The 72,089-nt window shown below is 39.6% G+C and overlaps 1 protein-coding gene and 1 pseudogene across 1 annotated transcript; one reads left to right on the forward strand and one right to left on the reverse strand.

Annotated features, from left to right (window-relative positions):
• Nucleotides 1-25,767: 25,767 nt before the first annotated feature.
• Nucleotides 25,768-26,564, reverse strand: LOC147889322 (membrane protein PM19L-like). The gene is made up of 4 exons (XM_087392082.1): nt 26,415-26,564; nt 26,143-26,320; nt 25,972-26,017; nt 25,768-25,854 (listed from the first exon to the last, which is right to left on the reverse strand). The coding sequence occupies exons 1-4, from the start codon at nt 26,533-26,535 to the stop codon at nt 25,768-25,770; spliced, it is 432 nt and encodes a 143-aa protein (XP_087248208.1). The 5' UTR covers nt 26,536-26,564.
• A 3,093-nt stretch (nt 26,565-29,657) lies between these two features.
• LOC147889323 (uncharacterized) lies at nt 29,658-51,479 on the forward strand (annotated as a pseudogene).
• Nucleotides 51,480-72,089: the final 20,610 nt, after the last annotated feature.

Below are 72,089 nucleotides of genomic sequence, written 5' to 3' on the forward strand. Positions count from 1 at the left end.
GGACTTGAGATCCCTCGAAAATATTACAGACTGGGGGACCATGAGTTATGCATTGTTGCAAATTCTTCACTTGGATGCAAAATGGTTACCTCCTTCTAACTACGACACTTTGATGGTCATGCCATAGAAGACCTTAGTTGAGGCAAGGACTTCATGGAGTGAGCATGAGAAATGGTTACCAAGATCAACATGGAATGTTTTTCCCCCCTAAGGTGATTGGAAGTGGACATTGTTATCACATGCCCAACTACTAGTACATTAAGAAGCCACAAATGGGAATCATAAATGGGTAGGTCCAAAGAGGAGAATGGTGGTGGGAAACACACACCACAAGTATCCTTATTGGAGAGACACACCCTTTAATTATAAGTGCTCTACATACGGTACGTAACCCTATTGGAGATTATTGAAGAATGTGGCATCTCGACATATCATACAGAGGTAGCTCACTATCCAGGAGCTTAATGGCTTGCAGGGAAATTACAATTCTCCCAACGTGCTCTATTGGTGAATTGATTTCCTCGGGAAGTACATCTTCCCTTCCATTCCAACATTGGGGAGTGTGAAAAGCCCAGAAACTCTAGAATCTCGTGAAGCGAACACACTTGCAGCCCAAAGTTCGAATTCCTGGCAGCTTCATAGCTTGACTGTCAGTAGCAACTCCATTTGTTACTACGAAATCCACAATCTAGAGCTCTGAGTGATCCATCGCTTGTCTCCACAGCCAAAGGCATTCTCTCAAGGCAACAAGCTTCTAGCATGTGACGAGTAGTGCAAGGAGAGCAGCCTGCATGAGGCACAAAAAGCATGCCAAGCTCCTTGCTCAAATCGAAGAGCCTAGTAGTGGAGACACAAGTCTCGAGAATGACCAGGTCGGTTTCTTCTACAAATGCTCATCCCTTCGTGGCATTTCACTTTTCACGGCATTTCTTTGACCACTCTTTGACCGCTCTTACCTGCTGGAAACTAGAAGGCGTCAGACTTTTCTCCATAGATTGGATGAAAGGTATTGTAGGCACATTTCTTGTGAACTAATCCTACGGCTGTCGGGATTACTGCACCAGCAAACGGACCTTATGCTCTCCGTCACGACAATAGTGAGCACGTAGCTCCAGCAGATGGGCTTCCAATGGTTCTGAGAGAGAGAGAGAGAGAGAGAGAGAGAGAGAGAGGGAGGGAGAGAGGTGTGAGCTGCTCCCTGCAGACTCGAATTCTTCCAATTGTAATGGTTTCACTATTTTTCTGGCTTCACTAGTCGATGCTTGCTCCCTCCACTCAAAACGATGGAATTACTAATGGAGACGGTATGAAAAGCTATTAGTTAACACTTGAGTTACCATCTAGCAGCCTGCTATCGGCGCTCATACTAAGTTTTGTGTGTGGGCAGTCATTCGTGGAGGTGTGTGTGGGCAGTCATGCAGCATCATCACTCGAACTCTACTTCATACTATATTTTTCCATTCCTGTTGCCATGCTCTGGACGGCAACCGGATCAAAGAGGACATTGTAGATCCCTCAGATTTGTATTCCAGCTCTTTACGTATGAATATGTCTTCAGTAAGAACGCCCTTTTCAGCTTGCTTGCCATTTAGCTTGCATTACGTTGCAGCTGCGGGTATGTAGCGAGTCTATGGGCCGATGAGCGGCCCCAAGCTCCTTACATTTTTGGGGCAAATGCTTCTATGTAGCCACCGGGCTTCAAAGGACTCCTAGGAGCTCTTTATATTGTTGGATCATTCTCCCGTAGCACACTTTACGACTGGCATTAGGCTCCCTGCCATTAAGTAGGAAAGAGCTGTGATCGTAATCTGGTAGTTGAGTTAAGCCTTGTTCTCTGGTGATCTATTGGAAACTCCTTACACTTCCCTAGCGATTGTGGCTGCTGAGTATGATCATAAGCTTACGCAGTCAGATATTTGTGACTATATTGTGAGCCGACCTTCCCTATATTTGTGGCTCTATAATGGCCTACCTTCACTCAAGCCCTTATGCTTGCCTTTGTTGAATAGCTCGCTATGGTGTGTATGCAATGTACATGGGGTACATAGTTTCTTGATACGGCTATGGGAGAAGGCATGAGGAGCTGGCAGCTTACTGCTTGCAGCTTTGCATGATGTTAGCCTAACTGCGTTTTGGCATAATTTCTTGCTCTTGGCTTCTTACTGCTTGCAGCTTTGCATGATGTTAGTAACTGCGCTTTGGTCACGTTGGTATACTTGCTTGGGTATCTCTACGACTTTGAAACTCAACACTGTGCGTGATTGAGTAGATTCAGCTGCCTCCCTCTCACTGGCAGCATGAAGATATGGTTGTTGAAGTAAATTATGAGTTTAGAGACGAGAGTTGCATTGTCTCCTTAGCTTTCTGTCAGGTTGATGCTAAATTGGAAATTGAAAAGCCTTATCACGTTGTGCACCTGGTGTTAGTTGCTTCATGGTTTTGGACCGGCATGGCTGTTACCTCATCTCGGTGTTAGTTGCTCCATGGTTTTAGAACAGCACGACTGTTACCTTTTTTGTACATTTCATTTTAAACAAGTTGTGATCCATTTCCTTACTTCCGTGTGCTACACTGCATCTGGATTGTAGCTACAAAAGAGAAGACTACGGTCTGCCCTTCCCTTGATCTTCCCCATTGTGATATTAAATGTCGTTGCACTTTGGTGAAGGTTTTGGGCATACTAGAGACTAACACTTTACCTTACTGGTAGATCTACTCAAATTAAGGACTATGGCAATTTGTGTGAAAGGAGTTCAAGCACTACAACTTTTATCAGTTTACCTTACTCAATCTGCTCAAACTAAGGACGATGGGTAGTTTGAGCATGGATTGTCATCTAGTTTGAGCATGCAAATAGATGGTGTCCTACCCACAACTGGTGCATGTAATTCACGTACACAAGCTTGGACAGACGCTTAGCATTGCATTGTTGAAGGATATGCTTATGTTTGATATGCTTTAAGCGTGCTCTATTTCTACATTGTCATGCCTAGTAGTGTGCTAGAACTACTATATACTTATAATAGTGTAGCTTTATACTTTATGTGGCATGGCTCTTATCATGATTACTAGACTGTTATGGCATGGAGTTACACTTAAGATGATTTTGAGCTCCTGATCCTTTTAGTTATGTTTCTCATAATCTTTTACTTTACTATAGATGAAAGAGAAAGGATGCTAGTAGAGCAAGCACTAATTCTCTTTAGTCGGTTTCACTGTTTACACTTCACTTTTGCGAACTGGCTAATTGCAGTAATTTACTCGCTGTAACAACAGCAACTTTTAGCTATTTTGTAGAGAGTATAACTTCTGCTACGAATGTTTGATTGATACGCTCCCAAAATAAAAATTATAGCTTGTCCAAAGATCTGAAACTTCTCAGTTCAATGTAGAATGCAATTCCTTATGTATCGGAAGATATGCAGCTTGCGATATGGCTGTCCACAAATTTTCGTCACTAGCAGTAATTTACTAGCTGTAGCAAAACAGCAACTTGTAGCTGTTTTGCAGAAGGTATAACTTTTGCTACAAAGGTCTGATCGATATGCTTACAGAAGAAAAATTATAGCTTGTCCATAGATCTGCAACTTCTCAGTTCAAGTCAGAATACAATTTCTTATATATCGAAAGATATGCAGCATGCAATATGGCTGTCCACAAATTTTCGTCATTACGTGAGAAGGGAGTCCTTTGTAAAATTGATTACCATTTGCTTATAACACCCTCTATTTTGGGATAGTCAAAAGCATGTTATCTAATTCAGTATATATTTTAGAAATGCTTCATCTTAATACCCCGTATGGATGTAGATTTCATGAGAATTACTTGTATAAGCACTTGATAAAATTTATAAATGCCAACTATCTTGAAAATGCCAAGATTTTATTAATGCTTATCTAGATTGAGCGACAAGGATAACAATTGTGTGCCGGCCATGAAGCCTGGCTTCCACATAAAAAATGTATTGTTCTAACTTCCATTTTTGTTGTGATGGTGTCAGGTGAGTCGGCATTTCTCTCCATTAAATTGGCATTATATAATCTTTGGTATGATTTGATGGACATAAAGTACGGCGTTGGCGACTTCAAGTAGAACTTTGTAGCAAATTATCTCCATCTACTGTAATATGGAAATGAATTTATGGGTTGGAGAATACTTTTGATCCTTTTTGTATGCTAGACATTTTATTGATATGAATATGAGTATTTAGGGTGACTCCCAATTCGATACTCTGTCTGAAGGGGTCGAATTATGATAGATTACTCGCAATTGTTGTTTTCAAAGAAAGGGCAATGGCATTTGTTTGCATTTGGTTTACTCAAACATTGAAGACTGGTTTAGTAGTGTAATAGGTTAGATTTTTTTGATAGGAAACACACACACTCGTATACCCATTGCAAGATAACACAAATCTTGCGACTAATGAGTATACTTGACTTGTTTAAGTTTCAAGCTAGAATGATTTGCATGAGGATTATTGGACTAGCTCCTTCCCTCGGCTTCTAGGCTGTGATGCGTGGACCGGCATTGTGCCTTTGAATGGGAACATTGCTCGCGGTATGTACAATTTACGAGGGACTACATATCCTTTTCAGATATTTGAGGTTTGAGAAAAGTATCCATTTACTTGGGATAATCTGTTTGTTCACTTGAAGTTTTAAGTATATTCTTATGGATATTCTTTTGATACTTTGTACTAGAAACCTCAACAAGATAGTCAGGGCACTTCTACTTAATACATTCTCTACAGATGTTCCCGACCGACTGGTCTGAGGACTCTTCCATGATTATGGAAGTTTGGCTACCCTCCACCGACTGATGGATGTGGATTGATATTTCTACTTGTTGTTAACTATTTCATTTATATCCACTACCATAAACAATCGGTATAGTGACGACTCATAAGAAATCACTATGACACTCATTGAAATTATATAGGGTAGTAGTCCGACCCAATTCATTGTGATGGGCAGATTGCTGCCCTCACTTGGATTGTGTGTCGGACCTGCGGGAATGCATTCGGTGGAAACCACACCACACCCACACACACACACACACACACACACACACACACATTCCCTTGGGGATCCTTGCAGCTTGGGGATGTGTCTATAAATTGACACCCACTCAGACTTTCCTTGGGGACCCTTGGCAATTGATCAAAGTTCTGGTGACCCTTGATGTTATTATTGACATTTGACAAACACAAACACACTCCTCCCCTTGGGGACCCCTGTGATCCTAGGGTGTGCGTGTTGTGGGTCAACAGGACACATATACTATAGCTTCCCACATTGGTATGGGAGACAAGCCTCTTGGACTTGATTGAAATCTCCAACTTTATGACATGATCGTGATTATTACGTGTTACTATAGGACTTGAGATCCCTCGAAAATATTACAGATTGAAATCTCCAATGAGCTGCTCTGAATTGTTCAAAAGATATGTTTATGGGAATGATTAGATTAGTAGTTGCAATATAGGTTGAACACACACACACACACACACACATTGAAATCTCCAATGAGCTCCTCTGAATTGTTCAAAAGATATGTTTATAGGAATGATTAGATTAGTAGTTGCACTATAGGTTGAACACACACACACATACGCGCGCGCACACACACACACACACACACACACACACACACACACATATATAAGACTAGAATAACAACTAAACCATCTACTTGAGCTAATATGCTAATGTATTTGTCAAATCCACCAAACTTAAACATTCTTATTAGTACTAGGTTTTAGTACTAGTAACTATACAAACAAAAATGATAATTTTTATGGCTAAATGATACCTAAGTGCAAATTGAAATCTAGCAAAGAGAAACTCACTATTGTGGTAGTAAAAGAATGAAAAAATATGCAATGTCTAAAAGGTTTTTGATTTGGAGGGTCTCTTTGTGAGGATGACAAGTTATGCTAGGTAAGAAAAAAGTGTGGGTGCTATAGACCACCACTTTGCTGATGGTTGCAATGTTTGCATGCTTGTCATAATCTTCCCTTAAGAGAGAAAAGAAATGGCAACATAGAATGCATATGGAGACTTGTGAGGAAGTATGCATGAGTTGTGGGAGAGTCACGACAAAACACAGGCCGCATTTTGACATCGATATTGAAGCTAAATACGAAGAATTTTTTGTTTTTAACAAGTGGAAAGTGTTGGAAATTCCGTCGGTGTGGACGTCACAAAGAAACCGTCGGTGCGGGATTCAGTGTAACTATTGGTAAAATATGTCCAACAGTGTTGGTATGGGCGTCGGTGTAGTCATCGGTATATACCGACATTGCAGTGTCGGTATATACTGACATTTCTACAGAAGCTTTAAAAACATTTTATGGAGCAGGATGGGGCTTGTTTCAGTCCCATCCTGTCCCACAGAATGTTTTTTTTCCATTAAAATCATGATTAAATGTTACAAATGCGGAGGTGCACATTACAATTTTGCAAAGAAGGTCTACAAAAGTAATGGCACATGTGCCGAAGCAATGTGCTACAAAATAGCAAATCCGCCAAAGTAATGCATTACAAAATGGCAAAAGTGCCAAACTCCAAAATGGAAAATCTGTCGAAGTAATCTACTACAAAAGGGAAGAAGTGCCAAAATACTACTGAATGACTAAATGTCCTATCCTACTATTGCTTCTCACAATCCTCGCCCTTGGTCTCTCTACGTGTGTCCTCCTCGTCCTCGCCCTCGGTCTCTCTACATGCGCTCGATTCCTCGCCCTCCTCTTCTGCTAGCCTAACCTCTTCTTCTTTAGATCCAATCTCTCCGTCTGGATCTCCGAATGGGTCGAATGTGCCTCCCTAAGAATGAAACAAGTTAGAAAAACTAAGAGCATTGATTGTAAGACAATGGTGATAGTCAAACGATAACAAAGAGTAATAGGGTATACTCACATGATGCACCGCTACCCTTTCCCAATTGATGTGGACTCCTTCTTTCTCCTTCTCCTTATTCTCTCCAATTTTGAATGCCCTTTTGTACTCCTCGTTGTCTGGAGGCCTTCCAATCACAAATTCCCATGGATGCAAATTCAATTAGTTAAATATGAATGACAAGACATTTGAACGATTGAACATATTAGAAATTTAGTAGAAGATAAATATATACTTACCACTCATGCCTTAGTGCCGAGTTTGCCACCTCTCCCAAGGTGCGAAGGACCTATGGTCTCCACGCGTATCCTTGCCACCCTTCGCTGAGGCTCAAACGCATCTGGATTCTCCTTGTAATCCTTCTTCGCTTTCTTCCAATCCTTCGGGTCTGCCCACCCTGGCTTGTGCTTACCATCTTGAACAACATCCTTTAATTCACATCTACGTAACTTATGGTTTTTAAATTTTGATATTTGATGAAATTTTTCGCTTAGTTCACCCATAAATGGATAAATTTGAAAAAACTGAATTCATACATACGAAATGGTTTTTGAATAAATTCCACATTTCTTATCATTTTGCACTGGTTCCTTTTAGAGTCATGACCTTGCAACAATGAGGCTTCTCTCTCTCTCTCTTTGAAATGCTTTTTGAATAAATTCCACATTTCTTATCATTTTGCACTGGTTCCTTTTAGAGTCATGACCTTGCAACAATTAGGCTTCTCTCTCTCTCTCTCTCTCTCTCACACACACACACACACACACACACACACACACACACACACACACACACACACACACACACACACACACACACACACATCACCATGCTACCGTCAGACACAAATTGAGCAATTCTCTCTCTCTCTCTCTCTCTCTCTCTCTCTCTCTCTGTGTGGATGGATAATTTTATAGTCTTCTCATTGATTTTATCGTAAAACTCACTGGTAATAGTTATGTTATTCTATAGTTATCTTTACAGGGTTAATCAACTTTTTTGTTCAAGGCCTTTTTTTGTAATGCTACAATCATCAAAGTCTATGCTACTTAAATTCTTTGCATGATCTTATGGTCTCTCTATCTCTATCTCTATCTCTGTCTCTATTCCTTTGCATGCGAAAACATTTAAAACCACTTGAATTCTAAAGCAGAGATCATGGAGCACCATAACGTCCTTGAGCAGGTTGTTTCTTATCTATCTCTTAGCTAGCTAATGGTCCTGTGCACCACATGCAAAGGATGGAATTAATAAGTGGCTGATTTAAAGAGCTTTAGAAAGAAGTGGGCTGGAGGGAAAGATGGAGTTTTTGTCATAGGTGACTGGTAGCAGCCGTCTGAAGTGATAGGTTTTGTATTTCTCATGAGGAAATTCTTTCGTCTTGGAAAAATAGTGAATGATAATATGTAGCTCAATCTTTTTTCTCCTCGAGTTGACAGCAATTTTCCAATTCATATCACAAATAGGAATATTTTATGTGGAGATGGACCGTTGATTGCTTCTTGGTGTGATTGAGGAATCAACCTCACTAATCCATGGAGCCAAGAATTTAGAATTTCACCACCTTTACCAGTAATAATCATGTCAGAGCCGCATATGTGTCTTTGCTGCATGGGAGAGTTTTCATACTCTATTCTGGTGTGGGATGAGGGAGATGATGTTGCATATGTCTATGAGTACAATAGGTGGATGAAGACACAAGTACAGGGCAATTTTGTTCAGAATGGCTTTCGGTTCCATGATAGCTTTGACAACATACTATGGAAGTTTCATGAGATTATCAGATACACCCATGTGGATCATCCATCATCGCAATCATCATTGGCTCATGCATTAGGAAAACTGGGAGCTCATTTTGGGGCCTTTTAGCCTTGAAGGAAAATATCCCTCCACCAATCAAAGGAGGGCAAATATAATGTTGAAAAAATCAAAAAAAGGAAAAAAAAGAAATATCGTTGCATTTACATTCAATGAGGATACTTTATTATATTTGATATATGGTGTAAATTTTGTATTTCAGACATCACTAGGGCATGCAGAGTAAGCCAAAACCTCCAAAAAATCCTTTGAAATGCAAAAAATAGGCCGCAAAGGCTTGGAAAAGGCCAAAAAGGCCTGGAAAGCCACATGTACAAATGAAAGCGATTTGACAGGTTCAACGTTTTGGGCCTCTGGGGCCCATTTTTGGTGCTTCAAAAGCCTTTTTGAGGGTTTTAGCCCACTTTGGATGCACTGATGATGTCAAAAATACCAAATTTTGCATTGTACATCAGTGGGGTTTGTAAACATTCTACATTTTCAACTAAATCTAGTGTATAGTTAGTCATTTGTGGTGTGCGCTCTAGTTGTGCCCTCCCTCCTCATCTCCACTCTTCTCCTCTCTCCTCTTCATATTTTGTTATGATATCAAAGCGTCTTTGCCTTCCACTGAGGCATTGTGATCCTTGAGAGCATGAGAGTGATTGAGAGATTTGAGAGTTTCTCTTTAGTGATCTTCTCTTATGTTGAGAGAGATTTCCATCCACTTGAGAGAGTATTCGATTCATTATGAGAGATTCTTGTTGTGAGAGTTTTGTCTATTCTCTTTTGTTCATTTCTTGAGCATGTGAGAGAGATTCTTGATTCAAAGTTTCCTTCATTAAGAGTTTTTTCATTATTCTTCTTTGAAAGATTTCCGCCAGAGAGAGTTTTGTGACCATTCAAGAGTCTATTGTGCAAGATATTTCACTCATTTCTGTTGACTCCAAGAGAGAAATCTTTTGAGTTTTTTTTGTGAGATCGAGTGAGACTCCTTCAAGAGGTTATGAGTACTTGTGAGACTTTGTGTGAGAGAAATACGACCTCCACTTCATCTACATCATAGCTTCTCCAAGTAACGTGTTCCACGGCTGACTACCACTTCCAAGACTACAACAACCATAAGGAGGCTCCAAATCCCTGCATCACCATCAAGGAGCTGGCGAGTACCTCCTACCTTCAATGACCGCCTACTCTATAACTAGTCAGCTAGCCAACTATCAAATGAGCTACTCATCACCATCAAGGAGCTGGCGAGTACCTCCTACCTTCAATGACCGCCTACTCTATAACTAGTCAGCTAGCCAACTATCAAATGAGCTACTCATCGGTAAAGGCGCCATAGGAGCTCACCTCCAAGTGCTAGCAACAACCGACAACCCATGCTACTACCAACTACCAATAACTCCAGATTGGACCTTGGAGCTTAGCCACAACTCGGATGTACTTGAATCACGTGGGATTCCAAGCATCGATCCTTTAAGGTGCATCTAGCAGCTTCAAACGAGCAGCGCCCACAACACATCTCACCAACCTTTATCACCAGTAGCAAGTAGACCTCTAAAGCCTCGGACTACCTCCCCACAGCACCAGCCACACGACCCTAGCGAGGACCTAATGTCTCCATATCCTAAATGATGCAACGCTTCAGAACAATGTATGTCAGCCACCGTGCATGCACACCGAGACTCCCTGCAACTAGCCAAACGGCCTATAACCTAGCCTAGATCCACGCACTCACACAGCAAGCAAACGGGGTAAACTGAATAGGGTGACCTCACCATCCTTCACAGCATCAAGCAACACGTATGCTAGCAATGATGAAAATCTGGCTCCAGGACATAATCTTCGAAGGTAGATCAATTTAGCAAAGTGGTCATCATCAACAACCAAGTCATCATCAAATTCAAAATTAGCATCAAGTTACATCATCCTCAACAACATTAGCATCAACAAAGAGGAAATCATTCCAACAAAGGAAGATTCTAAGGATGAGGGAATGCATGAACCAATGTGTCAAACATTCAGTGCAACTACTATAATAGGTTTGGACACTATGAAAGAGATTGTCTCACAAGAAGAAGTACGAATAAGGGGATCAATCTAGTAGCAATTGAGGGAATTTTTGTGGAAGAGAAAATCATCACATTGGACATTCAAGTCACAGTTATTATGCCAATGAACCTGAGAACATGTTTCTTGTAAGCGAGGATATGCAAAAGATTGAAACAGTGTATCTCGACATTGATTGCAATTTGAAAGGGGAATGCAGTTATCAATTTGATCAACCAGATCAGGATCCTTGGTACATCAACAATGGCACATCATCTCATATGATAAAGCATCAGGAATGGTTCACACAGATGAATCCATTAGAAGGACAGAAGAATGTTATCTACACTACAGATCACACACTGAATCTAGTTCAAAGGAAAGGCATTGTCCCTATGAACAATTTCACTAGTACGAACGGATTGATGAAAGATGTACTCTATGTTTCAAAGCTCAGCAAAAACCTCTTGTCAGTTGGGCAAATGACTGAACACAACTACCAAGTCATCTTTCATGGAGATCAATGCATGATCACAAACAAAACCAGAGGATATTAGCTACTAGGAAAAGTAGTCAAGGAAGGACGCTTGTTTAGAATGCTAGCTTCAGTACCAGATTTGCATGCCATATCAGCTCAACCGTAACAGATGCCACTTTTTGCAGTATGACACAAGAGATATGGAAATGTCAATTTCAAAAGTTTGATTCAGCTTAGAAATCAAAGTATTGCAATTAGAATTCCTAAGCTTCAATTTCTTGGAAAAGTTTGCGAAGCATGCTACTTTGGTAAACAAAAGCAAACCAATTTCGATAGAAGCACCTCTCGAGCAAGAGGTATTCTTGATTTGATACATACAGATGTATGGAGTTATGCTCAAACCCATAGCATTAATGGTTCACTTTACTACTTGACTTTCACTGATGACTACAGCAGATATTGTTGGGTCTCTCTACTTTCTAAAAGAGAAATTTGAATTATTTTCCAAATTTCAAGCATTCAAATCCATGGTAGAAAATCAGGCAGGCTGAAAGATCAAAGTCTTGAGATCAAGCAGAGGAGGTGAATACATGTCTTCATCATTCATGAATTTTTGTAGAAGTAATGGCATTCTAAGACAATTCAGTTGTGCAGATACTCCTCATCAGAATGCAAGAGCTGAAGGAAGAATCGTACTTTAGTAGTAGACAGTGCTAGAGCAATGCTCAGTGAGAAGCATCTTCCAAATCAGTACTGGGTAGAAGCAATTGCCACTACAAACTACTTGCTTAATCAGCTTCTGACTAAACTGATTCAAGGTATGACACCTTATGAAGCATTCAATGGACACAAGACATGCATTTTGCATCTCCACATATTTGGTTGCATAGTATATGCCCACATATATGACGAGTTTGAAACTTAAAAAATATTAAAAAAGCCTACTGTCAATGACAAGTACTATCGACAGCTCATCGGATCTCTTATATATCTAACTATCACACGATCGGATATTTGTAATGCAGTAAGATCACTAGCACAATTTATGGAAAATCCAAACCAATCTCACTCGAATGCAGTCAAAAGAGTCTTGAGATACGTCAGAGGTAGAACACAGTTTAGAATAGAATATAGAGAAAGTCATCCAAGGTTGCATGGATACTGTAAAGTGACTATACCGGAGATCATGAGACCAAGAGATCCACATAGGGATATGCATTTTTCCTTGGTCAAGGTTCTATATTTGCTTTCTCGAATTAAAGCAAATATAGAACCTTGACCAAGGAAAAATGCATATCCCTATGTGGATCTCTTGGTCTCATGATCTCCGGTATAGTCACTTTACAATATCCATGTAACCTTGGATGACTTTCTCTATATTCTATTCTAAACCGTGTTGTACCTCTGATGTATCTCAAGACTCTTTTGACTGCATTCGAGTGAGATTGGTTTGGATTTTCCATAAATTGTGCTAGTGAGCTTAGTGCGCATAACAAATATCCAGTTATAATTTCAATGATTTTTTTAGGGAATCTTAAAACAAGTACCAATGTTACGTACCTGAAATAGATGTTACACTGTTCATCCTTAAAATGCATTCTCTTTATAACTTTATGGGAAATTCATTATTATGGGTGTACCCTAGTTTCTCTCTCTTTTTTTTTTTTGGATCTTCAAGATGTCAATCTCAGTCTCAACTTATGACTCTAAAAGTTCATCTTCCTTCGTGTCATATCACAACATAATTTTCATCACCCCCAAAGAGCCTTCAATCTCACATTACAACCCAAATAATAGTTATGGGAATTTGGAAAGTGTCTATGTCTTCATATGGACTATCAGCATGCCAAGGTATCTTTCAGTGTCCTCAAATGAGCGTTAGGATTTTTGAGGGATTAAGCCAAAATGGGTAGCTCATGAGTTGCAAAGCTACTAGGGAAAATCTAATGTGCATTCTACTTCCACTCCCTACAAGTGGACCATCGTCACCTATTATTGCTTCAATCACACACGTGACTTCACCTCCTATAGCCAAATACTATGTGTATACTTCATAAAGGACCTTGTAAAGTGAACATTGCACATTGATAAAATATTCATGAGTTAGGTGGAGAGGAGCATGCAACTCTTAATATTGGAGTCTTAGTTGATGGAAATATGCATTACCATGTGTTGTGTTTGAAATTATTTAGGGACAATGGGGGTGAGAAATATATGAGAGTTGTGATGATAATAATTTGGCTTTGATTGTGAGGAATAATGTTATTACTAGAATCCAAATATCACCCCCCTCAAGAATGAGCATCCAAATTAATATATAGGGAGGATGCCGATGATGAAAAAAATCATATTTTAGGGAATGCAAGGGTAGCACATGTGCAATTTAAAAGTCCATGTTTGATAGGTCCTATTGGACGAATGGTCATATCAAGGATGGAATGCTACTTTGTTGTGCATGTAGAGGTGATACCCTCAAGAAGGACATTGCACTTGAATCTGTATAATTATCCAAGATTTGAGGTTTATTCTCTATACAAGGAGGATATTTCAAATATTAACAATCAAAATTATGCCAGCTATAGTCATTTTAGTAGATTGTGGAAAGAGCTTTGTAATAACATGAAGGTATCCAAAGCAGTAATAATGGTAGTATGAAGTATACGTGCAAACCTCAAGAGTTGATGACAAAGAGTAGTAGCCTCCAGCGGATGAGATACCAATTGCTTTGCATGTATAGTTTGATTCTCTAAATGTAACTGAGTAGGTCTAGTAGTTTTTGTGCATCTATTACATGCAGCTCAAATCAATAGGGCTCTTAAGCACCATAGAGAGCAAGAACACTCAAAGTTCGCAAACCATAGAAGAAGTTGAAGAATTGTGATAAGTATCTTGTGATATTTGTGGATGGTATGGATTAAAAGAATATCTTTTTGCCACACTTTATGAGATTTCCAAAAGGTGTAAAGGAATAAATATTTGTGCAAATGCATCTTATGGTTTGCCTTTTATATCATGAATGATCTAGTAAGTTGTACTCATTGTACATGCTTCTTCTACGTAGTCATTGTGCTCACACATGCACATACGACTCTAATTCTTTTCATTTTTTGAAGCTATCATATGCACCAAACAAAACCCACAAAAAGGTCTTGTACATGCACCCTCTACTTACTCAGTGCAATTTAAGCTAAGGGGGGTCACTCATTGTATATAACCCTATCACGTGAGTTCAACATAAGGATATTTTTTATTTCTACAATTTACATTTAATAAATATACATAAGGGAATATTTAAAATATTTTTGGAAAAAATTACAGATTTGTATTGAAAAGGGGTACATTTTATTAATTAAAAATTTATAGATAAGGGATTTTAAAAATAGGCCTTGAATGCACATGATATAGAGGGTTTATACATAGTGATCCCCCTGAGAATTTAAGAGGAGGTGTTCAAGATAGTGTAAATTGCACTATCTAGATAGGGTTCGTAGGGCGAGCCCTAACCCTAACCCTAAGGGGTTCTCATGTATATATTCACAATTATGTTCAATACAACTTAATGTACAGGTAGCTATATTGTGTGCACTCCTCTCTCTCTCTCTCTCTCTCTCTCTCTCTCTCTCTCTCTCTCCCCACTTTATTAAAGAAAAGAATCAAAGGGTATGATAGCGAGTTCTAAAGAAAGATTCCTTGTATGTATTGTAATCATTGCTATAGTAGCTGGCTGCAATTACAATCTCAATAGGGATTATCCTTTAGAATTCAATGCCATACCCTTTGGTCCTTTTAAACCACAATGAAGCCTTGAATTTAGCTTTGTTTATACCTGTCACCTTATGAGCCTCATAAAAATGGTAATGCTAATTTTTCTTTGTTTATAGGAGAAAAATGCAGTCTTTCAAATCCTTTTCACATGGATAGGTACACCAAACTTTTCTACTTACAATATTCTATTCAATTTCATTTTTAGGTATGATCCTATAAGCTTTACATAACCCACTTTATTTTGCAACTCAAGCTTTTCATTATTGTAGGTCATTGGGCAAATCTTTCAGGAACACATCTATACAAGTGTATGCCATTGGGTGAAACTTTCCCCATTACAAAGTTATAAATATTAATCCATACTACTATTTCAAAGGTTTCAATGGATTTTTGTATACTTAATCTTCATATACATGTGTTTTATAAGCTATAATGTTTTGAAAATTTTGCTTTAATAGTCATATACATGTGTTTTGACCTTATATATGGCTCCAAATGACTTGAGCTGATGGATTTGGGTACTTTGTGGGCTGAATTACGAGCTTCTATGAGAAAGTAATGTTAATTTTGGGAAAATTAATCAAATTTAAAGCTATCAATATTAGCATAGGCAACTTGAAGAAGGAGGACCAAGGTTCATTAGATTAATATTTGCCCCTTTATTTTTCCTTGATTGTGAATGTAAGGCATGTATCCAAAAATTAGACTGAAATAGACTAAGTAGAGCCAAATAGAGTGAGCAACTAATTGCATGCAAAGTAAGTAGAGTGACCCATTACCAGTCACGATGACAACTACAGGAGTAAGTTAAGTGAGTCATTACTAGTCAGGATGATAACCATTCACTTTAATGCCCATGCAAAGTTTCATACTGATCAGAATCTATTTGCATGGGTGGGAATGCTTATTTTCTCATTTTTCATCGAGCCTCATAACCGAGTATCAAAAGAACGCATCTGCTTTCTCCAGTCATAGGTGCTTTTCTACGATGGGTATGATACTTTATACATGCATTAATCTTATTTAATTTAAAGCTCCCATGGAAATTTTTGTACCCATCGGACACTTTCCATGGGTGGGCATGCTTATTTTCTTGTTTTCCATCAAGTTTGACATCCGAGTATAAAAAAATATGCATCTACTTGCTCCCATCATAGGTGCCTTTGTATGATGGGTATGATACTTTGCACACGCCTTAATATTATTCACACTCTAAGACCCATACAAATTTTCATGCCCATCAGACACCATTTACATCGGTGGGAATGCTTATTTTTTTGTTTTCCACTAAGTCTCATACCCAAATGTTAAAAAATATGCATTTGCTTGCTCCCTTCATATGTGCCTTTGTACATGAGTACAATAATTTGCACACACCTTTATCTTATTCAATTTAATTCCCATGCAAATTTTCATTCCCATCAGACCCATTTGCATGGGTGGGCATGCTTATTTTCTTGTTTTCCAATGAGTCTCATACTCGAGTATCAAAAAATATGGATCTACTTGCTTCCATTGCATGTGCCTTTGTATGATGGGCATGATACTTTTCACACGTCTTAATATTACTTTCTTTAAAACCTGTGCAAAGTTTCATACCCATTGGACACCGTTTGCATGGGCAGGCATGCTTATTTTCTTGTTTTCCACCAAGCCTCATACCCAAGTATCAAAAAATATGCATTTGCTTGCTCCCATCGTAAAGCATTTGTACAATGGGTATGATACTTTACATATGCCTTAATCTTATTCACTTTAAGGCCTGCACAAAATTACATGTTCATCCGATATAATTTGCATGGTTGAACATGCATATTTTCTTGGTTTCCATATTGTTTGCATCATTGGGCATACATATTTTGTTATTTCTCAGCATGTGAATATGTGGCACACCTCCTAAACCACAATGCAAAACCAAGTCAAGACCCAAAAAATTCAAAAATCATGCCCAAAAATCCATGAATTTGAGAAAAGTGTCTTGTTCCATTGGTACTATACCAACTTCAGACCCTATTTCCATTTGTATGTTGCCAAACCCCTTATCCATCGATGTGCTAAACCCTCTTTGTGTTGCAACGGATATACCCTATTTGTGTTGGTATATACCAATGCTTACCTGGCTCAAAAAATTCAAATACACTCGTGCTTTTGTCTCCCACAATGCCTCACACTTTATTTCACTCATTTTGCCAATTTTGCCCTCCATTTGATGTTGTTTTCCTTCTTTACAAACAAAGCGGGCCTCGACTTCTACCTCAAGGTCCTACAGCAAACCTCCTCCTCTCTTTCTTTCAAGGTATGTGTCTCTTCTCTTTATTTCTTTTATTCTTTCATGCTATCTAAGTTATTCTTTTCCTATGCTTTTCTCTACTTTCCCTCTAGTTTCTCTAAGTTTTTTCTTTACCCACTAGTTTTTTAAAAATCTAGTTTCTCTTTCTTTATCCTACAAGAAGCATAAGGAATAGTAAGATTAATAAAGAACCATAAGTTTTTCTTTAGCCACTCTTGTTTTTGTAAAAAATTCGAGGTTTTCTTTGTTTTATAGGGGAGCCTATCACATTTTTCTTCACCCACTAATTTGCTTCGAGGTCATCCTTTATTCTTTAGCTACAGGTATGAAACTTCTATTCCTCTCTCTTTTTATTTTTTATTTATGTTACAAGGGCCATTTGCTACTGCCTTAAGCACTAGAAAATGTGGTGGTTGTAGGACCCTTATCTCCCTTCTCTCTCGCTCCCTCTCTCTCTCTCTTTCTTAGTCTCTTCATTTCGTTCTTTCGTTCTCTTTTCCTCTCTTTTTCTTGTTTTCCTCTGAATCCTCTCTCTTCCTCTCTTCCTCTTCCTCTCTTCCAATCGTCACACCACAAATCGTGTTCTTTGCTCCGATGGCAATGATTGAATGTGTGCATCTGCAACCACTTCTTATTGCTGCTCTACAAGGACTCTTCTTTCTTCTCATTGTTTCTCCCTTCATATATGTTGCAAAAGTGTCTTCTGTTGCCGATTCGATACCGTGCCAGCACTTTCCTCGACCCACACTCTGTTCCTTGTGCCTTGACCTGGCTTTTCAGCTTTTGTGTCTTGCAGTCTCTGTTTACTTCTCTTGCAAGCCATGGCAAGCTGCATGTTGCCTTTGATGCCATGGCCAAGATCAATCCAAAATAGACCCAGAGAAGCTAGCTTGTTAGGCAAGCAAAGAATAGAAGACAACTTACCCGAAAGAAGACAATGGCAAACCTGCGCAAGGTCATGTCGAGGTGCATGCAGGTTGCAGGGTGGGGGCAGGTTGGAGGTACTTAATCTTCCAAGATTTGATGGGTAAGAGGTGTGAAAATTTAAAATTCACAGGAGTAGCAAAATTTCAGGCGCCCATTTTTCCCCCTCCGACGATACACGTCAGTAGAATTGGATATCCCAAACAAGTGCAATGTGGCCTAAAATTCTTCAAAACACAAATAGGCCAAAGGGAATGCTATCAGGTTTAATGCTATTCATTATTAAATGTAATGACCTTTGGCTTGTTTATGAGCCATGTAGCAAGCAAATGCATGGAAAAAGAAACAATTCAAAATTGTAAATAGTCTTGGATTTATTAAAATATATTTGCACATGCACAAATTGTACTTTTCCAACTTCTTTCATTTTAGGGTGAATCTAGATACCAATACCAACAACTATCAATGTTTTAAGACCACCATGCATTAGTCCCAATAGTTTGGATTCCAAATTTTCAATCCGTTTTGGTTTTAAACAAATTAAAAAAAAGTTATGGAGCATGCCCCTCAAATGGGTATGCATCACTTTAGCACAACATTGGAGGCCCATTAACCCATGCATAATGATCTCATTTAGGTGTGTCCTTAGGTTGAGGAGAAGCTCACATAGTGTACTTTTGAATGATTACTTGGTTGCATGTATGTATAGAACAAAATTTTGAAGTTTTTGAATAAATTGCTATATCCTATAGTCTTCAAGATGCATGCTTCACATGCAACATAGCAGTTGTAATGCTTTAACATTCTTATTCCAAATCCTTATTCTATAATTTTTTGCTCTCATGTTCAATTTTGGAATGTGTACTACAACTTGAAAACAAAGTTTTCCGAATTCCATTGAGCAATCCATAAGTTATGGGTCATGCAAGATACCTATATACAGAAAAGTCCTTGAACTCACCAAAAATGGTACACCCAAGCAAACAATGACCCACTGATCGGACATTGTTTGCATGGATGTGCATGCTTATTTTCTTGTTTTCCATCGAGCCTCATAATGAGTATAAAAAAATATGCGTCTGCTTACTCCCGTCATAGGTGCCTTTGTATGATGGGTATAATACTTTAGACATGCATTAATCTTATTTAATTTAAAGTTCCCATGAACATTTTCATACCCATTGGACACATTGCATGGGTGGGCATACTTATTTTCTTGTTTTCCATCAAGTTTTACATCCGAGTGTAAAAAAATACGCATCTACTTACTGCCATCGTAGGTGCCTTTGTATGATGGGTATGATACTTTGCACATGCCTTAATATTGTTCACACTTTAAGACCCATACAAATTTTCATACCCATCGGACACCATTTACATCAGTGGGCATGCTTATTTTCGTGTTTTCCATTGAATCTCATACCCGATTATCAAAAAATATGCATCTCCTTGCTCACATCATATGTGCCTTTGTACAATGAGTACAATACTTTGCACACCCCTTTATATTATTCAATTTCAGTCCCATGCAAAGTTTCATACCCATCGGAGCCATTTGCATGGGTGGGCATGCTTGTTTTCCAATGAGTCTCATACTCGAGTAGAAAAAAATATGCATCTGCTTGCTTCCATCGTATGTGCCTTTGTAAGATGGGTATGATATTTTGCACATGCCTTAGACTTACTCACTTTTATACCTGAAACAAGTTTCATAGCCATCGGACACTGTTTGCATGGGTGGGCATGCTTATTTTCTTCTTTTCCACAAAGTCTCATACCTGAGTATCAAAAAAATATGAATCTACTTGCTCCCATCATTTGTGCCTTTATATGATGGGCACGATACTTTTCACATGTCTTAATATTATTTTCTTTGAAACCTATGCAAAGTTTCATACCCATTGGATACCGTTTGCATGCATAGGCATGCTTACTTTCTTCTTTCCCACCAAGTCTCATACCCGAGTATCAAAACATACGCATCTGCTTGCTCCCATCATACGAGCATCTGTACAATCGGTATGATACTTTACATATGCCTTAATACTATTCACTTTAAGGCCCATGCAAAGTTATATGTGTCAAAGAAGATAGCGTAGCAGAAGCAGGAACACCCAGGTATGAGGAAGAACACCAGGAGAGCAAGTAGCCTCCAACACACCGTCTATTCCATACTAGAAGGAAAAGGACAATACATCAACCAAGTGAACACATTAAAAAGAACTAAAACCACAAGATAATACCTAATTGGACTGGTAAGAACTAACCATGGGTATGAACCATGGTGTGATTACTACTAAACTACTAACACACCAATCATAGTGCTGATAGGCATATCCAGCTATCCATAACATATCTGTGGGATAGCATACCTGAGCTTGTCTTCCAACACTCCCCCTCAACCTCAAGTAGGGAGTAAGACACCAAGAAGCTCTCGAAAGCATGTGAACTTATCTTTACCCAAGGACTTGGTAAAGATATATGCAACTTGATCTTTAGTCCGAACATGAATGAGGTCAACTTGCCTCCTCAACACCATCTCTCTGATGAAATGGTAGTGTACCTCTATATGCTTTGTTCTAGCATGATATACGAGATTATTTTGCCAACTGGACACTACTCATGTTATCACACTAAAGTTTGACTAGCTAGATATTGAAAACTAGTGAAGCACCCTCTGTGCTCTTTCCAGCCAAGCTTTATGATTAACTTGTTCTGCAGTAGCATTTCTTTCTGGCAAATTAGGCTCTTTCTCATCACCTGTAACCAAATCCCAATAGCCGTTTCCAATCAAAAAGTTCTCCATTATAAATTTCCAAATGGGATAGTTATGGTAATCTAATTTCTCACCAACAATCTTGATGATATTATCAGACCCACTTGCATTTGCCATAATTACAAAAAAAAAAGATTCTTGCAACTTTTTACTGTTTTGGACTGTCAATATCTTTCACACCTTAGCTTGGATGTAAATATTGTCAAAAGCAAAAATGTAGCCAGTGCATGGATCTACAAACTTCTAGTTCAGTGTAGATCCAAATTCCTTAAGGATTTTTTGATATCTATTGCTAAATACAACCACCTACACACTTTTGACTGCAGTCCAAGAACTTCCAATTACCAGTGCACAATTGATCAACTGGAATCAAAATGGCACTTTGCTCCTTTCAGTGGCAAGGAAAAGCAACACACCAACCAATAATGGCAATCAAGGTGTCCAATAATGCCTCACAATATTCCAACAGTCAATCACTAGCAGCTCATAGCATGAGCAAACAACAATTAATATGTAGTCAGAATCAGGCATAAAAAGTACAACCGCTTGCTAGAGGCATCAAGATCCACAAACCAACCACTGTATCACAGCAAGATCAAGGGCATATGATCCATTGCAAATATTCAAATATCACTGCAAAATCATGCATCAACCATGGACCATATCAGGCCCCAAGATGCATCCACCAGTACTATGTCACTAGCATAGGATCACCCTGCAATATGACAACAGATAAGCATAACCTCATGCATAGTATAGCATCAACCATTGTCAACCACTGTCTCTATAAGTGTATGTACCTGCAAGAAAGCCTATCCCCAAGCACAAGTCTACCACCCCTATAGCCATGGGCTATGCCAATCCTTGCAGTAAAATTAATAAGAAAAACGAGTGTAGTGTAGAGAAACAAGGCACCTATATTTCTTTTTCAACTATAAGTGGAAACCAATCTCTTGAGAACATTCAAGAGGTCTTCCTCCCTCAGCCTCCAAGCTTTGATAAATAGTCTTCAACAAACTTGAGCAGATGCAACTTCCACAGCTTCAATATGCCACATTTCTTTACAGGAAATTTAAAACGGCAATTTGGGAATGTAAATGATCAAATTCAACCAAAAAATAGTAGACCCAAGTCCTAAGGACTTGAAATTACTCAGATTAGCGAGATTGAGTAATGCAGAGTGTTCAAAATTGACCAAAAGTTGCCTGTAGAAGGGAGGACCAGGAATTCTTCAACACAAGCTTAGCACGTCTCTCTTATCCTCAAAAACGGCTAGGGTTTTGCCTCAACACACCACTCTACCACAGCAGCTCACCCATAAGCATTGAAGTGCTCTGGTACCATGTCAAAGAAGATAGTGTAGCGGAAGCAAGAACACCCAGGTATGAGGAAGAACACTAGGAGAGCAAGCAGCCTCCAACACACAGTCTATTCCATTCTAGAAGGAAAAGGACAGTACATCAACCAAGTGAACACACTAAAAAGAACTAAAACCACAAGATAAGACCTAACTGGACTGATAAGAACTAACCATGGGTATGAACCATGGTCTGACTACTACTACTAACTACTAATACACCAATCATAGTGCCGATAGGCATATCCAGCTATCCGTAACATATCTGTGGGATAGCATACCCGAGCTTGTCTTCCAACAACATGTTCATCCGATATCATTCGCATGGTCAAACATGCATATTTTCTTGGTTTCCACATTGTTTGCATCATTGGGCATGCATATTTTGTTATTTCTTAGCATGTGAATACATGGCACACCTCCTAAACCACAACTCAAAACCAAGTCAAGACCCAAAAAAAATCAAAAATCATGCCCAAAAATCCATGAATTTGAGAAAAGTGTCTTGTTCTGGTACTATACCGACTTCAGACCCTATTTTCGTTTGTATGTTGCCAATACTCTTTTCCTCTCGTTCTCTCTCTCTCTCTCTCTCTCTCTCTCTCTCTCTCTCTCTCTCTCTATCTCTTCTCCCTTTTCCTCTCTCTTCCTCTCTTCCTCTCTTACTCTCTTCCTCACTTTTCTTACTATTTTTTCTCTTCCTCTTTCTCTCTTACTCTCTTCTCTCGTTCTCTCTTTCCTCTCTTTTCCTCTCTTTCTTTCTATTTTCCTCTCTTTCTTTCTCTGTTCTTCTCTTTTCTCTCTTTCTCTTTTCCTCTCTACTTCTTCCTCTTGCTCTCTCTTTTATTTCTTCTCCTCTTCCTCTCTTCCTTTATTACTCTCTTCCCGTGTTTTCCTCTATTTTCTCTCTTGTTCTCTTACTCTCTCTTTCTCTCTTTTCCTCTTCCTCTCTTTCTCTCGTACTTTCTTCCTCTTTTTTTCTCTCTTTGCTCTCATTCCCTCGTTCTCTCTTCCTCTCTTTTCCTCTTGTTCTCTCTTTTCTCTCTTTTCCTCTTCCTCTTACTCTCTTTCTCTTTTCCTCTCCTCCTCTTCCTCTTGTTCTCTCTTTTCTCTCTTTTTCTCCTCCTCTTACTCTTTTTCTCTTTTCCTCTCGTTCCCTCGTGTTCCTCTCTTTTCCTCTCATTCCTTTTTTCCTCTCTTCCTCTTTCTCTCTTACTCTCTTCCTCTTGTTCTCTCTTTCCTCTCTATTCCTCGGTTTCTTTCTCTTTTCCTACCTTTCGCTCTCTTTCCCTCTCTTTCTTTCTCTATTCCTCTCTTTTTCGCTCTTGTCCTCTCTCTTTCTCTTTTTCTCTCTATTTTCTACCTCTCGATAGTCTCTATATTTGGAAATGCGAGTACGATTATAATGAGTGAGTGATTCATTTTTTACATTCTTGGTTTGTAATGTGTTTTCTATGCCCCTACTTGCTTGTTGGTTTCCATTAGATTAATGTACCACCCAAATCTTTGGCAGTCTTTAGTAAACCCGAACCCTGTTCCTCATGTTGCCACCATATGGCATTTGGAAGCCCTACTATCCTATGTTGTAGAGAAAATCAAACACGATGAACAATGGGTGAAGTTTAATGTGGAAGTGCATGCGCATAGGTGGGATCGAGATAGAGCTTCATCAGAGGAGCATTTCTTGCGGGTTACAAGATCCAACTTGAGGAGCCTTCGAAAGCTTTGGAGAAACTGATTCGAGACCAAAATTAATAGATTCTATACCATGAATAAGATAATGGATTGTGTTGATATCTCTTAGATCGTGAGTACATCATCCAAGAGTATCAATATATAGAAAAAGATGTGCAAGATGAGGTCCCGAGTGACCCTTCTAGCCATGATGAAGTGAGCAACAATACGAGTGAGAATAATGCAGAGTAGTGGTAAACGTTTTTCTTTAACATATACATGACAATGTCTCTTTTGGAGACCAATTTTGTTTATAGATCTAGACACATGATAATGTCTTTTTTTGAGACCAATTTGTTTTATCAATACAAATTCTGTTTAACACAAATAGTTTCAACTTGTATCTTTGTTTTCTATTATTGAGTCAGATGGATGTATAATATAAGATATTTATAGGTAATATATTTTGTAATACATGAGGAGAGAGTTGTAGGAAATTTTGTAGCTCATATGGAATGTATTGATTTTTGTACTACCTTATAATAAAATATCTATGGTGGGCAGAATGGGACTGTAACCAGCCCTATTCGATCGTACTTTTTTTTTGTTGCTTTTGCTTTATGTCGGTATATACCAACACTTTATAAGTGTCAGTATATATTGACACTAATACCTATGCACATTTTTCGACATGTAATTTGATAATTTTTTGATGCTTTGCACTTTTTAAAAAAATAGTGTGATTTTGATCAACAATGGCTTGTAGATTGCGGGTATGCAAACCTTGACTAAGTATATGCATAACTTGAAGGTGCCTTTAATTTGGATAGAAAACTAAGTGGTCTCAAGTCGCATGATTGGCACAAAGTGATAAATGTAACATGACTTTCACTTGAATTCATAATATTTTTTAACTCTTGTTTCAAATTTACTAACACATAATATTGCTACACATAGTATGTACCTCCAATTGCTTCATAGAGATTTAATATAGTAAGATGCCATCAACAAGCTCAATGTATTTGTAGAGTACGTCGAAGGCGAGGTCGAAGGGTCTATTGTGAATTACCCTTCTCAAGTATGGGCCTTAGCATCCTTTCCCCTTAGTATATGTTAGAATTAATGATTTATCAAATTAATTTTTTAATGTATGCAAACCTCCGAGTGGTTAAAATACCCTTTCTTTTGAACCCACATCCTAGGGACAATACATGATTTGGCATAATGGCTTCAAAAACTGTAATCATTTTGGGTGAGGACTATATATAAAACATTACTCGGCGTTGTCGAATTTATGGTTAAAAATACCCTTTGTTTCAAACCAAATTCTGACCTACATGATTTTGCATGGGGCCCTTCAATGGTTTCAAACACATGTATCAATGATAATTTTGAGTGAGGATTATATGTAACATAAATGATTTTGAGTGAGGACTATATCTAACATAAATGATCGACACTCTAAAACCGATATTAGAATGGATGGGTTATGTCCAAGACTCAATTGGAACAAACCTTGAACGCTGTAGATTGTTGAGAAGCAAGGGCAGTATATGCATGCACGTGCACAGGTCTCTCTCTCCCTCTCTTTCTCACTCACGCACGCATGCCTCTTCAAACATATATAAAGATATTTGTCTCCAAGTCCACTCAAACAAAATGCAATGATTATTCGAGTCCAAGAATTGGTGTACAAAAAGAATGCCCAATGTACAATCACACGGTTTGCGCTTTCGGGAAAGCGATCTTGTGTGCTCTCTACAGACCGAAGAAGCCAGCATGCAGCAAGAGCAAGTAAAATCCTTGCGTGGCCGTAAGGATGATCACGAATGCCTCCATGAATTTCTGCAAATGAGGGGAAAACTTTTAGCAACTGCTAGAGACTAGAAATCGAAGAAGATTGTGGGCTGCGACGTCGTACTTCCGGTCATTATAGTGCATTTCCAGGAGCGAGAAACTCACCAGCGTGGTGCCTGTGTGTCCCAAGTTGATCTCCTTGCAAGCCAACCTGAATCATTATGCTTCTATGTCAATGGCGATCACGAAATCGCAAAGTATAGCTCATAGAACTTTCCACTGCAGCGGGGCGTGGCGCTGATTCTACTGTATAGACTCGAAAAAAAGAATAGTTACCCAAAAGCGATGACCAACAACGACCAAGCTATCAAGGCGGAGGAGCTACTGGCTGCGACGGCCTCCGATCTCCATTCCTTGAGAAGATGAAGTCCCGCGAGGACGGAAGCGACGCCAACGGCTCCAGCGATGAGGGAAAATATTGTAAAGTTTTGAGTGGCGTGGTTACCGTAAACATCTACAAGATAGCAAAACGGCCGCAGTCAGGGAGTTTCTACTAGAAGTGGCGGCTGAAAGGACGAGAAATGCTATTGGATAATGCAGAGAGGCACCGATATTGTCCATCATGCTATCGAGCGCCCAGCCAGCGATGCCGAGCATGATAACGAAGAGAGCGAAGTTGAGGAGGAGGACGGGGGCGACGAGGGCACGGTCGAGGACTCTACGAGCCATGGAGGAGAGGAGGAAGAAGGTATGGCTATGGGGAAGGAAGCGAAGCTTTGGCTATGGGAGAAGGGGTGTTATCTATGGGCCCGAAGGAAGGGAAGCTTTGGCTATGGGAGAAGGGGTGTTAGCTATGGGGGAACAGATGTTGGCTTTGGGCTTTTAAGGGATGTGATAAGTAGGATAGTTAAAAGAGAGTGGTGTGTGGTGGAGTGGAAGTGGGAAAGGTGACTTGGGCATCTCTACCGGTGGGAGCAACAATAGCTTGCCATGTTTATGTTTTCCTTGTCATTCCTTGTACTTTAAACCATCCTTACGGTTTTCTTACCCGTTGCTTTCCACCTAGGTTCCTTTGAAAAGTATTCCTTCTTTCCATCATTGCCACCTCTCCCACCCCTACATTCCATTCGTTCCAAGTGTCTTATTAACCGAGTCGGCCCACATATCTCATAGATTCAGAGTTTCTTTCATAAAAGTGCACTCCTACAAAGGAAGGTTCACTACTTTTCCATTAGACAACACCTCCTCATATGGGCCTTCAATGTGTGAGTGTGTAGGCAATATTGAGTCACACATGTGATTTTAAATATGAAGGCAACCTTAAAGTCATGAGTGCATCTCACTAAAACCCCTCTTTCCAACTCATTGTGGCTTTTAACAAGATTTCAACCTCCTAAACTCAGAAATCTATATAAATCACAGAAAGAAAATTCCATCTCAAGATTGTGTAAAGAAAAATAATATTAGAGCATTTGTCCCAATGCCACTTTGTCTTATCTTGGAATGAAAATACCTTTAGGCTTCATGAAAACCCATGTTCTACGTGAATGAGTAAATATATTTCCTCTACAAAGCATCTACCTAAATGTGTTAACATGTTCCTTCTGCAAAGCGTCCACTGCAGGCATTACCATATGTTTCTTTAAATCTCCTTTTAATCTCTAGCTTCCATATCAAGTCTTTACTTCGTCTATATATCATATCAAAAGAGACCTTTCACCTCCTCATAACACCACAAAACGTGCTCTTTCATGAGATCTCCTTTGTGTATGTAATATAGAGAGGCGCCTTTCACTTTTAAACACCTTAGACCACTGAAATCATGCTCATTGGCCAATTTAAACTTGTTAATTTAAAAGTTTCACTACAACTTGGGGGTAATCCCTATTGCTTTCTTTGTATAAGATTTAGAAATCTATGTCCTATCTACTTCATTTTATAGGATGGATGAAGACATTTCTTCCATGATATTCCATGCCACTTTGCTCAAATAATGTTTCATATACCAACGAAAATCATTACTACTCTTTCAAGAATGTTAAGTCACAATAGTGTAGAAGTATCCTAGACGTACAAACCAAACTTAGAATTGATAGTATTTAGGATTTTGTCAAATAGATTATGATAATATCATGAACATTGTCATCATCAACTAATGCCATTTTCAAGACACTAGGGAAACTTGAGTTATAGACTCCGATCTTTACTTTGCTCTTGATTTAAATATAAAATGACAAGACAACACATGAACAATATTCGATAATATTTCAATTGAGAAGCAAGATCTGAAGATCCCTACATCATATTGCAAATTCCATTGCCAACAAAGACAAAATAATAGTCCATATTAACATGTAAAGAAGATGACAAATAATTAGGTAGTAATATCAAAGATGTGCATGCAGAAAATGGATGGAGGGAGACTAATCAAAAAGTCACAAGAGTTATTAATAAGCTAGAGGGCATTAATCTCCTATGAAAAAATTCCCATGCATCGTTATGCATGTCAGCAACACTTCCTTAAGTCCATCAATCATACTAGAAAGGATAAAGTTAATAATTGCAATAATATGTGAGAAAACACATGCTACATGCATGGATGATTCTTTCCTCTTAGTTTCGTTAAGAAGCTAAACTTTTATACTAGAGTTGAAGTCTTTATGCCATAATAAAAATAAAGTTTTAAAATATTCGCCAAGATTTGAAACTTTTATGAGAAAAAAAATAAAATTTTGCCAGGATTTACAACGTTTTCTTCAAATTTCAAAAGAAAATACATTAAATTATAACATATTCTATTAATATTATGAAACTAAAAAAACTAGCTTGATAAACTTTTGCTAGGATTTTTAAATAAATATATACGTATAGCTTCAATAAAAACATCCTTGGCTGCATGAGCATTAGTAATCCATCAGAACTTCTTTTTGTGACATTTATAGCTACACATAAGGTAAGGTAAAGTCAAAACATTCGTTTCCTCTAAATCAAATAAGCTTAGTCTTTCTTTAATACATGTTGTAATGTTATCCTCATTCCAACAAGTAGCCTCAAATTCATTCCTAGATATCCTACCAATAGCTAATAGTTGGCATAACCTTTTGCATATGAAAGGAGGTGTTTGTGGTGATTTATCCAATCCTACTACAAACAAATGTGTGGTGAGAGATTGGACTTCATCCATTATGCTTTTATGTCTATACCCTAGTTGGGAAACATTCCAATTCAAACAACGTTTATCGATAATCTTTAGACATAGCATCCTAATCTTGTCTTTATGATGGGTGCTAGGCATGATATTCAAAATCTTACATACCTCACACCATGCCTTAAATAATTATTCAATTGCTATGAAAGGGTTAGGAGAAAGTGGGGGAAGATGATTAAAACCTTTAGAAAGAAATTATTTAATCTTAGGGTGATGACATATAGGTATGTTCGTTTTAAGCACATGTGACTCATCTAGGAATCCATCATTTGAAAAGGGCACAAAGCGTTTGCTTTGTCGACATATGCATGAAGCATTTTGAGAAGTGGTAAATGTGCCCATAGGATGATAAAACCATTTTGAGATATGTGGAGTATAAGACGATGCAAAGCCAATATTTTCAAACATTTATACCTTAGAGCGATCAAAACTCTCAATAGCTTCCAAAAAGACCCATCTTGGCGTAATAAACTCAAACACTTTTCAAGGAAAAAAAACATGGATAAACCTTTTGGAGATCTCCTTTCTACAAAAAGGGTCCACGTACTATGGACCTGGGTAGCCAATGATCGTTGGGGGCCATTACTTGAAGGTGATTTGTTTGGAAATGTCCAAAGCATCACTATATCTCTTGGCTCCACGCATGGGGCACTTGGACAAGTGGGAAGATGAGGATCCATGTGGAGTGGAGAGCCTTGATTTCTTGAATGATCCCTTGGAGAACTCAATGGTGAGGTAAGGTTTATGGATTTTTTCAATAATGAGAGCAAGAGGAGTATGGTTGATTTTTTGGAGGAGAGGGGAACTAGGAGCAGAATGGGTTAAATTACGAGCATCTTCAAGTAGTTGTTCTTCGAAAAGGTAGTAAGCAATGAGGCTTGTCCTAGCTTCGAGGGGGAGAGAAGCAACCCAATAAATAAAAGCATAAAATTGACCTTTAGGGGACTCAAGCTTAAAGAGGTTTTGAAAAGTGTGGATCATGGACCACGAAACTTGGTCCAGCCACTTTATAGAGGAAGTACAACTAGATCCATCCCAAGTAGAACAACAACACTTGATATAGTTCCTATGTATGTTCCAAATGGTCTTGAGGTACTTCTTGCCTGACTTCTCAATAGGGATATCTTTGGTACAGAAGTAGACACCATGGCTTGAGCAATTGGACTGGTCAAAGGTTTGGAGGGAAATAAAAGGAGGGTAAAATTGAGGTCAGCTGAGAGGAAATGATTGCATGGTGGTTAATGGTCTCAAAAGCCGAAAGTTTGTGTGAATAAGGCCAATGGAATCCAACTCAAGTTGTCTATGGGGAAGCAAAGGGATGGAGGAGGAAAACTCTACAAAAGGGTTGTCAGAAGAATTCTTAGAGGAGGCAAAAAGTCTTGGGTTAGGCTTGATAAGGATTCTTTCTCGGCTGGATCAAGACCATCAACATCCACACATGGGGTTAAGGGGAAAGCAGGAGAATTGGGAAGGCAAAGGAATCAAGGGTAAGTCATTTACCAGTAGGAGTTTGTTCACAATTGCCGGGAGAGCCTTGTGGGTAAAACTCTAAATCTTGCTCATCAGAAGCATTGAGATCAATGAGATGCCAAAGAAAAGAATCAAATGCCACATTGGCGGTTTGGGGTCCCTTTTGGAAGATTAAGACTAATTGCAACCAATCATTAATGGAAGCAATGCCGATAATCAAAGGTGTGTCCTTTTTGTGGGGGTTAAAGGTCACTGTGCCTTTACCCCAGTTATGTACAATACTCAAACACATATATAAATGAATGAAAAAAGAAGATTAGGGTGGTTCTACACCCACCAAAACTTATGTGGCTCTCTATTTCTCTCTCTCACTCTTCCGTTCTTGCTTCCATTGAGAGCACTCTCAATTGGTATCAGAGCCCGGGTGATCTAGCTGAGCGTGCATGAATGCTTGAAGCTCAGTAGCTCTGTGGGAGGAAGGAGAAGCTCTGTGGGAAGATTTGTGGGGACTTTACTTGCATCCGAGTGTGTAGAGACCTTGGAGGAACCTTTGGAAAAGTCACTTTGGTTTTGCAAAGTGGTTTTGAGAGCCTATTAAGTGTTTTCAAAGAAAAAGTCGTTTTTTGAGCTTTTCCCTGTTCTGTTCGATGACAGAGACTCCGTATTGACTTGTAGAGGCAACTATTGCTTGCTTTTGGTGTCCACTTCACTTCAGGAGCTTGGAAACACCTTCATTCTTGAATTTGGGATCATTTTTCATTGGATTTCTGACTCACTGTGTCAGTTTCTGCATTTTTCTGCCCAGGGGTTGGAACTCAAGTTTGGAGCAACCATTTGCAGATCTGTCAGTTCTAGTGGACTCAGGAGGTCCTAAAACTTCTATGTTGCTCATCATTCACACTCCAATGGAGTTTACAAACAGCTCTATTTCCAAAAACGTTTTTTAGTCTGTGTGTTGGACCCAGTGATTGAGACCACGGTTTCCAAAACCGTCTGTCCCATTGCGTTTTGGACGCCCAAAAACCCCTACCTATCAGTTCTTACGTGATTCAATGGAGGATTTTTAGAGTTATAGATCTCTGTGTATTCGATTTCGTCTCTCTGTTATGCATTTTTCATTCTAAGGTTTTGAAACCTTAGATTTATGCCACATGGCAGTGGATAAGTGTTGACTCCCATTTCTCACTCATCGGTTGGGATTTTGGAGTTCCGGCAGAAGAGAGATATTTGCAAATTTTCTTGCTGAGTCCGATTATGCAATGGCACCCATGTTTTGAGGCATCTCAGGTTCTATTTTCAGAAGCGATCATTACCGTGGGACTATGATTTCTTGAGCATACCTTATGCAGATTACTCTGGTTGCAGTTTGAATAGTGTGCGCTCATTCGTGGTTGTTGGCCGAGGAGATTAGACGGAAGTCTATGGATGGCAACAAGCAGGATGCAGCCTTAAATGTGCAAAGGGGCATATCATAGTTTAGGGGGAAGTCCCAAGAAAGAGGGGAGTCTCGTAGCAAATCCAAGGCACAGAACATTGAGTGTTACCACTGTGGCAAGAAGGGCCATATGAAAAAGGATTGCTACAAGCTGAAAAGAGAGAAAAAGGATAAGAAAAAGAATGCAAATTGGGGTGCAAATCAAAAGGAAGAGAGTCCAAGGGAGGACAAAGGAAAAGTGAAGATCGAGGAGATCAATGCAATCACACATGATAGTGACAATGACATTCTCTTCATGTCTAGTTTATCTGCAGAATTTCTTACCACTTCAGATGATGCATATTCCCACGATTGGATTTTGGATTTTGGTGCTTCATTCCATGTTACTCCCCATAGAGAATGGTTCTCCACTTATGACAGTGGAAAGACAGGTCGTGTGCATCTTGGAAATGACTATGCATGTGACATAGTGGGAGTAGGTGACATAAAGTTTTCTTTTGCAAATGGGATTGCATTTATTTTGAAACATGTGAGACATTGCCTAAGTTGACCAAGAGTCTTATTTCAGTGGATTAGCTAGATGATGCTGGTTTTCACACCACTTTTGGCTTTCAGAGTTGGAAAATTCAGAAGGGCTCTATGCTTTTGGCTAGGGGTGCCAAGTATGGGACTTTGTATCCCTTACATGTATCAGGGGTATTTGATCATGTTGTTGCAATAACCAAGCAGCCAAGCACTTCTTTGTGGCATTGGAGGTTGGGGCACATGAGCCAGAATGGAATGAAACTCTTATGCCGTTTGGGTTATGTACTGCATTTGAGTTTCTCTGATTTTGAATTTTGTGAGCACTGTCTCTATGGGAAGCAGACTAAATCAGCCCATAAAAGAAGGGGAAAGAAAGAGTTTGAAAAGCTTGATTTGGTGCATTCAGACGTATGTGGTCCCATGCCTACACAGTCATTAGGCCGGGCTGAATACTATGTGACATTCATTGATGATGAAACTAGGAAAGTGTGGGCTTATGCTATAGCTCAGAAGAGTGATGTGTTCCAGGTATTTCAGAAATGGCTGGCCTTGGTTGAGAATCAGTCAGGTAGAACACTTAAATGCCTACAGACTGACAATGGTGGAGAGTATTTCTCTCATGACTTTCAGCATTTCTGTGATACACGTAGGATTAAGAGGGAGCTCACATCCCCTCGTACTCCAGAGCAAATTCCAGTTGTAGAAAAGATGAACCGTACCATTCAAGAAAGGTTGCAATGCATGCTTTCCAATGCAAGTCTTTCTGGTGGTTTTTGGGCTGAAGCAATGAAGACTGCAATGCATGTGATCAATAGATCACCTGGTAAGAGTTTGGATGGTGGTATTCCTGAAGAGGCATGGAGTGGCAAGAATCCCTCTTACTCTCATTTGCATATATTTGGGTGTGAGGCATATGCACATGTGCCAAAAGAGCTTCGAAAGAAGCTAGATCCTAAGTCTAGGAAATGCATCTTTCTAGGTTATGGTGAAAGTGGAGAGATGGGCTATCATCTCTGGGATCTAGAAGCGAAGAAGATCATACGCAGCCATGATGTAGTCTTCAATGAGAAGAAGATGCATAAGGCACCCATGAGGGATGTGGAAATGAGGAGAATCACTTTCCAGGATGTGAATCCACCTACATATGTTGATAGACAACAAGCTGTCCAATGGTACCACCAAGTACTCCCACAGGTATACAATCAAGGGTAGATGATGGATCATCTACTGGTGGAAATGATGAGCCAAATGTGGCTGATATGCAGGTGGGATAGCAAGCTGAAATGCCCTTAGGAAGATCATCTAGAGTGTCTAGCCTATACCTGGTAATGTCATCAATCTCAGCTCCAGAATCAGCCATCATCTTCATGTTTTGATCCAAGGGAATATCCATTGGTTTGCAATCCTTCATGCCAAACCTCTCCAACATATTCAAGGTATACTGCCTCTGCATAAGCCAAATGCCATCAAGTGTTCTCAACACCTCTATGCTAAGAAATAACTTCAACTCCCCTAGATCCTTCATATCAAACTCCATTTTTAGCTTGCTCTTAATTTTAGCAATGTCATCATCATCACTACCAGTCAGAATCAGATCATCAACATAAATCAAAATCACAACATATCCAGCATAGGTTTGTTCCAGGGGTCGACTATGTGATGCTTAGTGATTGTGGGGAGCCTTCTTGCTACAGAGAGGCTATGATGCACGAGGATCAACACAAGTGGGAGTATGCTATGCAATCAGAGATGAGTTCACTTATGAAGAATAAGACTTGGGACTTGGTTTCTTTGCCACATGGAAAGAAAGCGTTGCCATGTAAATGGCTCTACAAAATGAAGGTCACAAGTGATGATGTGCCTAGGTACAAGGCCCGTTTGGTCGCTAAAGGGTTCAAGCAAGAGAAGGGTGTGGACTTTGAAGAGATATTCTCTCCGGTTGTGAAGATGACCACATTTAGATGCATGCTTGGACTAGTGGCATCAGAGGATATGGAGCTTATACAAATGGATGTCAAGATAGCTTTCTTGCATGGGGATTTGCATGAGGAAATTTACATGGTGCAGCCGGAAGGCTTTGAAGAAAAGGGCAAAGAGCGTTTAGTTTGCAAGCTGAAGAAGAGTCTCTATGGTCTTAAACAAGCACCTAGAGAATGGTATCAGAAGTTTGATGCTTTCATTCGGTCCCAGGGTTTTAGAAGGAGTGAAATTGATCAGTGCCTCTATACTAAAAGGGCTAAGGATAATAGCTTGATAATCTTGGCACTATATGTGGATGATATGCTATTGGCTAGCAAGAATACTTATGAGCTAGATGCATTAAAGGCCAAGTTGCATGAGGCCTTTGATATGAAGGATTTGGGACTTACAGGTCATATTCTTGGTATGTGTATCACGTGTGATCGGAGTAGGAAACTCCTTTGGCTTTCACAAAAAGAGTATGTTACAAAAGTATTGCAGCATTTCAATATGGAGGGGGGGAAGGCAGAAAGTACTCCATTGCCTCCATATGTGAAACTGAGTCATACAGATAGTCCCAAATCAGATGAGGAAAGGGCCATGATGGCCAAGGTTCCTTATGCATCAGCAGTTGGGAGTCTTATGTATGCTATGATAGCTACTAGACCAGACATTGCATTTGCAGTGGGAGTTGTTATCCAATATATGGCTAATCCAGGAAAGAGGCATTGGGAGGCAGTTAAGTGCATCATGAGGTACATGAAGGGTACCAAGGAGATGTGCATTTGCTTTGGTAGAGGAGACATGCGTGTACTTGGGTACACAGATTCAGACTATGTAGGGCATGTGGATAGTAGGAGATCCACTTCTGGTTATGTGTTCACCTTTGCAGGTGGTGCAGTGATAGTGCTAATCCAAGAAAGAGGCATTGGGAGGTAGTTAAGTGCATCATGAGGTACATGAAGGGTACCAAGGAGATGTGCATTTGCTTTGGTAGAGGAGACATGCGTGTACTTGGTACACAGATTCAGACTATGCAGGGCATGTGGATAGTAGGAGATCCACTTCTAGTTATGTGTTCACCTTTGCAGGTGGTGCAGTGTCGTGGATGTCTGGGGCACAGAAGTGCGTTGCTTTGTCTACCACAGAGGCTGAGTATGTTGCAACCACAGAGGGTTGTAAGGAGGCTATATGGCTTGATCGGCTAGTGGGAGATTTGGGGATTCATACAGGTGTATTGACATTGCATAGTGATTCCATGAGTGCTATTCACGTAGCACGGAATCCAGTCTTTCATGCAAAGACCAAACATATTGAGGTCAGGTATCATTTCATTAGGAAAGTACTTGAGGACAAGCGCATAGAGCTTGTCAAGGTTCATACAGATGATAACCCTGCAGATATGCTGACGAAGAGTCTACCTAGTCAGCAATTTGAGTATTGTCATGTATTGATGGGCATTGGATAGTATGCTCACTGGCTGTTCTCCCTTAAAGGCACATTGTCCTTTAAGTGGGAGGTTGTGGGGGTTAAAGGTCACTGTGCCTTTACCCCGGTTATGTACAATACTCAAACACATATATAAATGAATGAAAAAAGAAGATTAGGGTGGTTCTGCACGTGTTTCTCTCTCTCCCTCTTCCGTTCTTGCTTCCGTTGAGAGCACTCTCACTTTCCTTTTGCCTCTTCCTCGAACTTGATCAGTTTCTGATGAAATCCACTATTTGGAGAACATGCAAGTATAGTTTGGATGCCTTGGGCCAGAGGGGAACATGTATCATCCTTGAATCCAAGATGCCATAAGAAATCAATCTAGCATTCCTCTACACATCTTAGCAAAGTGAGAGAATGTCCATAAACCTAGAAAGGTTAAACTATTCTGAGTTATGCAAAAACTAGCATTCTTGCCTAACCCGATATAAGTGTTTAACGAGAAAAGTGGCACGTGGCAACCCAGCCAAGGGTTATTACCAATAGTTAACCTGGCCAAAGGATAACAAGGTTTGGGTGTGTGTGTGTTTAAATAATAGAAACCTATTAACAACACGGGGCACACAATGCTTAGATAAAGGTGGATAAAAGCTTTTTTATTATATGGATGCTCATAACGTATGAGTACAATCGGTATTAAAAAATTTTGAATCCATCCAATAGCCTAGGCTTTGAGGTCGGGGTCCACTTACCTATCACCATCCCATGAAAACCACTTGTAAGAACAAATTTGGCATCAATGGGAAGACAGGTAATGCTTGTGTTCTCTAGCTTGTTATCGCTTATACCAAAGAGACTTAGAACTAAATGTATACCAAAAAATAACCGGATGTCATAACTTCTCTAATATTTCTTTCATTTTGCTTTTTGATATAAAAATGGTCTAGTTCTATTTTCTTGTCCAATTGTTTCCATTTCCCTTCGTGCATCCTCCAACTTTTTAGAGAAAAATGCCATTTTGGAAGGGTCTGTGCTTGCGGACATCCTAGCTGTCTTACAAAATTTGTTTGAGTTTGTCACCGAAATTTCCTACCAAATTTAGTTTTCAACCAAATCAGGGGGGTGGTCCATCTCCAAGGTAAAACAAATTATACAAAAGAGGGGGTTAATTCATAACCAAGAGTGAGAAACCAAAAGAGTATGTTTGAGTGTGTGTAGGATGGGGGTTTAAAAATGAGCAGAGATATATCAATTCATGTTGGGGGGTTGTCCACACCCTTGTGAGAAAAAAATATACCATTAGCAAACTCCCCTGGAGTCTAAGTGAAGTATTCTAAGTGAAGCATACATCTTGGGGGGTAGTCTGCATAAAAGAAACAATCTTAGGGGGGTAATCCACTCCCTTATTTGAGAACATAAATTTTTTTTTAAAATGGGGGATATTCCACACCCATGCATTAAACACAAAATTTAAATCGTCGAACATAAAGAACAAAGAGTGACTTGATTGAAATAATTGGCGGGGGGTAATCCACACCCTTCTCAAGATTCTTTTCTTTCATGCTAACTAGAGAAAAGGGGGGGCCGGGTAGTCACATGCCCTCAACAGAGTCACTATAGGTCGATAATGCATGTTTTTATCCCTCTAGGATGAGTTAATAATTAATCATTTGCTTGAGCTTAAACAAATTTTGTTGAAAGTAGCACCATAGCTAGCTAAGTGTAAAATAGAAAATGATATAAAGGTTCTTATAGCATCATACTTATAAGCAACAAATATATAGAAATGTAACTATATATATATATAGATAGATTAGAGTCTTCAAGCCTACTCATTTCTTATAACTTAAAAGAAATAAAGAATAAAGAAGGAAATAAGATGGAAAGATTTGAGACAATTTACTAAGGAATAAATATAAGAAAACTACGATAAAGATCCTTAAAGGTTAGCCAAAAATAAAAGAATAAACATTTAATACACTTAAGTGTGTGTGTGTGCGTGTGTAAGCAAGAGTAAAATTTTAAAAACATACCCTAGTAAGAAGGATTTTGAAAATATTATTAATCACATAGTAAAGATAGAACTTAACCACATAATCAAAGAAAGAATGTCTTACCGTATGTATACTTAGATAGTAATCAATAAATAATAGATGTAAGAAATGCATATAAGAACACATATAACCAACTATGCTAAATTATTAAAAAATAGAATAAAGTAAGGAAAAATAATTTAGATATATGACTCTAAATATATATATATATATACCACTGTCCAAGCCATCAGACAAAGAGCATAGTAGAGATGACAGTAGCAACATAATAGAGAATCAATCACTAGATCAAATGCTACTCAAGGAGTCCTAGAATAAATCTGGCAATTGCTTATAGGTGAACATACAGGTAGCAAGGCAAACAACTAACTCGATGACTCAATGAAGGAGATACGCTTATTATGTGCACAAGACCAGAAGCATTTTGGAAGAGTGAAGAAGAAACATGGGAACCACGACCAATAACTACGTGGAAAGAGAAAAGGCTCACTAAGCAACAAGTCATGGATTTCACACAAAATCTAGGGTAAAGGTTGCTGTGCAAGGGGCGCAAGATCTAGCAGGAGGTCGCAAGAAATCAAGACTAGCTTTGTAGAGCAGCATTGATGACACAATTCGGTGAAGGTGGTGCTGCTAGAGCAAATCTCGAAGTGGGACTGAGAAGAGAATGAACCTCGGAATGAACGGTGGCCTGAGCCACCATGGCTTAAAGGACGCCATGTAAAGTTCTATGCTACCTTCATAAAAGTGATCAAAGCCCAATTGGATGAAAGCACATGAGAAACAGTAAATGCTAGGAACCAGGAGAACATACGAAACAAGTTTGGGTTGCCCAAGGTAGGGTAAAGGGCCCGGTACTGTGCCCCCTAACTTCAACGCCTCTGTCAGTGCAAGATTGGCCATTTTGTGCAGCATTTGCCTGTGGATTCTGACATGGGAACCTCAAACACATCCCAAATTAGTTTTTGGAACAATTGACGCATATCATCACTCTCTATTCAGCCCTCTTGCAAACTCATTTGTGAAAAACGGCCTTGCTTGGCTAGGCAAACACGAGCCACTCCCCTATTGAGAAATGTTCCTCAAGCCTCTAAGGGTCAAGCCAATACTTTGCCACTCTTAACCCCTTCACATGCTCCCCATAGACCATTACTTTTGCAACTACATACAATGATGCTCTATGAAAATGGAGCTGAGTGATGCTCTATGAAGATGGAATGCAAAGAAGGGATTAGGGACATGCAACGCGCATACAGAATAGTGGATGCAATCACTCAAGAGTCCTGGCTTTGCAATGAGATTTTCACTCAAACAATTAGTGTAAAAGTGCTAATAGACGTATCCATACATTTCATGAATGCCACAACACCTACTCTACTCAGGTTATTGAGCAAAACAAGCACATAATTATCCTCCCTCCACAAAAACTGAATGTAGAATCGCACGACCTGCTACATGTTTCAAATTATATTGATATTCAAGCAGATTTGGGCCAAAAGAGTGACCACCCTGGTAGCCTTGGAAATCATGGCATTTTCTATCAGGTGGATTGGGATCCCTCCCCTATGGATTTTTGTGTTTTAGGGAACTAGCCCTCTAAGCTCTTGATCCATGTAGTGAAGTGTCTCATATGGGTTGGAGATGACTGGTAGTCCAAATGCCCTTCAAATGGTACTTGATGTGATCTAACAATATTTGAGGCTACTGTCTACATGCAACCATCCTATTGTCTTGCAGAGGTTATTAAACATTTCCAAAAAATTTGTGACCTATCAAAGGTTTAGTTGGCAAGGGAACCTATTCACCCAAATTGAAGGCCCATGGCTTGGATGAAGGGGGCCAAGTCTAGATCCTAGAGTGCTTGATAGCCTACCACATTTTGATAGAATAACTTGAATCTTTCATGTTGCACGTGAACTGTGATGACCACCCCTTGATTCTACACCGAGAGGCACGAATCTAGTTATTTGCATATTATTGTGCTCCATGTAATTTTCAACATTCTCAGTGTCTACAAAGCGGTACTTTTTTTGAGATAGGGAGGTAGATTGTTGAGCGGACTACTTGGTCTCATTTAGTGGGGTAGAGTTTGGGTTCCTCTATTTGAGAAGGGAGAGGAATGGAGATAGTTTGGGAGCTAGAGGGAGTAGTGGAAGGTGGGAATAATGAAGAGTATACATAGCCAGGGATATCATGCTTAAAGTCGAAGATAAGTTCTTTCGTAGAAGAGGTCAAGGTCATCAATGCCCATGAAGCATGTGGATTTGTCCAAGATATGGTAGTGGAGGCCCAAAATTGGGTTTGGAAGGAAAATGGAAGCTTGTTAAAATTCAGTAAAAGGTTTGGCAACTCCTAGGTTTCTGGAATGGCATAGCAGCAATTGCAAAATGGGCTACCTTATTATAGGAATCCTAGTGGGTCTCAGCACTACTTGTAACGCAGAGCGACTAGCATTATAGTGCAACAATTCAACATTAAAATCATAGCGGGTGGCAAGGTGAGGCATTATCCTTAAAGTGGGAACATTGCATTATCAAGTCGCTACATTAGGCATAAAGTATTGACCAGTGTTATATTGCCGAGCGAAATTGGAGATTTGTTGTGTTTAACACCATATTAGAGAATTTGGGAAAATCTTGATAATTTAGGAGATTTCGAGGGGTTGTAATTATGTTACATTCAATGTTTTTCATTGATTTTCCCCCTAAATTTGGTAGTCCATCCAAATCTCACAAATGTGCATGGTTTGCATCGACATAAATAAAATGTCAAATGTTGAGGTTTCGACCAATGCATGGTATTTTTTGAGGGGTTGCAATTACAATGCATTAAGTGCACTCCATTGACTTTCTCTATAGATTTGGCTGTGTATATGAAACTCACAATTTGGAGTGTGCATGTTTTGCGTTAGCTGGGAGAAAAACATCATATGTTCGAGTTCAACCAAGCATTTTTTGCCTCTTCTGGAAAAAAGGTGGTGTTCAAAAACACCATTTTAGTTTAGTTGCAAAAAAAGTAAGAATGCAACACTAGTCCTTGATATTTTTCCGAGTGTGTCGTAACTTGCAACCACAAAGCAATGGTCTGCAAAAAAAGGATAAAGAAAAAAGATCAATGTCATACCTTCCAAAATATTCGCCAGTATTCAATTAAATTATCGTTGTGCAAGAAAAAAAATGTCATGCTTTTCAAGTACCTTCACTCCATTGTGGAGTCAGCATGGGAGTCAAAATCTATTCTATGAGACAAACTGGATAAAGCTCACTTGCATGCAATGGTTGGTATCTTCACCTTGATGGCGAGGTTGTTGCTCTTTGAGGAAACCTTCTTTGAGAGGTTACCTTTTGGAACCCATGACCATACAATAGCATCAACAGATTCCTAATGTGGAGGATCACCTTTATTGCACATCCAAATCTTATTTCAGCAATCTGCATACACCTCATCAATTTGTGCATTGCATCTTTTGCAAATAGGTGCCCAATTTTGTATGAAAACCTTTTGGAAATTTTTAGATTTATTATCCTTCTGTACATTAGGTTGAGCAATGCCTAGCCAAATGGGTAAATTTTTTCTGTTGGTCAAACCAAAAGAACGTGTCCTTTTTGTACACTTTTTGTACATTAATCATTGGATATGTTGTGTCTTTGGCCAAAATATCTCGTACGTTCTGGTTCCTATATCACTTTGACCATATAGGCATAGTAAATGGTTGTAAATCCATCATATTTCAGCCTATCCATAGGATACCTAGCTCTGGTAGACCTGTGCAAAATAGACTCACTTCCAGGTGCTCTCAAAACATCCCTAGTCTTCCCTACTCCAGGTGTAACAACAGAAGGAATACCCAACTCATCATCAATGCTCTGTTCTGAGCCACTGGATTCACCATCCACATAAGAGTGACCTACATTCACATCAAACATGGGCTGATCTACCTTCTCTTTTCCTTTTCGTGATACCTGTGTACCACTATCTGCATTGCTTTGAGGAGATTCTCCTGATCTCAATCTGCCTATCCATAGCAAAGTATGTGAACCACTGCTAGAGGACACTGCAGGTCCACTGATATTTTGTGATTGCTACTGTGAATTCTGTGCAGCATTACCATTTTGTGCATCTACATCAATCATCACATTTATTGGTTTATACCAGCTTCTCATCTCATAAAAAACAACATCTCTGCTCACTGTAAACTTACGAGAAGAAGGGTTATAGCATCTATACCCTTTCTGCTGCAGAGAATAACCAATAAAGACGCACTTCTCAGCTTTTGGATCCAACTTGGACCTCAACTCGTCTGGCACATGAACATAGGCAATGCAACAAAAAATTTTCAAATGAGAAATGTCTGGTTTCCTACCAGTATACACCTCCTCTGGCGTCATGCCATGTATTGTTGCAGTGGGAGTCCTGTTCATTATGTAAACTGCTGTAGCAACTGCTTCAGCCCAATGATAATCTGGTAGATCTTTTTCATTTAGCATGGCCCAAGATACCTCTTCAATATGCCTGTTTTTCCTTTCTACAAGTCCATTTTGCTGTGGGGTATGACTGCATGAATATTGCTGCTTTATGCCATGCTCTTGCAAGAACCTTGCAAACTCATTTGAGAGGTACTCTCCCCCTCCATTTGACCTTAGGCATTTTATTTGCAGGCCTGTTTCTTTTCCAACCATAGCTTTAAAAGCTTTGAAGTGCCCAAACACTTGACTTTTCTTTTTCATAAAATACACCCAAACTTTTCTGCTGAAGTCATCAATAAAAGTGACAAAATAGTGGCAGCCTCCGATAGATGCAGCTTTAGTAGTCCACACATCAGAGTGGATTAATTCCAATGGCTTTTTACTCTCTTGAACATGCCTAGGAAATGGTTTCCTTGCCTGTTTTCCAAATTGACAGGCTTCACAAACCTTATGCATTTCTGCAACCTTGAATTTTGGCAATCCTGCAACAATATTTTGGGCTTACATTCATTTAAGTCGTTGTATATTAACATGACCAATGCGTTTATGCCAGATATCAATATTTGCAACTACACCAGTCCCATGTGCAAACATTGCTGCACTCAATTCAGGCATGTCCGCATCCAACATAAACATCCTACCTTTCTTCTTTCCTTTTGCTATCAAGCGACCGTTATTTTTCATATCCTCAACAAAGCATCCATGAGGATTAAATCTGACGTGCAAGCCCTGATCAACCATTTGACCAACAAAAACCAGGTTCTTGGTGATGTTCGGGACATGAAATACATCAGACAGGTATTTCTTTTTCCCATCCTGCATAGACAAAGGAATTTTACCAATCTACACAATAGGATGTGCAGTATCATCACCAGTCTCCACAAATCCTAGTTTTTCCATTTTCCTTGCATCCTGCATCCATTCTGCATGACCTGTCATGTGGTTTGATGCACCTGAGTCAACATACCACACATCATTTCGTTCTTTTGCACTTGTCATAGAATTGGTCATGTGCTGCACCATAAATAGATGCTCATTTCTATCATCACCCTGTCTTAGAAGATGCATAATTGCCTTGCTGCAATTTTCCATTCATAATGTCATTCTGCTTTTTGTAGCTATCCTTAGCCATATGACCCATTTTACCACAGTAGTAGCATTCAACATTGTTATTTGCATTTTGGCTTCTCTGCCATCCACCATGGCCTCTTTGGCTCCCCCTACATCTAGAGTTACCACGTCCTCCTCCATAGGACTGGTTTTCTTGAGTTTGCTGCATATTCTGATTTCTACCACGGCCTGCAGATCGGCCTCCTCTTCCTCTGCCTCTACCTCTTCCAGCATTTGAGTAGAAGACAATTTCTTTTGAAGTTCCTTATAAAGAAGATGCACCCCCATTTCTCTGCTCTTTAGAAATTAGAAGAGCAAACAACTCTTCAAAATTAGGAAATTTTTCACGGACGGCAATGGATGTCCAGAACTGTGCATAATCCTTTCCTAGACCATTCAAGGTCACAGAAACTTGATCATCATCTTCCACTGGCCATCCAATGGAAGCAAGTGCATCTGCAATTTTCTTCACCTTCATGTGGTAGTCATTTATGCTCAAATTTTCTCTCTGCACATTGTGCAACTCAAAGTTGCATTTTCCTGGCTTGCATATTTGTGCTATACATTTTTGCCAAAGTATCCCATGCCTCCTTTGGCGTACTTGCATCCTGAATATGCACAATCATAGAATCCGAAATACTGATAGACAGCCAGTACATAACTTTTCTAGCTCTCTCATGCCATCCTTTAAATGCCTGCATTTCCTGTTGATTGGGAACATTAGGAAGAACTGGTTCTTCTTCATTTTCTGTAATGAACTCCCAATAGCCTTTTCCCATAAGTAAATTCGTCATTCTAAACTTCCATGCCTGGAAGTTGTTCTTGTCAAGCCTTTCAGTGACAATCTGTGAAAGAGAATCAGACGCCATTACAAAACACTGCAAAATATTTTGTCACTATGAAAAACACAGCTTTTGCCTCACACGGGCAGATCTGCAAAATTGACGAAAGTGGTATTTGACCACACAGTCACTTCCTAGTGACAATTTTGCATCAACAGGCAACAAGCATGATTCGGAAACTCCCAATATCTCTGCACACAGGCATACGATGCAATTTCTATGGCAACTTTTCATCGATGGTCGCACAGTAAAAACAGGGCCTTTTTCAGAGTGCCTGCGAAGAACTTCCGCCTTCAAAAAGGGCCTCAAAATGGCCTCAAATCAGATACTGTGTATAGTGCACTCTCCCACAGCATATACTACGCTCTCGCCACACTACGAAGGGCATCTCAATCTGAGACAGTGCACTCTTGCACTTCTGGCTGTGCTACCTATAGAGATTTGCTCCCAAACTCGAAATAGGAAAGCAACACTGGTCCTCTTACCAGGACACCACGAACTTGGTTTTCTTTCTTGAGCTCCTTACCACAAACAAGGCTCTGATACCATGTGAAGATAGTGGGAGAGAGGGAAGGAGTCTCACTTGCGGCTTTCTCACATACACAATGGGGGAATACACACACAGGTGGAGGCTGAAAACAGTTTTCCTCTTCTTAGTTGTGAAAGCCAAAATAACTCAAGTACAAAGAAATAAAAGAACCCTATATGTGGGTCTCAAACCAAACTCAACTAACTAAGGTGGCATACTAACTGAGCCACAAACTAGAGTAGATAAGGATAGCTGTCATCCAGCTATTATTCATGGGCGGTGTACCAACTACATCTGCAGCTAACAAGTCAGTGACATAAATGCACAACGGTCACCCTGGCATATCGTGAGTGGAGCTTGATATCTCAACAGTTCTTTTTCCCAGAACCACTTGGAAAATTCATGGTGTCATTGATTCTTAATAAAGTTCCATCCAAAAAGCTTATTTATGCAATGAGACATTTTATTAAGTCGATGGTATCGATGCCTGATACGTCACTATGATACTTCACCAAGCATCTCAAATTTTATAGGTTCAAATGGGTAGACATACAAAACAACATCCTCAGCAATCCTTTTGGTTTTTTGCTCATCCCATATTAAAAATTTCTTGTCCTTCCATGATTCTCGAATGGAAAACTCATCATATTCACTTAGAGGTTCAACCTCAATGTTATTTGATGTTATATCATTCATTGGTACAATAGCTCCATTGACATTGAGCACAAAACTCATTAATCGTGCTTTCCAACAAACAACACTACCCAAAGCCTCATAGACTAAGAATACATCCATTGTAGGAAATGGAAGAAGTGCACTTTCATCCATACAAATATGAATCGCCACCGATACATTGTTTTCTCCCAAGGGCACACCTTGGCACATGTCATCATGTGATGTAGACATTATTTTCCCAATGGCAACAATCTTTCCACTGACAAGCAAGTTGACTTTAACCCCCACTTTCTATGTGGCACCTGCATACATAGCATTTGTTATAGTTCAATTTTGATATCTGATGGTGTGACTTAGGATGATAATGCTTTACAAGGTCACCATAAAGATTTGATTGCTAGGCTTCTGTGCGACATTCAACTATGTGCCAAAGGGTGGTGAAATCAAGATTTTGCCAAGTACAAGATTTGGAAACATGGCAAAATCTTATTGAACCAAGATGCTATCACTTGGAAAGAGGTCTGTCATGAAGATTTGGCCACATGGCCAAATCTCCTTGCTTTGAAGAAAGTAAGGAGATCAAGATTTGGGCGCATGACCAAATCTCCCTAGACCTTAGTGCTTGAAAGAAGCCATCAAGATTTGGCCGCATGACCACATATACCCAGACCTTGGTGCTTTGAAAAAAGACAACAAGATTTCATTGCACAACCAAATCTTCCTTTGGTGCTTTGAATTTTAGCCAGCAAAATCTGGCTACATGGCCAAATCTTCACAAACCATGGTGCTTTGAAACGGAGATAGCAAGATTTGTCCACACAACCAAATCTCTTGAGACACTGGTGCTTTAAAGAAGCCATCAAGATTTAGCCATACAACCAAATCTACTTAGACCTTGGTGCTTTGAAAGAAGCCAAATCTCCCCATACCCTGGTGCTTTGAAAGAAGCCCACAAGATTTGGTTGCATGGTCAAATCTCCCCAAAACCTGGTGCTTTGAAAGGAGCCAACAAGATTTGGCCACATGGCCAAATCTCCCCAGACACTGGTGCTTTGAAAGAAGCAACAAGATTTGGCCACACAACCAAATCTACTCAAACCTTGGTGCTTTCAAAGAAGCTAGCAAGATTTGGATGCACGGCCACATCTCCCCAGACCTTGGTGCTTTGAAAGAACCTAGCAATCTTGTCGACTTCTTTCAAAGCACCAAGAAGATTTGGTTGTGACGTTCTTTCAAACCTTGGGATATTTGGCTATGTGGCCAAATCTTGTACGCTTCTTTCAAAGCACTAGGGTCTGGGGAGTTTTGGCCATGAAACCAAATCTTGCTAGCTTCTTTCAAATCACCAGGGTTTGGGGAGATTTGGCCATGTGGCCAAATCTTTTCAAAGCATCAGGGTTCGGGGAGATTTGATCATGCTGCCAAATCTTGCTATCTTCTTTCAAATCACCAAGGTTTGGGAAGATTTTGCCATGCTTCCAAATGTTGCTAGCTTCTTTCAAATCATTAGGAAGATTTGGCTACATGGCCAAATCTCCAAATGTTAAATTTAAAAATTGAAATTTCCAAAATTGAAAATCTAGATTTGAAATTTCAAAATTTTAAATTCAAAAATCAACTCTTAAGATTCAAAATCAAATTTCAAGTTTCATCAAGTTTCAAGTTTCAAAGTTTGAAATTCAAATCTAGAGATCCTACTTTCAAAAAAATCCTACATGCTTTTCATGATTCACGCTATTACACTTTAAAATCATACTATTACTTTAAAGCAAACCTGAAAATATAAAACTATTAAAAGACCAAAACTTTAAAAGGTAAAGTTAAACAAACATTTTAAAACAATCATAAAAAGTAAAACTATGAGAAGGAATTGAATTTATCTTGATGGGTAATCAAGTTCTAGGCTCACCTTGTTCTCTCCCTTCTTGGATCTCAAATGTGTAACTAGGGTGGTTTGAGAGCCTTAGGACAATGTCTTAGATGGGGTAGTTCTTGCAAAACACTCCTCCACCCTTGGTTAGCTAATTGCAAGCAAAAAATTTCAAAACTATGTCAAAATAAGAAGTCCTGGGAGGCTCCCCATCCCAAATTGGTCCTAGTAGTGTGCACTTATCTATGTAGTCTTTAAACTTCCTTCACCAATTAAACACTCCATAGGTTCCACACTCAATAGTTGGATTAGAAAGAGGTCTTTTTTTTTTCCTTTTTTTTGCTCTACAACATGATTTTTGGGGGGATTCCTCTTCCCTCCAAACTTTCCATTTGCCTCTTCCCCTCCAAGCCATTCCAATGTCTTTTTGAGAGGCTGCTTTTTAGAGGGGGTGATTTTCAAGCTTGGACTGCTCCCTTCTTCCCCGTACAGCTCCTATCCCGCCTATGGTGTGCCTGCTTTCACTTCACCTCAGCTTGCTCTCGCCCCGGTTCCCTCAACGTGCGATTGTCTGACACTTCTGCCTTCTAGCCTGTTTTCCTTGCTCTTATGTGCCCCCTCCCCTTGTGGCCCCCTTCTCCATGTGTAGCTATGGCTCCTCTCCTGTGCCTTCGACTGTCCTAACCCCCTGCACCTTCGTCTGCCCTCCTCTCTCTGTTCCTCCATCTACCTCTGTCTACCCTCTTCTCAATTCACCTCCGTCTACCCTATTCCCCCTTGCATTCACTCCCTGTGCCTCCTTAATAGCCTGGGCGTCCTCTCCCTTTGTCTCCTATGCCTCTTCTTGCACCCCCCTTGCGCCTCCTAGCCAAATCCCAGCCATTGAGTGCTTCAAAGTTTCTACCTTGTCAACTACCGCATGCAACAAGAGAACTAGTTTTTTGAGCAAGTGGATAGATTCACCTACCTGCTTGAAATCCAAAGAGCACAAGCTCACAAACGACAATGGCCACTCAATCATCCACGTAAGAAAAGAAAAGAAATAGAAAGTGTACCTAATTCTTGCATGTTCTCCATCCTTTCCATCTTCAACACACCACAATTTGAAAGCAAGAGTCTTGCAAAGTATGAAATGTGATTGAAAATAAGCCATTGTACTATGTGATTTAATAGTAGGAATCTTGAAAGTGTGATTTGAAAGTAGGATCTTTAGTATATGACTTGACTTTCAAATTTTGAAATTTCAATTTTGTATTTAAGATTTTTAATTTCAATTTTTAATTTTTAATATTGAATTTGAATTTTGAATCTAAGATTCTGATTTTTTATTTTTAAATTTTAATTTCTAGATTTGAAATTTGAATCTTAAGATTTAAATTTTGAATTTTAAATGGGGAGATTTGGCCATGCGGCCAAATATTACTGGCTTCTTTCAAAACAGATAAGATTTGGCCACACGGCCAAATCTCCCTAGACCTTGATGCTTTGAAAGGAACCCACAAGACCTAGACCTTGATAGTTTGAAATCTACCCAAACCCATAAGATTTGGCCACATGGCCAAATCTCCCTAGAATTTGGTGATTTGAAGGAAGCTAGAAAGATTTGGCAATACAGCCAAATCTCCCTAGACCCTGGTGATTAGAAAGAAGCTAGCAAGATTTGGCTGCATGACCAAATCTCCCTAGACCCTCGTGATCTGAAAGAAGCTAGAAAGATTTGGCATCACAGCCAAATCTCCCCAAACCTTGGTGCTTTGAAAAGATTTGGCCACACAGCCAAATGTCCCTACACCCTCATGATTAGAAAGAAGCTAGCAAGATTTGGCTGCATGGCCAAATCTCCCTAAACCCTGGTGATTTAAAGAAGCTAGAAAGATTTGCCATCACAGCCAAATCTCCCCAAATCCTGGTGCTTTGAAAAGATTTGGTCACACGGCCAAATCTCCCTAAAACCGGTTGATTTAAAAGAAGCTAGAAAGATTTGGAATCACAGCCAAATCTCCCCAAACCGTGGTGCTTTGAAAAGATTTGTTCGCACGGCCAAATCTCCCTAGACCCTCGTGATTAGAAAGAAGCTAGCAAGATTTGGCCGCACGGCCAAATCTCCCTAGACCCTAGTGATTTGAAAGAAGCTAGAAAGATTTGGCCAATTTGAAAGAAGCTAGCAAGATTTGGCTGCATGGCCAAATCTGTTTAGTCCCTTGTGATTTGGAAGGAACTAGCAAGATTTGGTCACACGGCCAAAACTCCTCAGACCCTAGTGATTTAAAAGAAGCCCACAAGATCTGGCCACACGGCTAAATCTCCCTAGACTCTGGTGCTTTGAAAGAAGCCCATAAGATTTGGCCACAGAGCCAAATCTCCCCAGACTCTGGTGCTTTAAAAGAAGCCCATAAGATTTTGCCACACGGTCAAATCTCCCTAGGTCCTGGTGCTTTCTCAAATCTACCACTATGCCTGGTGTCAATTGTCGATTCTATTTGAGATATGTTTATCGATAATGTGTTTTTTCTAACATTGTAAATATTGTAAAGATGATAGTTTGTGTATTGCTTGGATTTTTTACAGGAAAGACATGACCGCATGAAGAAGGTTGAGAAAGTTATAAGTGGATTTGGAGACAAAAGCATACCTTGGTACTTTGACATATATGTAGTGAGGGAGCATCGTTGATACAAGTTCACTTGTTTGTATTGTTACCTAATAAAAGTGCATACACTTGTGTTGGATCGGTACATGAAATCACAGAAGATGTGGTTGGAAAGGAGGGAGATATTGGATTGTTGATTATTATAAATCAAAACAAGAAATTTCTCTTGGATCCCAATGATTATGAAGCATCTCATATGAAGTCTGATGTAGATGACAACATGCACACAAGAGGTCGGATAAGTGTCAAATCAGTTGATGGAAATGGCATTGACACAATGACAACAATCATAGAATCATATCGCAAAGTTTCAGTGACACTAAAGAAGCGCAACATTTCCAATTCCAGTTACAAGATGTCAAAATGATCCTCCAACCTATGCATATAGAGGGTTGAACAAAGTGCATGTGGAGAAGCTTGCTGCAGACTTCGGTTATAACTCTAGGCCTCCTACTGCTGTAGCGGATTTAATGCCTTTCAATCTTGAAACAAAGAAGCCCCTAGAAAGGGTAGATAGAAAGGATCTAACCAAGTGCCACTACTGGATACTATCTCCACAATATTCAATATATGCTGCTAAAATATTCACATCTAATGATGATAACAGTAGGGCCCAAAGAAAGAACTACTATCGCACCCACCAAGCCAAGATTGTAGTGAATTGTCTCACACGCTTTTGTGTGGAGATATCAAAGATGACAAACCTAGAGTCTCAAAATATCTTGAGACAATCTCCATACATTGATATACTTAAGCAGGTTAGGGGACAATGGGTTCTCTTTAACACACCAAAGAAAGCACAAAAAGGGCTTGCAAAAGGACATCCAAATCGTGAGAATTGGCATGTAAGTATAGAATTAAATTATGAATCATTTTTTTATAAGTCAGTTTTCTTAATTATTGCATTCTAATGGCTTCATATATTTTGTAGGCTTTCATTGACACTGGCAAGGTAACATTGGGCAATAGCTTTGCCACAAAGGATGTATATATGATCATCACAAGCGATGCCATTTATGATGGCTGGATCTCCATCCTTGAGGATTACATTGCAGGCAAATATTTGCAAGATGGAAAATGCCACAGGAAACCCATAGTCTCAATGTTTATATGCTTGCGTGGATTGAGTGATGATCAAATTGGTCAAAGTCATAGCTAAAACAAAGACTGATGCCATGATTCTTGATATTGAAGGACGAGCTATGCAGATAAAGAGAGATGCTGCACTACAAGAAGAACTTAATATGTTTATATCAGCAGAACGGCCTTCTTTAATGTTAAAAAGTTGGGATGAATGCAGATTACATTTTATAATTAGTCCAGAATTGTATCATCAGATTTGTGGTTGCTGTGACTCATGGTTAAAAGTGAAGCTTCAATAGGGCAAGGAAACTCCACCATTTCCTAATGCTGCAAAGGGTATCTGAGGTGGATTATGGGACAAAGTGAAGGTACAAGTCATGGACCAAATTCCACCCAGCCTTGGAGTTTCTACACAATCGGTTCAAACATGGAGGGAATGGAATTATAAATAATGTGTACCAAGAGCCAATGGCAATAGGGGTCGCCTTTTTGGATGTAATGTATGGACCAAGCAGAAGCAAAAATTGGAACGAGGATCACTTTGAGTGTTTGTTGAAAAGCTTGATGACAATCGCTTCTCCCCCAGTGCAATTCCTTCTTGTGGTGTTCTTGACCATGGATCATGTATCATGTTTGAAAAATGGATTAAATAAGACGTACGAACAATATAAAATACACTTTGGTTGTCTTAAATTTTGGAGCTATAGATATATTTATCACTGAATCTATGGATAGCTTAATTGCTTTGTACTAGTAAGCAAGGAAAAGCATTTCAATGATATTGAGTGCTATACCAATGCACAATGTAAGCCATCAATATATGTTGCAGATGAAAACTATGAAAAATCAGGCGGTGTAGAAGAATCAGGTGATGGGGATGATGGTGATGAGGATGATGATGATGAATTTGACATTGAATTGTCCTTGAAAAGAAAACGTTCAACTATCATGAAAGACATCATCATGGGTTTCTATCAAGAAAATGAGTATGTATTGGACTTGTTTTCTAAGGGGCTTGCTGGCTGCAATAGAGTCTCTTTCTTGTAAGAGGCGTGTTTTTTCAGTTGTTGAGACTTATCAGCATTTGGCAAAGGTGGAAAGTATCTTTTGCATGTATGCTTACAGTAATCATGAAATTTGACAATGGGCTAGCTTGCAAGGACCAATGTTGGCAATACAGGGGGTACCAAAAAAAGATGATACAACTAAAAGTGGAGGGGATAAAGAAATGGATACCATACTAGGACAAAAAGAGCTTCAACCCTTCAATGAAGAGCATTTACCAAAACACGCTTCAAAGGTTTGGGAAACAGAAGAGGAAGCAACAAGTCCTTGAAATTGTCCTTTTATATGGTGTTCGTGTTTTCCATATGTCATCTTGCTATATTCTCCATATGATGTATTAATTTCGTTCCAAAGATCTTTAATATTACTTGGGACTTTCATCTATCTCATTTTCATAATTCAAGAATTCATATATATTCTTGAATATGTTTAATTTTTTATATTTCATGAAAATATGTGTTTGCATGTTGTAATTGTATGGAGTGTGATACACATCCAAAATTATTTATGAGTTCATAAATGTTAAAAAGTGTGTTGAGTCTTGATCGTGATGAATGAAATAGTGTAAGTTGGATCTTCTATCCTTATTCACTTAATATGAATGATCAAATATGTTTTGGCCACTTGGCCAAATCTTTCCTTTAGTGGGAACACTCGGGCAATGCTAGATAATGTTTGGACTCCACTCTATCTATTACGAAAAGATCTTTGGCATTTTTCTTTTTTATAATCTTCCATTTTATATAGTAATCCAATTTTGTTTTGAGAAAGAAAAACATGAATGCTTTCACATAAACAAATTGCATTGAGAGCACACAACCAAAATTTATTCATGCATCAATATAAAGTTTGACAATTTGTTTTTCCATCTCAATGTCTTGTCAGTTTCTTTCTACTTATGAATTGCATTTCCTTGTTTATCAACATAGATCCTGGACATATCAATTTCACATTGCTAGAAGAATTGCCCATACATGTGACACCTGATGTAATGATTCGTTCTGTGCCTAATTTGAACATTAGCATGCAAGCTCCAAGATCAACATGGTTGATTAAAAATGTTGAGGATGCAATGTTTGGAGTTAATGTTCCATTGAAAAATGTGGATGCAAGCTTAGAAGGTAAAGGAGAAGATCCAATGTCATTGTATGAACACAAGGTGCAGGAGGAAATCTTAGAAGGTAAAGGAGAAGACATAATGTCACTCTCAGAAAATAAAGTCAAAAGAGGTGATAACAAAAATAAGACTAGCAGTGATAATAGATTTGAAATGGTTATTGCTCAAACGTTGTTTTTAAAAGTCAAACAAACATGTGAGCTTGCACAGTGGGAAGCATTGGCTTGTTCTCCATCTTGGGTGTTTAGAGTTTCTACAATGGTTGCTCAATCACTACCATGTTGGCATTTGGTCCACTGGAGGAGAAAAAGGCATGGTGCGACACATGCTGGACACTTTGGAGCATCGTGTTAACAAAAAGTTACATTTCTTCATGCTGTGGGGTGCAATGGCATCCCACAAGCATACAAAGTGTAGAATCATCTGACCAAATAGGATGAATGTGGAAGCAGATTTTAAACCATTACTGAGAGTGTGGTGTTGTTTTAAAGAGGAATGAAAACCAGCATTGACATTTTGCCTTACATGGGTTGTGTTAATCCAACATAAAATTTCATTTTCCCTACAAATTTTGATATAGGTTGTGGTGATTCTATTTTGTTTAATGAGTTATTTTCGTACCTACAAATGCTAGATGATGCAGTAGATGTGCACAGTGCCATGTCTTCTAACAGATATGGTCAAGCTCCGATTGTCAAAGGGCATGATATGTTCTATTATTTTCAACTAGTGATCCTTGAATTCAAAGCAAAAAATGAAGAAGTGCTCGAAAGGATGCATGTATAATCTCGTATGTCTACCCGTAGTTCAAAAAAAGACACAGAGAAAGGTAAATACTTCACCTATAACCAAAACTAGAGTGAGAGAGACTTGTTCTACTACAAGAAGTATGGTGCATGCTCAACATGTTACATTGAATGAAGAGGAAGAATGCATGCTATGGAAAATTGCCAAAATGGGGTCATTGAAAGATAGTGAGGCAAAATGCTTTGCTATGGTTCTTGGATGCAAGGAAAGGGGAATCACTACCGATGCTGCAAGGGCATTCCTATCCAACTTGATTCGATTTTATTGCATAGACAACCCTTAGTGAATCTGAGTGATCTTGTTAAATATACTTGCACACACAAATGCTCAACTAACACATTTGTACCTACATTCTGATTTATATTTGGACACTATTTGGTTAGATTGGATTGGAAAAACATTATGTTTTAATTTGTTTTGTGAAAGAATTAATAGACATTGAGTTCGTACCTTGTGCAAAAAATGCTCTATGCTTTGTGATGTGAGTTTTTATTCCTCCACTAAAAGAACAATTCTTTGATTTTAAACTCATGATAGGTGTTGCAGATTGTCCTAAAAAGTTGAAGAGCTACCTTATTACAAATTTTGATCCTGCATCCAATGGTTTATGGAAACATGAATTGCCCATACCCATTGATCACGTGTTCAAAATGAATGGAATCATTTATGAAGTAAAGAAATCAACAATACTTGGGGCACGATATGGTCTTTTTGTACATAGGAGCACCAAGAAGAAACAAGATTTGATGGAATGTTTGAAGATAAATTCATTGAGCCATTGACAGATGTGAAATGTATTGTGGGAGATGTATTGTATGGAAACGTTCCTAGATATATAAATAGCTCAATGTATTGTAAAGAAAGAACAAATGTTATATTTGTATACATCCCTAAGTTACCACCTTGGGCTCAAAAGTCACAATGGGATTTTAGTGCCCATGGCTACATTACTGTGCAAACCATAAAGGATATCTCCTTCGGAGATGAGCTACTTTGTGAATATGAATACTAGTATGGAATTGTTAATGATTGTGTTAAATGATTTGGTGCAAAATTTAGTTGCAAAATTGGCTATGTGTCAATGGTTTTGATTATATTTAGCACAAGAAAGAAATTTAAAAAAAGTTTTTATCAAGACCATGTCTCTGAGTTTCATGAGCTCTATTGTGATGGAGAGTTTTACAAGCTCTATTGTGATGGAAAGGTGTTTTTGAACACCACATTTATATGATGGATGTCATAGCTCTACAACAATCCTATTGCTTATGTCCATACTACAATTTATCAACATAGAAACATATGCATTTGGCATTAATTTGATACATCTGATATACCAAATAAAAACTGATAGTTGTTGCAAGTTTAATTTTGTTTTTGAACACCACATTTATATGATGGATGTCAAAGCTCTATAACAATCCTATTGCATATATCGATATTGCAATTTAATTTACTCCAATGAATACTCCTAATGCAACATCTATAAATTGGCTTTTGTCTATGGTTTGGACACATAGGAAACAACAAACATCTTTCTTTCACCAGTAAATCAACAAATGTTTTGGCCATGGGGCCATGTTCACATCTATTAACTCCTTTTGCTATAGCAACATAAGGAAGCTTGTTGCTTGGGTTCTAGGAATTGGGAAAGTACTGTTCATGGTCTAGTGTCCCCCAACATAATTGAAACTTGGTACCTCAATGGAGCTAATGTTTCAATCAAAAACATTAATTTTTACTTTTGAAGTGACTATATTTTATTTCGTGGGAATTGGGATTTTCCCAAATTCTCTAATATAGTATTGTTAGGTGTAAAGAAGTTATTTTTGCATTATTAGTCACTGTGTTAGCCTTAAAGCAAGAAGTGTACTTTTTTTGACCCATTCAGAGATTTGACTGACATGTTGACCTTGCTAGTGTGACATGAAGTTGGGGGTAATAAACTTCACGCACCTCTTCACTTCCTGCAACTTTCGAACTGACTGCCAAAGATATTTATCATTGGGGACATTAGAAAGAAGCTTTTATGCCAAGATACCACACCATACTTTCCTCCCTTAGATGAGAATGAAGATGGTAACATCCCAAGTAATGTTGTAATCAAGCATAGGGAGAAGGAAAGGATCAGCAGAGGCCATAATCTCAGCGAGCCGATCTGTGCCAAAGAGAAGAGCGATACGTTGTTGAAAGAAGATCTTACGGCTCAACATAACATGAATTGATATATATCGAGGAGTTTGAAGGGGCTGATTAGGTCGGATGGGTAGATTCCGAGGAAACATTGCACCTCCTTCATAGACACCTTCATACTTAGCTCAAAACACTCTACGAACTGTCATTAGACATAGAGGCCTATAACTCTCAGTAGAGACATGATATCAGAGATTCAAGCACATAGAGAGATGCTACTTGAGATGGGCTTAGCGCTGATATAAGTTTCATTGAAAACAGACAGACGGTTGAAGAGATATGGACAGTTTCCTGGAAGGGGGGTAAAACTATCTTGAAAACAGACTGTCAAACACAGAGACTCATAACATTTTGCAGTGTTATCTGATTCAAGATCTAAGTACATAGATACATGCGTCCTAAAGAGAGCTTCGCACTGATATATGTTTCGTAAGAAATAGAGTAGCGGCCAAAAAGTTGCCAAAAAGTTATGGACAGTTTACTAGACGGGGGTAAAAACTGTCATGAAAACAGACTGTTAGACACAGAGACTCATAACTTTTTGCAATAGTATCTGATTCAAGATCTGATCACATATAAACATGCGCCTTGAAGAGGCTTCATGTTGATATAAATTTCATTACAATCGGACTACCGAGCAGAAAGTTATGAGCAAAACACTAACAAGGGGTCAAACTGTTATGAAAACTACCCTCCACCCAGGCTAATTTCGCCTGAGCAGGATGCTCCCTCAAGACTCCACCTTCATCAACGATCCACCCCTCATAGATTTTGCCTAGAAGAGGGGAAGAAGTTTGCATGGTGGCTCCGGAAATAGATGGACCATGTGTGCACAGTGAGCAACCGAATAGAAAGAACTTTTAAGGCTTTGAAAGAAAGAAAAGGGAAGAGACACTCAAGAGAGAGAGAACCTGAAGTGACCTTCATTACAAATAGAGTGAGAATCCACTCCAACACTACAAACACAAGGGAGAAGAAGAGGTTTCATACATACAAGAGGGAACGGAAGCTCCAAGACTACTCATAGAGAGAGAATAAACTAGAGAGAGATGGACTCAAGAGTCTACATGAGAGAATATCTACAGGAGGGAGAGAAGGCTCATGGAAGAGGCTTGGGGAGACTAGAGCTACAGCAACATGAGGCCTAATGGTGGAAGAGATTCTGATGAACAAGGGAGAGGAGGGCTCTTTTTATAGAGATTTTGTTACCCTCCTTCACCCATTTACAATTGCTGCCTGTAGATTCCTTTCCCATCAATCACATAAGCACGTATGTCACCCTCCATGTCCTTTTTGGCTAGTCTTGCCATGTGTCCCATCACAAGATGCTCAAGACTCTTAAAATATTGAGAAAGTCAAGAGTCTCCTCACATGGAGCCCATAGGGACCCTCTCTTTTCCACATGTCCACATCCTCCTTATTCCACATAGGAGTTCTAGAAGGATTCCTCTTGACTTCACACTCCTCCACATGCCTTCCACACGCTTGGCATGTGGCCTCTCTTATATTATTGGAACACATGGACATGAGCCCACCTCTTTATATGACTCACTCTTCCTATTTTCTAAAAAACTCATAATATCCCATACACAAATAACTCTCACCCCATACCAAGGTATTTATAATTCATACCTATGGTATTTACAGTGAGCCATTCCACTCATTCTCTCAATCCCATACAATATCATAGAAAATAGAAATAAGTGAGAGCCGCTAGGCTATCACTTGATACTCAAACTCTTATCAAACATAGAGAAAAACAATATCAATGCCAAGTTAAAAATATCAATTTTTGGCATCACATCTTTCCCCCCCCAGCAGATCCTCTCTAGTACAGAGAGGGTCTGCTGGCCCTCAAGGTGGTCGAGCATAGAAAGAATTTAAGGCGATACTCATTGGTGCATTCGGGTATCACCATGCCATCAACATCCTCAAGCTGATAGGTTCCATTCGTGACATTCATATACATCCTTATGGAGGCGTGGCCAAAACTAACCAATCTCTGCTTCTGTTGTGGAGTTAACCCTCGAGGAAACATGCCTTCTTCCACATATTGCTGAACATCTTGTAGTTTTGGCCATCCAGTGTCTACCCAAGAAACCACTGCCCGGTCTAGCACTACAATGGCTTTAGCTAACTCATCTGCTCTTTGGTTTTCTTTTCTGTTTATATGAACAAACTTGTAAAAATCAAAGCGACTACACTGTGCCATAGCCTTTTGATTAGGCTCCTTCAAATGAGGACTTCTTGTCTTGTAATGCCCTTGCATTTGCTTTATAATAAGCTGAGAATCTCCTCTTACTTCCAATTCTTTAACTTGACTTTGAAGACAACCCTCCAAACCAAGAATCAAAGCATTATACTCAGCTGCATTGTTAGTTGTGATACCTGGAAGCTCTTGTCCTCTTGCCCATACCTCTTGATCTTCAGGATTCATCAAGACTATCCCCCCGGCTCCTTGTTGGCATGAAGGACTAAAAGCCCCATCAAAATACAAAACAAAAGCTGTTGGTGGTGTATCCCTTTTATCTCTAATGTTCTTCTTACATTTCTTTTCTTCTCCTAGATCCTCCCGTCCTGTGAGCAAATCTGCCATAGTGGACCTAGTGGTATTTTCACTGACAAAAGAGAAAGAGAACTCTTGAAGCTCTGACAACCATTTTGCAAATCTCCCCCCAAGATTAGGCTTGCGAACTAGATATGCTAATACAGACTGAGAGGTAAGGAAGAAAAATGGTCGAGGTAATAAATAGGAGCGAAACTTTTTGACGGAAAACACTAAAGAGAGAGCTTGCTGCTCCATTTCTTCATACCTTGTTTCCACATCTGTAAGCTGTCAGCTGGCATAATAGATGGGTTGCATTCTACCTGCCTCTCCTTTTTGTAGCAATACAGCACCAACTGAATGCAAAGATACACTTGGATTTACATAAAAGTCTTGAGACCAATCAGGGGGCTTTAATATTGGGCCCTTACTCATGGCCTCCTTAAGTTGCTGGAAAGACTCTTATTGCTCCACACCCCATTGGAAAGAAACTCCTTTTCTTGTCAACAAGTTCATGGGATGCACTATCTCTGTGAAATCATCACAAAAGCATTGATAATACTTGCTCTTTCCTAGAATTCTGCGAACACCAATGACACTCTCAGGACTTGGCAATGCCATGATTGCTTGAACCTTGTCAGGATCCATTTGCAGGCCTTCTTCATACACAATATGCCCCAACAAGACTACTTTTGTTTGAGCCAAATGACACTTGCTAGGATTTAGACACCCTTTTGCTTCATCAAACCTAGCTAAGGCCATCTTTAACTTCTCCATGTGATCTATGCACCAAGAATAAATGCAAAAATCATCCAAAAACACCCTTATGAACTTTCCCAAGTAAGGCTCCAGGACTTGACTCATGAACCTTTGAAATGTAGCTGGTGCATTGGTCAACCCAAAAGGCATCACTCTGTAAGCAAAAACTCCCCAAGGTGTGATGAATGATGTTTTATTTTGATCTTCCTCCCGAATACGGATTTGAAAGTACCCAGAATACCCATCACATATAGAATACATCTCATGCCTTGCTACTTGGTCTAGTATTTCATCTTGAAATGGCAAAGGAAAATGATCCCTCTTAGTGCATGCATTCAAAGGACGAAAGTCCACACAAACTCGCCACTTATTTCCTTTCTTTGGTGTGACAACTACAGGAGATATCCATTCTGAATCATCAACAGGAAAGATGAATCCCGCCTCAAGTAGTTGTGTTACCTCTTTCTTTAGTGCCTCAGCTTGGATCACCCCCAATCACCTTAAGCGTTGCACAACTGGCTTGCTTTCTGGCTTCAACTCAATCTTGTGCTCCACAAGAGAGACTGGTCGAACCTGTGAATAGCTTGTTGCAAAGAGACATGGAAAATCATCTAGCATATCCAAGTACTGGAGCTTCTCACTACCAGATAGAGAATCACCAAGAAGCTCTTCATTGCATTGGCGTCGTTTAGTGTGCTCCACATCCTCCACATGAAGTGTCTCTACAGGATCTTCTTGCACCACCACCTTGTTCCTTCCTGATTCATCCCGATCAGCACCAAGACAAAGACCAAAGGCCACTCCTTCCACCTCACCCTCTGAGTTGGACTCCTCAGAGCTACACCCTATCTCTTCTTCTTCATCGGTTAAGTCAGAGCTTGAACTCTCTGATGTTGAAGACTCCTCCTTGACAACTTTCTTTTTGCAGCTTCTGATGTTGTAGCGCACCTTCTTATCATTTCCCTACAAAATCAATTCTCCAGTATCCCAGTTTTGAACAGCCTTCACCTTGCGTAGCCAAGGCCTTCCCAAAATCAATGGATAGGCACGTGCATGTGGCTTGGTAGGGATCACTTGAAAAGTAGTCGGCATAGAAATTCCACATACATCCACTTCTAGATTCTTCACAACTACCAAGGTCTTAACCCTAGTGTTGTCAGCCAATTTGATGAGATAAGGAGAGGTAGTACTAGAGTATTTTAAATCAGCATCTATCATGGTCTTCTCACTCATGACATTAATCGATGCACCTCCATCAATGTACACATTAGAAATCACTTGACCATCAATGATCACATCAACCACAGGTACATCATCACCAACATCTATATCTACCTTTTGAACAACAGGAATGGCACTTTTCTTCTTTGACACTCTTGTGCTTGCTAGTTTTCCCCATTCCTTCCGTAGTTTTGGAGACAAAGCAAGTAATTGACCAAAGGTGATATGAGCTTCCTTTTCTTTAAGGTCGGACAACAAGTCATAGCTTCCAATTCCTTGTCCTAAAGGAAAGTCTGACTGGCTAATTCTCCTTCTAGATGCCTTCTTTTTCTTACTACGGTGTTCCTCTTCCTGATGTTCCTCATCTACTTCTTCCTTGCTTTCTTCTTCTTCTCTCGCTTTACCATGCCCGTGTTTAGCCATCATTACCTCTCTTTCCTCATCCCCTGAAGAAGCTTCTAACAAGGATACTTATTTTTCTTCTTTCTTTCTCAATCTAGGACACTCGGGGCGATAGTGACCTTTTTCATTACATTTATAGCAAGTGACCCCACTCCTATCTCGAGGGCTATCTTCACTCTTTGGTGCTCTAGGTTGTCGTGCATTAACCAAATGCAATTTCAAATCAGCAAACTCTGCCATCAATTGGGAGATATTATGATCTAACTCAGAGGACTTTGGTACCTGAGGAGTGCCCATTACCTCCACCTTAGAAGTTGAAGCTGTTGAAGACACGAAAGAGGATTCGATCTTTAGAGAAGCTTCTTTCTTGGTCGCAATGCGAAGTGCCTCCATGTATGTTGTTGGATCTTTACTCATTACTTTTGAGCGAAGACGAGGCTCCAAAGCCATAACAAATTTGCTCATCTTTAAGTGCTCCATCCCTGAGAGACTTTGAGGGGCCGATGATGCAGATGCCACAGCTCGCAAAGCTGCCCTTTCATACTTTGTCCATAAAGTTTCATATCGGATTGCCAATGCAGAGACCAACTCACCCTCTCCTTGATAGAACCGGTCCAACTGCAACATCAAAGCATTTGGCGACTCCACTGCCCCAAATCTCTGCTTCATTGCTACCACCACTTGGTCCCAGTCCTCCTTGGTAAAGTCCGGCAAGGTCTCATGCCAACTCAAGGCTACACCTTCAAGAAAATCAGGAAAAATCTCCACCCGATCCTTCATGGACCATCCAGAAAGCCGGCATCCTCGAACAAAATCCCAAAGATAAGACTCCGGGTCTTCCCCTTGGGTCCCTCGAAACACTGGAATCTTCACCATGATGAAACACACAAAGGAAACACCAAGATCCAAATAATATCCCAAACAAGATCCGAACAAGATCCCACAGAGCCTTAGTATACCAAGACCAACTTATTATGCATAACCACTTGTTGAAAACCCTCCACAATGTGATCCTCAACAAAATCTTCAAAAATAAGTGACCAACCAGCACCATGAAAACATTGTGTATACATGCATTCTAGAATCACCCTTCTCACAATAGGAAGTGCACATAAAAGCTTCAAGATATTGTACTCTTCATCATTTGCATAGCAAAAGAAGTTGAAAACATTAAGAATCACCACTCCACTGTTATAGTCGAAAACTACCCAAAGACTCAACTCTTCTTCACATCAAGCTGCCAGTGCATGGAACAATCCCCAATCTATCATTGTGCCTACTGCCGGCGTTGTCGATTCACCAACATATTCAACAGTGCAAACATAAAGGATATGATCATGGTGACTGTGCGAATAGCTTGAGCATCACCTTCACAGTCTTCAAGTTCTCTTAAACGGGTTGCAATCTCTTCTAACGGAGTTCTTCCAGGCATCTTCTTTATCTCATACAAATACATGCCTCTTCTAGGCATAACATGCAATCAAGTACACCCGAGACCGTTTAGTAAGGTGGGATGAATCCAATACCAAACGTACCCGGCGTCTCCACCAAAAGATGTGACATGAAGTTGGGGGTAATAAACTTCACGCACCTCTTCACTTCCTGCTACTTTCGAACTGACTCCCAAAGATATTTATCATTGAGAATGGGACATTAGAAAGAAGCTTTTATGCCAAGATACCACACCATACTTTCCTCCCTTAGATGAGAATGAAGATGGTAACATCCCAAGTAATGTTGTAATCAAGCATAGGGAGAAGGAAAGGATCAGCAGAGGCCATAATCTCAGTGAGCCGATCTACGCCAAAGAGAAGAGCGATACGTTGTTGAAAGAAGATCTTGCAGCTCAACATAACATGAACTGATATATATCGAGGAGTTTGAAGGGGCTGATTAGATCGGATGGGTAGATTCCGAGGAAACATTGCACCTCGTTCATAGACACCTTCATACTTAGCTCAAAACACTCTATGAACTATCATTAGACACAGAGGCCTATAACTTTCAATAGAGACATGATATCAGAGATTCAAGCACACAAATAGATGCACCTTGAGATGGGCTTCGCGTTGATATAAGTTTCATTGAAAACAGACAGACGGTTGAAGAGATATGGACAGTTTACTGGAAGGGGGGTAAAACTATCATGAAAACAGACTGTCAAACACAGAGACTCATAACATTTTGCAGCAGTATTTGATTCAAGATCTAAGTACATAAATACATGCCCTTAAAGAGGGCTTCGCGCTGATATATGTTTCGTAAGAAACAGAGCAGCGACCAAAAAGTTATGGACAGTTTACTAGACGGGGGTAAAAACTATCATGAAAATAGACTATCAGACACAGAGACACATAACTTTTTGCAATAGTATCTGATTCAAGATCTGATCACATCTAAACATGCGCCTTGAAGAGGGTCCACGCTGATATAAATTTCATTACAATCGGACTACCGGAGTAGAAAGTTATGAGCAAAACACTAACAGGGGGTCAAACTGTCATGAGAACTACCCTCCACCCAGGCTAATTTCGCCTGAGCAGGATGCTCCCTCAAGACTCCACCTTCATCAACGATCCACCCCTCATAGATTTCGCTTAGAAGAGGGGAAGAAGTTTGCATGGTGGCTCCGAAAATAGATGGACCATGTGTGCACAGTGAGCAGCCGAATAGAAAGAACTTTTAAGGCTTTGAAAGAAAGAAAAGGGAAGAGACACTCAAGAGAGAGAGAACCTGAAGTGACCTTCATTACAAATAGAGTGAGAATCCACTCCAACACTACAAACACAAGGGAGAAGAAGAGGTTTAATACATACAAGAGGGAGTGGAAGCTCTAAGACTACTCATAGAGAGAGAATAAACTAGAGAGAGATGGACTCAAGAGTCTACATGAGAGAATATCTACAAGAGGGAGAGAAGGCTCATGGAAGAGGCTTGGGGAGACTAGAGCTACAGCAACATGAGGCCTAATGGTGGAAGAGATTCTAATGAACAAGGGAGAGGAGGGCTCCTTTTATAGAGATTTTGTTACCCTCCTTCACCCATTTACAATTGCTGCCTGTAGATTCCTTTCCCATCAATCACATAAGCACGTATGTCACCCTCCATGTCCTTTTTGGCTACTCTTGCCATGTGTCCCATCACAAGATGCTCAAGACTCTTAAAATATTGAGAAAGTCAAGAGTCTCCTCACATGGAGCCCATAGGGACCCTCTCTTTTCCACATGTCCACATCCTCCTTATTCCACATAGGAGTTCTAGAAGGATTCCTCTTGACTTCACACTCCTCCACATGCCTTCCAACGCTTGGCATGTGGCCTCTCTTATATTATTGGAACACATGGACATGAGCCCACCTCTTTATATGACTCACTCTTCCTATTTTCTAAAAAGCTCATAATATCCTATACACAAATAACTCTCACCCCATACCAAGGTATTTATAATTCATACCTATGGTATTTACAGTGAGCCATTCCACTCATTCTCTCAATCCCATACAATATCATAGAAAATGGAAATAAGTGAGAGCCGCTAGGCTATCACTTAATACTCAAACTTTTATCAAACATAGAGAAAAACAATATCAATGCCAAGTTAAAAATATCAATTGTTGGCGTCACACTAGACTTCACCTATGGACTTGTGAGTGCATGGGGAAGGCTTTCTAACACTTCATGGGACAAAAATGTTATGCTAACTTGAAGTGTGATGGGGTGGTCTAGGGACCCCTGAAATTGTACTTGTGCAAACTTCCAAATCCTGGTTATCTAAGCTGATTGGTTGTGGGTTGACTCCCTTAATACTACTGATTGCAGTGTTTGCATGCTATTTTCACCTAAGGATTGTGACTCATTGTGGGGACTTCCTATCTTGCCTATCTTTAGGACCACCTATTTTCACCTATACTAAATGATATGATCAATGAAATGATACTTGTAGGTGCTTAGGGTACTTGGCCTCTTACCAAGCATCATATTTGTTGAGCATGCCTATAAGGAGGGTGGAGAGATGCACGTTGGAGTTATGAACAATCAACTCATCAATGTTGAATCACATGGGCTCAGTGTGATCATCTACTGGTAGTAGCATCCTTGAGGTCTTGGTAAACTTGTGGGACGTCTTGATATTCCATGTCACTTGTGTGGATGGTCATCCATAGAGCCAGTATCTATAGAGTAGGACTAGCGATAGGTTCTTGTGGCACTACTCCATTTGTAGGAGTAGGTTCTTGTCGTGCCTAGTACTAGCTATTCATGTAGAAGTAGATGTAGTGGATAAACTTAATGGTATATGCTTGGGAGCCTATTGGGGCTCATCGGTCGATTTGGACTCTGAATCTCCCTTTGATGTGGTAGGTTCTTGTTGCATCTTTGTTTTTAATCCTTATCCTTATTAAGGCCTCTATCATATGGGAACTTGTTCGCCAACAAATGACCAACATGTTAAGCCAATTCTGATATTAAATCTACAAGGAATAATGAGGCATCTCATAGATCATCATCCACTCTAGTTGTAGGTTTGCCATTTGGGATCTAGGACATATGATCAACCATGAAATGGGTACATCCCTTTTGTACTACTACAGTCTCAAGGGGTTCACCTCCAACAAATTTAGTGTATAGTTATACATAAATTTACAATAATATCCCGTATTCCTAATAAATCTTTGCACTCCCTTTGAATGGATAGGTGGAGGTAGCTCCAAAATGAGCTTGATTTTGTTGTTATCTGTGGAAGTTCCATTCTTGGATAATAACATGGCCTAGTATAAGCCCGTGTTTAACCCAAAATTGGTATTTAAGAGGGTTGACAAAAATCCTATAGAGGCAAAACCTCTCAAAAACAAGTTTGTGATATTTAAGGTGATCATCCCATGCATGTCATCTAAGAATATATCATCTGGTTGAGACAATCCCTCCTCCTGAGGTGATGAACACAATGAAATGGATGGCTGCAACGGTGACAGTCTCAAATCCAACTGGAGTGGAGCTTGATGTTGGACATTCTCGAAATGTGGATCTCTTGAAAGAAATTCTGCTATAGGATTATCCTTCCCAGGTGTGTACCGTAGGTCGAATGAGTAATCTTGAAGAGAAATAACCCACCTCATTAAACGACCAGTAGCATGTTTTCTCTTCAATGAAGGAATTAGCGTGGCTAGTGGTCTGGTCTATACTACCACTTCAATACCATGCAAGTATGAATGAAACTTTGCAAAAGCCCACACAATTGCTAGAATCTCCTTCTCTGAGTCGAATAATTTCTCTCGGCTAAAGTCAATGCTGCTCGACTGATAATTGAGCCTCAAGTACTCTTTGAAAGCTGTGATCATCACAACTGTTTGAATGTAGCAAGAGCATTGGTGAGCCCAAACTTGAGCATCACCTTGGAAATCGGGGGTCCACTAAGAAATATGTAAGATAGCACATGAGATCAACGAAAGGGGTTTAATATTTTTATGGAGTTACATAAAATATACATATAAAAGGGGTTTTTTAGTTCAAAAATGAAAATTTTCATATATAAGGGATACTTTGATCATCTCAAGATTTACATAAGGGTTGTATATGGGATATAAAAATCCATAGGTAGGGTTTTTTTTAAATACCCTTTGATTGCATGTGCTAGGTGGGGTTTCGACATAGTGGCCCCCTCAGGCCCTAGAAGTGTATACTCCCCATTCCATGGAGAATGCTATTTTGTGTTGATCCGCCATGCTATGATACTTGATTGTACCCAAGAAATCCATCCAGGAAGCTATAAGCCTCCTTTCTTGTGGCTCAACACATGCTCTATAAAGGGCAGCAAAAATATGGTCTTTTTGTGTTGCAGCATTGACCTTTTTTAGATCGACACATACTCAGACTTTGCCATTCTTTTTTAGAACAATGACAAGGGGGACACCCAGTATATATGTATTATCTCATAAATTAATCCTGCATTGACGAGTTTTTGTATTTCTTGCCTTACAGTCGTCACATATATATATTCATGGGGTAGGGTCTTTGCCTCACCTTGGGGGGCACTTGTTAGTATACTTCCAAGCAAAGCAGTCTTTGTATTCTCTTAGGAGGGGAATTAGGGCATCTTCTAACCCACCTATGAGGTCATTGGCTATATAGACCAATTCAAGGTCTTCACTTTCTGATGTGAGGCCTTCTTTGGACCATCATAACCATATTGGTTTCCCTCCTCGACCATCCTCTTTGCCTACTTGAGAAATATCTTGTGATCCTGGACCGTGTGGGATTTGAAGTGCTTGGGGATCTAGCATAAGTTAGCCTCTTCATCCTCATCTTCCTCCAGACTTTTTGTTCAGGTATATTCTCCTTAGGAGAAGTCTTATTGTTTTTTGCCCTTGGGACCTTATCTTCATGTGGGGATTTAGCCACTGGAAGAGGAGCTTTAGCTACTAGTAGAGAGGCTTCCTCTGCCTTCAGGATTGTAGGGGATTTTGTCCATCTTGGCTCCCCATTAGGAAGAGAATTTGTAGTGCACCATTATAGCATTGAAGTACCTCAACCACCAATGGAGGCCAGTCTTGACCTTTTGTATCCCCTTTCCATCCTTAGGTTCCCTTAACACATTCATATTATTTAGTGTGACTAATGCCATCATCCATGTTTCGGTATTCTCAACCATGTCTATGGTCATGAGGACATGTATCCAATTTTGGGAGAACTCGAGTTCTGGCACTGGAGCATACTAGTGTTCATCCCATTCCACTCCTACATCGTTCTTGTTGTAGGCTTGGAACAAGTTTATGGAGGTGGTCCTTGTGTAGTATCAGCTATATGTTGAGAATCATGTATAAATTGCACCCTAACCCTAACCCTAACCCTAATGGGTCCATGTATATATTCCTATTTGCCATGGAATACAGTGTGCAGTTAGTATATTGTGTGCACTCCTCTCTCTCTCCCTCTCTCCCTAGTATTCTCTCCTCTTCGTGAGAGAAAAAGAACGTATTTATAGTTTTAGAGGTATGAAAGTGTGTTGAGTGCTATTGAAAGGTATTGTGAGAGAGAGCTCATTTTGTTTTGCCGAGGGAGGTTCTCTTTCATACTCATAGAGAAAAAAATCTATAAAAGCTATTAGAGCTTCCATAGAGAGTTTCCATTGGCAATAACCAAGCATCCAACCAATGAGCTGTGACTTCATCAACATGCTCAAATAGTGCCTTGACTTCAATAGCCCCTCTTAAGGTTTCTATCAACAACACACATGGTGGTTGTGCTCTAGTTCTCTAGCCTCAGCCTCTAGCATTGTTAGCTCCTTCATCAAGCACTAGCTCCTTTAGTAGTCTCCTTCAACTAAGGACTGCCAACAACCCCAGCAATGAAATGTACTGCAGCACATCTCTAGCATAGTCCATCAACCTATACAATGATCATGACTCTCTACGAACCTATGTAGGCTTATCTATAGTGTGCAATGACTCATCCATCTCTTGCATCATCGTTGCCAGTGAACCTAAGCCAGTTGCACTCAACATGATCACACTCATAGCAGCCCCTATAGCAAGAAATAAGGCCTCTTCTTCAACGACAACACCTTCTTTACCACCTTGCAAACAGGTAACCACATTCACAGATACTCCAATAGCCTTCAATCTCAAAATGGAGCAAAGGGCCAATGATCTCAACGACCCAACCAAGCCGGTGTCTTAGTCCAAAAATGAATCTCCTGTGTCTACATCAATGATTCAGAAGACTCCTATGACTTCTATGTGCTCCTTAAGCTCCAAGTAGCAAAGCAACCTAGCCAACTAGAAGAATGTAAGCCACTTCTGCTAGGAGAGCCAGGCGTCGAGGGTGTTGAGATATCAAGCTCCACTAGTGATATGCCAAGGTGACCGTTGTGCATTTATGTCACCGACTTGTTAGCTGCAGATGCGGTTCGTACACCACCCATGAATAATAGCTGGATGACAGCTATCTTTATGTACTTTAGTTAGTGGCTCAGCTAGTATGCCACCTAGGTTAGTTGAGTTTGGTTTGAGACCCACATATAGGGTTCATCTATTCCTTTTTGTAAGAGAGTTTTTGGCTTTCACAACTAAAAAGAGAAAAACTGTTTTCAGCTCCACCTTTGTGTGTATTCCCCCATTGTGTATGTGAGAAAGCTACAAGTCTCTCTCTCTTCACATGGTATCAGAGCTCGGTTCATGGTAAGGAGCTCAAGGAAGCAAACCAAGTTCACAGTGTCTTGGTAAGAGGATCAGTGTTGCTTTCCTTTTCGAGTTTGGGAGCAAATCTCTGTAGGTAGCACAGACGGAAAGTGCAAGAGTGCATTGTCTCATATTGAGATGCCCTTCGTGATGTGGCAAGAGGGTAGTATATGCTACGGGGCCATTATTTTTTTGATTTGATGCCGTTTCAGGGCTCGTTTTAGTGGCAGGAGTTTTTTCGCAGGCACTCAAAAAAGTGGCCTGTTTTGGTTGTGCGACCATTGTTCTGCAAGTCGATGAAAAGTTGCCACTAAAATTGCATCGTATGCCTATGCATAGAGATATTGGGAGTGACAATATCATTCTTATTGCCTGTTGATGCAAAATCATCACAAGGAAGTGACTATGTGGTCAAATACCACTTTCGTCAGTTTTGTAGATTTGCCTTGTGAGGCAGAAGTTGTGTTTTTTGCAATGACAGAATATTTTGCAGTGTTTTGTAATGGCATCTGATTCTCTTTCAAAGATTGTCACTGAAAAGCTTGACAAGAACAACTTCCAAGCATGGAAGTTTAGAATGACGAATTTCCTTATGGGAAAAGGCTATTGGGAGTTCATTACAGGAAATGAAGAAAAACCAGTTCTTCCTAATGTTCCCAATCAACAGGAAATGCAAGCATTTAAAGGATGGCATGAGAGAGCTAGAAAAGTTATGTACTGGCTGTCTATCAGTATTTCAGATTCTATGATTGTGCATATTCAGGATGCAAGTATGCCAAAGGAGGCATGGGATACTTTGGCAAAAATGTACAGCACAAATACGCAAGCCAGGAAAATGTGGCTCAAGCAAGAGTTGCACAATGTGCAGAGAGAAAATATGAGCATCAATGACTACCACATGAAGGTGAAGAAAATTGCAGATGCACTTGCTTCCATTGGGTCGCCAGTGGAAGACGATGATCTAGTTTCTGTGACCTTGAATGGTCTAGGAAAGGATTATGCACAGTTCTGGACATCCATTGCCGTCCGTGAAAAATTTCCTGATTTTGAGTTGTTTGCTCTTCTAATTTCTAAAGAGGAGAGAAATGGTGGTGCATCTTTTTCAGGAGGAACTTTAAAAGAAATTGTCTTCTACTCAAATGCTGGAAGAGGTAGAGGCAGAGGTAGAGGAGGCCGATCTGGAGGCCGTGGTAGAAATCAAAATATGTAGCAAACTCAAGAAAATGAGTCCTTTGGAGGAGGACATGGTAAGTCTAGAGGCAGGGGGAGCCAAAGAGGTCGTGGTGGATGGCAAAGAGGCCAAAATGCAAACAGCAATGTTGAATGTTACTACTGTGGTAAAATGGGTCATATGGCTAAAGACTGCTACAAAAAGTAGAATGACATCATGAATGGAAAATTGCAGCACGGGAATTATGCATCTTTTAGTAGACAAGGTGATGACAAAAATGAGCATCTGTTTATGGTGCAACACATGACCAATTCTATGACAAGTGCAGAAGAAAGCAATGATGTGTGGTATGTTGACTCAGGTGCGTCAAACCACATGATAGGTCATGCAGAATGGATGCAGGATGCAAGGAAAATGGAAAGACCAGGATTTGTGGAGACTGGTAATGATACTCCACATCCTATTGTGCACATTGGTAAAATTCCTTTGTTTATGCAGGATGGGAAAAAGAAATGCCTGTCTGATGTATTTCATGTTCCGAATATCACCAAGAACCTGGTTTCTGTTGGCCAAATGGTTGAGCAGGGCTTGCAGGTCAGATTTAATCCTTATGGATGCATTGTTGAGGATATGAAAAATAACAGTTGCTTGAAAGCAAAAAGGAAAGAAGAAGGGCAGGATGTTTACGTTGGATGCGGACATGCCTGAATTGAGTGCAGCAATGTTTGCACATGGGACCGATGTAGTTGTAGATACTGATATCTGGCATAAATGCATTGGTCATGTTAATGTACAACGACTTAAATCAATGCAGGCCCAAAATATTGTTGCAAGATTGCCTAAATTCAAGGTTGCAGAAATGCATAAGGTATGTGAAGCCTGTCAATTTGGAAAACAGGCAAGGAAACCATTTCCTAGACATGTTCAAGAGAGTAAGAAGCCATTGGAATTAATCCACTCTAATGTGTGGACTACTAAAGCTGCATCTATTGGAGGCTGTCATTATTTTGTCACTTTTATTGATGACTACAGCAGAAAAGTTTGGGTGTATTTTATGAAAAAGAAAAATGAAGTGTTTGGGCATTTCAAAGCTTTTAAAGCAATGGTTGAAAAAGAGACAGGCCTGCAAATAAAATGCCTAAGGTTAGATGGAGGGGGAGAGTACCTCTCAAATGAGTTTGCAAGGTTCTTGTAGGAGCATGGCATAAAGCAGCAATATTCATGCAGTCATACCCCACAGCAAAATGGACTTGCAAAAAGGAAAAACAGGCATATTGGAGAGGTATCTCGGGCCATGCTAAATGAAAAAGACCTACCAGATTATTATTGGGCTGAAGCGGTTGCTATAGCAGTTTACATAATGAACAGGACTCCCACTGCAGCAATACATGGCATGATGCATTGGTGCCTTTGCCTAAAGACAAGAATGCAATTGGCTGTAAGTGGGTTTATAAGGTGAAGCACAATGCAGATGGTTTTGTGAATAAATACAAGGCAAGATTAGTTGTCAAGGGGTATGCACAGAC

Source organism: Dipteris shenzhenensis, chromosome 20, assembly GCF_047967505.1.
Source record: "Dipteris shenzhenensis isolate YYH24624 ecotype China chromosome 20, Dip_SZ_1.0, whole genome shotgun sequence".
Classification (NCBI taxonomy): Eukaryota; Viridiplantae; Streptophyta; class Polypodiopsida; order Gleicheniales; family Dipteridaceae; genus Dipteris; species Dipteris shenzhenensis.

Bases quoted from the DNA above. Each gene is read 5' to 3' on its own strand.
- LOC147889322 (XM_087392082.1), bottom strand. From the start codon at position 26,535: ATGGCTCGTAGAGTCCTCGACCGTGCCCTCGTCGCCCCCGTCCTCCTC. The intron at 26,321-26,414 runs GTGCCTCTCTGC...GCTATCTTGTAG, and splicing joins TAGCATGATGGACAATATCG to ATGTTTACGGTAACCACGCC. The intron at 26,018-26,142 runs GTAACTATTCTT...ATAATGATTCAG, and splicing joins TTGTTGGTCATCGCTTTTGG to GTTGGCTTGCAAGGAGATCA.